Source organism: Gorilla gorilla, chromosome 1 (genome assembly GCF_029281585.2).
Source record: "Gorilla gorilla gorilla isolate KB3781 chromosome 1, NHGRI_mGorGor1-v2.1_pri, whole genome shotgun sequence".
Classification (NCBI taxonomy): domain Eukaryota; kingdom Metazoa; phylum Chordata; class Mammalia; order Primates; family Hominidae; genus Gorilla; species Gorilla gorilla.
Window position 1 is genome coordinate 157,470,492 of NC_073224.2, and position 72,089 is coordinate 157,542,580.

Sequence of the window (72,089 nt, forward strand, 5' to 3'; positions counted from 1 at the left end):
ATCATGTTATATCATAGATAACGCCTGGGAAACTACAGCTGAGGGCTTGTAATGAGTATCTACTGTGGCAACAGAACCAGTGACTCTACGGTTAACTTTCCAACAATATAACAGCTAGAATCCTGACCTGCTCACTTGTCGCCAGCTTGCCACAGCACTTCCTTATTCTTCTATGCCTAGGAGAGTCTCTTATTTCAGGCAGACAATCCATACTGCTACTGTTAATACTGTTGATGACTGCACCCCCTACTTCTAGCCTTTGGGTCTCATCCTCACTACCTCCAGTACAACTGGCTTGTCCAGATAGCTTCAGTTCTTGCACTGTAGTCTGGGCCTATACTACTGGAGCTTTTTTGGGAAAACTCATTCCTCATGTATCAGTGATGAACCAGTTCTCTCCCTTTTCTAGGGATATTAATGCAGACACTCCCCTCACTTCGTAACAAGCAAAGCCTGTTTACTTACAATTGGCTTGTTGACTTCACTTGGAACAACTATGAATTCAAAAATCCATGTGGCCCAGCCTCAGAGCAGAATTACTGTCATATACATACAGCTCCATTAACCACTTTTTTCAAAGTGTTTTAATAGCATTTTGACACACTACAAAGGGGAAAGCTAGCCCACAACCATACTTTTAAAATAGTATTTTTTCTCTCCATCCATATCCAACATAGTTACAGAAGATCAATTTCCTCTCTATCATAAATTTCCAAAACAAATTCTGATAAATTTCCTCTCACATTTTTTTATCCACATTTAGAATCTTTTACTCCCACTTCTGACCTCCCTTTTCTTGAGTTTGCATCTTGGATGTGGCACAGATGGAACTTCCTTGAGCAGATCACAGACAGGCTGTAAAGAATCACTTGTTAATTTTGATCTCCCCACACCTTAACAGCCAGAAAAAGTGTGACTTCTTTCTTTCACCCAACCCCTTATTGCATGGCTTTGGGGGAAATCCCCTAATCACATTAGTATCCATGTTTGACATTTTTGCCGAAGAAGAGTATTAATTTCTTCTCCTCCCATAGAGGAAATCTAGGGAAACAAAATATGAGAATAGATGTAAAAATAGATATGACTTGGGGGAGGAAAATGGAGGAAAGAGAGGCACTGGTATTTACACTATATGCTTTACGACTGTGATAATTCTCCTGCTAATAAATGAGGACGGTGAGGAATCTGATGTGCTTTATAAAATACATCACTTCTCTGTTAGCGTGCACAGCCCTTCTTATCCTAAAGAAAAGAAGAACAAGATAAAAGAAAATATTAACAAGAGATTTCTAAAATGAAGCAGGTGAAAAAAAGTACTTATGACTGAAACAAGGAAAAACAGTTCCTTGGGAAAAATTTTAAATTGTTGGGCTGACTTGTAAGTGAAAAATAAAATATTAGACTGGATGCTAAGGGAGCTGAAACCTATCAGAGATTTGGGAGGAAAATTATAGATCATAAACAAAAAAATCAACTCCCTGCTATGACTGCAACTCAGAAAACAGTCTCCAAGGGCCCCAAGGATGCTTCTTTTATTTTGCTGTAAAATAATTCTTATGATTGGAAGACTGGAAAATGCTCCACTAAGACTAGAGAATAGTAACTACAGGACTGACAACAATCTCTGAGCGTCTCATAAAAGTAAGTAATTTTTTGGCAAGAGGAGAAAAGTCTTGGAATATTCTACGTTAATGGAAATGGGCAAATGGAAGATGAGCATATTAAACTGCTAACTTATTGTTTCAAATGAAACACTTTGGGGCCCTAATTCCTGGAATCCCATGCAAAAGCTATAGAGTTATAGAGGCAGAGAACTGAGTTTTCTGTAGTTTCTCATTGTCCAGAGCTGAAATCTAGCTGTAGTAGGAAGCTTGTAAAAACTACAGACTTTAGGGAACTAGCCCCAGAAATTCTGATTCAGAAAGTATAGGATGGAGTATGGGAATCTGAATTTTTAACAAGCATCCCACATGGTCTTAATGCAGGCATGCCATGAGCCACATTTTGAGACACTAGTCTAAAAAAAATCAAGCTGGAATTTTTTAGTAGGGGATTCAAAGCCTGCAACATTCCAAGTATTAATTATCTTTTCCATCCTGCCTCTCAGTATATCCCTCCACAGCCTTTCTCTCCAGCCATTCAGCCTATTGACCATCAATCATTCTATGCCTTCCGGCTGGCTCACCTGTTGGACTCAGCTTAAAAGGTTTCCCCCGTTCCAATGCATCAAGGTTCTACTTAAAGGATATCTTCTGCATTTTAACATTTTCTCTATTTAATTATACTACCTTTCATTTAAAGATACTTTGCATTTTGAAATACTTTGTTGTTACTTACTATTTCATCTTGCTTTCACTTGATCTTGTATTATAGATCTTAGCGAGTTGGTTTGTATCTGCTGCTTCTAGTGGTTTTTAAGCTCTTTGAGAAAAACACATACAAGCATTTCAAAAAATATTTGTTTGGTTGAATTAATACTGCATTTATACATGGTTCATATTTGGCACCTCAAAATCTTCCCATTATTATAACCAAGGAAGGAAACACAATCTTAGTTAGCATAAGCCGAGTTTGAATGTCTGATCAAAAGTAATCTAGGAGTTCCCAAAATGATAGTTAATTGCTTAGACCTCTGGGTAGACTCTGTGTTGTACTCTGCTCATCCAGAAAGGTGAGAGGTCCACGGAGAAATATTTTCCTGTGCTCGGCTCTTGGTGAATTGCCTAGGCTGAAGAGAGCTGTCTTGTCCAAAAGGGTCACATTCCCTTTATTGGGCCGCCTGCGTCAAATGACTGACCTACAGGAGGAAATAAAGGCCTAGCCCTCGTCCTCTAATGCACAACAGCTCTGAGGGTTAATTGCACCTTTAGACCTCCCTTCAGGGAGGTCAGCTGAATTTCCCATTGAGGCTTCATTGTGGCCTGACTTCTCCCTCTGCCCACACCTGCAACCCACTCCTCTCTTCTACAGGCATTGCTCTTAATAGTACTCACTAACGCGATTTTTGTATGCTAATTTCTTTCTCAGAGACTGGTTCCTGGAGAACCCAACTTGTACCACTGCTTATAAGCTTATATTTGCTGTCTTTGTGCCTAGAATCCTCTTCACCCTTACTTAGCTAGCATGAACATTATGAGAAAAAAAAACAATCAACAAATGTTTATTTGCTGTCAGCTCTGCATCCATTTTTTTTTTTTTTTTTTTTTTTTTTTTTTTTGACAGAATCACTCTCTATTGCCCAGGCTGGAGTGCAGTGGCATGATTTTGGCTCACTGCAACCTCTGTTCCCTGGGTTCAGGCAATTCTCATGCCTCAGCCTCCTGAGTACCTGAGATTACAGGTGTGTGTCACAATGCCTGGCTAATTTTTTGTATTTTCAGTAGAGAAAGGGTTTCACTATGTTGGCCAGGCTGGTCTTAAACTCCTGATGTCAAGTGATCCATCCGCTTCGGCCTCCCAAAGTGCGGAGATTACAGCCGTGAGCCACCACGCCCGGCCTGCGCCCATTGTTATATGTACATTCCTCATGTTAATCCTTCAAACATCCCAAACTTGTAGGTGCCACTGGCACATCCATGCCGTCAGAGTTCAGTCCCAATATTGAATCCTTGGCCCCTCTCCCTGACTACTCTATCAGAAACACTGCCCTCTCCACTTCCCCAACAGGGCTTCCTTATTGCCTCAGTCTGGTTTATGCTGCTGTAACAGAATACCTGGGACTAGGTAATTTATAATAAATGGAAATTTATTTGTGGAGGCTGAACAGTCCAAGATTAAGGTGCCAGCATCTGGCAAAGACATCCTTGCAACGTCATCGCATGGTGAGAAGCAGAAGGGCAAGAGTACAAACCCTCTCTCTCAAGCTCTTTCTATGATGACATTAATCTATTCATTAGGGCAGAGCCCCCATGACTTAAACACTTCCCAACAGGCCCCACCTCCTAACACTGTCTCATTGGGGATCAAATTTCCAACACATGAATTTGGGGGGACACATTCACACCATAGCATATATTTTGCTTTTATTTTAATTTATAGCATCTATTACTACCTGAAAATATTTGTCTTGTTTATTTGCAGACTTAAGGTTTGTCTCTAGTAGAATGCAAGCTATAGAAAGGCAAGGACTTTGTCTTATGCACTGTTTTAGCACCAGTGCCCGCAACAGACACTGGTAGATCCTCAAAACTTAACGATTGAATAAGAAAATCTTAATACTCAATGGACGAAATATTTTTATAAGTAGATCGCTTGCATATAAACTAAATTTTTAGAATCTGTTTTCTCAAGAAATCACTTACTTCTTACTATGAAATAATTTAAAATGGCTAATACCTAAGTTGGGCTAAAGCAAGGACTGTGAGTTTCACACAGAAGTTCTGCAAGCAGAAAGCTGACAAATTCTCAGAAAGGAGAGAATGAGAGAAAATTCATTCTAATAAGTGAAATAATCTCTAGCCAAATTAGCAACAAATGGTGAGGGTAGAGTGTGATGGATAACAATATACTATAATTTAGGACATTTAACAGTGTACAATGACACTGCATTCTTGAGGGGGAGCTTTTTGAAAAATCAGTGTGAAGACTCCCACTGTTGAGGCTGCAGCTGTTCTGTGGAGTGGCAGAGAGATGTTCACCAGAATTTTGAACTCTGTCTAACAAGCGCCTCCAAGCTTGTGAACTCCCTGCCGTTTGCCTGTTAGCCTCCTGTCTGGCAGAAAGACTGCGGCTGCTGTGCTGACATTCATCACTGAGAGTTCTGGCCCGGTGCTGCCACTCCCAGGCCGACTTACTCACTCAATATCAGCATGTCGGAGCACTAGACAGAAGTTGTCTCTGGGGTGGCCAGCAGTTGAGGGGAGGAGACCAGGGTACGAGGAAAGGCGATTTTTCCCCTAGTATGTTCCCGTTCTAGCTCAAAACCATAGAAAGCATTTCAAGGTGGTCTCCCAAATAACCTTTGAAAAAGAATGCATTTAAAAGTCTCCGTATGATAGAAAAAGAGGGGAAACCTATTTGGGTCTTGTATTATTAGTGAATGAGATATTTTCTTGAAAGAAAGTGGAGAACCGAGAAATAATCACTTCCAGGACACGCAGATGCCCACTGGCAAAATTGTTCTTAAGTTTAGATTTAATACAGTAACACATCAGGCAACTAAAATACAAAGGAGAGGATATCTTTAAATGTCACTCCTTAAGTTGGGGAAAAATTAAAGCGAGTGGAAAATGTCTCTCACAAAACAATACAAAACCCTCCATAGGTAGTCAGGGGAGTTACAGCAAGAAAGAGAAAAGAGTCAGCCAAGGTTCTGTATCCAGTCTTACGCTTACATTTCTCAGATTAATTCTCCACATCTGCCTCGGAGGAATGTATTGTCTTAGCATCCATATGTGGAAACTGAGGATCAGAGAAGTCAGGCAGGTCAGCGAAAGATATGAAAAGCCCCGGATGACGGAGCCACGTGGGCCTTTGCCCTCTAGCACACTAAGCGTCCATGCCCGGCCTTCTCCCTGTTTCTGAAAAACAATGAGTGGTTCTGTACATTTAGAATTTTCCAATCCAATACTTCATATATTTGGAATATTCTTTTCCCTTCCTTCTTTATGTTCTACTTGGCATTCATGCCTTAGGGTCTGTCGGTTTAAATTTTTCTTCCTCAGGGAGGCCTTTCCTGACACCCCTTAGGACTAAAGATCAGCACTCCCTACCTGGCAGTGGCAAATTTAGGGAAAAAGATATAAATATATTTTCATTTATATGTATAAATGTGTATGTGTGTGCATATATATATATGTGTGTGTGTGTGTATACTTTATTTAGTAAAAGTATTTCCCATGCAGTATTTTGAACATATTTATACTAAAAATCATTTGTTACTGATTGTGAATTCAAATGTTACTGGACATTCTGAAACTTACCTGGCAACCCTTGCCTCCATCCCCCAGAATTGTGTCTATCTTAGGTCTCCTTCTAGTTGCCCGTACTTGAGATCATTACTCACATTTCAATTATAAATTATTTGTGGGATTATGTTGTTTAACGTCTATCTTCCCCACTAAACAGTGTTTCAGTGCTCATCCTTGTAATTTTGATAGCTGGAATAGTGCCTGACTAATAGTAAGGGCTCAGCAAGTCTGTCCTGAATAAATGGTGACATAAAGTCATGATCAAAATGCCAGTATATGTGCCAAAGTCCATGTTTTTTTTTCAGCCCTCCAGATGGTAATATATGAAAGGTAGATATTTGTCACAACATGTAACATAGACATTTATAAACATTGAAAAGTCAATTCTGTTGATCACAGTGATAAAAGAGGAAAATACTATTAGGTCAAAATCTCTTTTCTAATTTTGATAATGTTAATTGCTCATTCTTCATCCCAGATATTTTCACAGTAAAATTGTTGACACTGTTGACATTCTGTTTTATTTGATAGAAACTTAAATATTGGTCCCTGCAGGATCTGGACATGGCAATTCCCTTTAATGGAATACAGTCTTAATGTTGAAAATATGGCACACAGTGTTGTTATTGGTTCTGTTCATGTACAAGAATTTCTAAACCATGCAAGGTTGATTTATAGATCCTATGTCCTTGCCAAAGGCTTAACATTTCCAAATAGGCTTTTGCACAATGAGGTGTAAAGTTCATGGGCTGCTGTTGCAATGAGCTTTACATAAGCAACCTCCAGGAACTGATTCAATAGCCAGCTCTAAACTTTTGAATAGCCAAGACCCACAGTGCTGCTGTCAACTTTGGTTAAGCTGGTTGTATTATTTTTGTAGAGCAAAGCAGAGAATACTCTGGATAAACATATTTGATATTTTCTTCTGAAAAATTTTATGACAGTGTGTTCTTTTTAAAGTTTTATTAAAGCATCATTTATACACGACAAATTGCACAAATTTTAATGCAATATTTTGATGAGTTTAGAGCCATGTACCACAATTAACGTACTAAATATATTCACCACCTCTGAAACTGTCCTCTTGTTTTTTGTTTGTATTTTGTTTTGGGGGCAGAGGCAATAAGAACACTTAATATAAGATCTATCCTTCTAACATATTTTAAAGTGCACAATAATGTATCCTTAAATATAAAGATAATAGTATGTTTATAGCTATACAAAAGAGAAAGTACATCTCTTATGGTGAAACCATTATTTGAAGACAGATTTGTCACATACAAATATCCAGTCCACCAATATTGTCACCAAGAAAATTCCCAGACCTTTCTTGTGTATGTGTACAAATGAGTAGCTTCATATATTCATGGTCCCTGGCATAATAACCTTTGGTGCCTCCTCGATAACTACTGGACTTCCCTTGTTTGTGGAAATTCCCCCAAAGGTCTCACGTTCTTCAACTCTTATGTTCTTCTCTCTGTACACTTCATCTGCACCACTTCTGTAAGAAAACTGTTTCTAAAACCCAGGCTAATTTCAGCTGGAATTAGTGCTGAGAATCCAAGACTGAAGGTCTGCAGATCAAAAGATGCCCCACTTCCTGCTTTGCTCAGAGCAATTATTCATATGCAGTATGTCTACTTCTCCCCATCACACAAACAACAAAATTAATATTTGTTCTATTTACTTCTCATGACTTTTTGGGAAAATGAGTTAAGAAGTGCGAAAGCATATTTAAGAAAGTTGAAAGTGCTAGACAGCCATATGATACTTACAATTCTTTCTGAACATGATGCTAACTTGCATTATAAGACCACTATTTAGAAAGACAAGAGCAAACATAAATCTATGCATTCCAAGACAAGCAAACCAATAGAATTTTAAGAAGTCATTTATCCTTTTTGAAAAGATAAACCTATTTGGAGATTACATATTATATGATTTGTTTTCAAATCTGAAACAATCATCCATAACATTGCCTAGGGCCATAATTAGTATTAGAAACATAAGTCATTTATCAAATACATGCTGGCTAAATTACTAAGAATATTTCAGAAGATATTGCATCCAAAACTTGTCAACTTAAGGAACAAAGTAAAAGTCTGGGCTTTTAAAATATACACAGGGTGTACTTAAATTCAGTTTTTATTAAGCTTATAGGCAAAGTTTCTACTGATAATTTTACCATTATTATCTTCAATCTTGATATAATAATGGAGTTTGAGAAGAACTAGTAGAATCTCATGTATGCAGTTGAAGAGACTGAGGATCAGGTGGGTAAAACCTACTTCCTGGCAGATCAGAGATCCCAGCCTAAGTTTCTCTGGCTAATCCCTTGTTCATGCTTCACTGTACTCGCGTACTGGCATATTTTCAGAGTTCAATAAAGATTATAGTCAGTATTTACAAATTGCTCCAGATATGTTGAATTAAATAAACTAACTGGAATGTCATCTGAATATGCAAAATAATGATTGAGAATTAAACTAAGACAGTATATTGTATTGTGGGGTAAAAGTAGGGGGATTTGGTTTGAGAGTTAAGAAGGGAAAGTGCTGTTATGTGATACTTTTAAATTAGATTGTTTAATTAAATTGAATTAACCTTTAATAAAATCCTCATATAACTCTGAGTTATAGCCATAGAAATATTCATAGCATATATATATATATATACACACACACAAACATCTCCCATATATGTGTGTGTGTGTGATCCACTGATTTGCTCAGCAACTATTAATTGATCCCTTATTATATTCCACCCAAGCATTGGGTATGCCTTTGAGCATATATAAATGAAAGATACAGCATTTCTCAAGGGGCCTGTAGCCAAGTGGAATGATTGAAGTATGCATCAATTAACATAAAATCCAATTTCTGAGTAGTTCTTTGAAAATTATTGATACTTTTGCAGAACATTATACTGGAAGAACAAGCTCAGGGCTTTCAAAATTTAAAATATTAGAATAAGACATACATACTAAACTACATTATAAAGTGCTAACTTAAATATGGATTACTTATGGCTTCTTTGGAAAAATGTATGAAAGGGAGATGTGAAAAAAGTCATTTCTACTGCATCTTTTAGTCTCAAGAAACCAGAACTAATGTTAAGATGTCTTATTTCTTTTTAAAGCTAGAGTTTTAAAAATGTTAGCACCAGGTACTTTTCATGAGTTAAAAATGATTAACAATGATATAAAAGCCAATATGACATAAACAGAAGCTGATGGAAAATTGAAAGTTTTAGAAGAAAATTTGTTTCTTCTATCAAATGTCATCACTTGGTCTCCTTTTCAGAAGTTTAGCCATATCGTCTGAAGCCATGAGTTCTTTAATTTTTAAAAAATATAAATTCAACAACCTGTTCATTACTTTTTCACACAAAATATTAAATTAAATTATTCCTCTCAAAGACTGGAGAAATTCATCTCATAAAGTTATGTCTATGTACTAGTGATACCAATTTCATCACTTACTTTCATTTGTTTAAATAAAAAATGCTTTAAAAGTTGTATCTTAGTTTCAAATAACATTTGAACCAGATAGTTATGCTTGTCTTTTAAAGTAAAATCAGTCAAGATAAGACTTATGTTACAAATGATTTACCAATAAACGTCAAAAATACATTTCTTCTAACAAGAAAAGGCAGAAATTATAACAAGTGACATTTTTTCCTCTCTGTATATTTTCTACAGAAGACATCTGCTGTTAACAAATTCATGACATCTACTCAGCCATTTTTATTTGAAAGAAAGGGAAATGCCCATTATTTTACTGAAAGATTCTTGATTATTATTAACAAATTCTAATTTATTCTAATTGTTTTCTCTCTTCATTCCACTGATTTCTCCTTTAGATGCTGATAATGGCCGTCCTTTCCTTGAAATATTTTTATGAATGGTTTTCAGAGCAGCCACCAGTTTTTCTCTCTCTAAAATTGCTTATATTTTATTTCCTCTTAGTATCTTTTAATTGTGCACATTCTGTAAGATTCAGCCTTAATTATCTTGCTTTTCTTTACTTCACATACGTCTCTATCCAACATAGAGGTGTATGTCACATACCTTCTCTATCCAGCAAAGGGGAGAGCTCTTTTCTCCTCAGGGTTCTGACTTTTATGTTTATACTAATAAGTAGAACTAAGATTGTCACTTCTGCTTTCTATACTCATTCCTAGGTTCACATTTCAAATGCCTTTGAGATATTTACACTTGAAAATCCCACCCAAATCTCAAACTCAGTATGTCCACGTTGAGCTTATTATCTATATATCCAAATCAACTCTACTTCCCTACTGTTCTACCTTTGTCAGAGAAACCATATTTAAGTTATTAGAGTTCTACATCTTGAACCTTCTTTGATTATTTTCCGGATCAAAGAATGTTCCAATTCCAGATGTTCTATATTGAATTTTTATTTTAATAAATCTTACACAATTTTTTTATTATACTTTAAGTTTTAGGGTACATGTGCACATTGTGCAATTTTTTTAAAAAGCCAAATTTAAAGAAGACATTAGCCAGTAAGCAATTAGCTAAGAGAAAAACAATTTCCAATTTAATTGGTTAAAGGGACTCTGCTGTGTATTCTCAATGATAAAATAAAAATGTCTTCATTGCCTTGAGATTTCAGAAACAGAAATTATAAGTATCAGAAGAAGTAGGCAATTTTTTAAAAAAATTTTTGAATCACTATCTCTTAAATAAATGTTAAAAATTTAACATGAATTTAAGACTGTAGGTTTTCTTTATTCTTTCAGCTGTCTAATCATTTCCAATCCTTTTAGACTCTCATTGAACAAACCCTACTTCTGAAAGTGCTGGAGATTTTAAGGAATAATGTATCTTTTCTATTATTTTGCATGGAATAATAATATATTAGCCAGAAACCATAACTACAAATAAGAGAGTGTTCTGTGTGAAAATTCATGTAGTGAACTAACATCAGCTCCAAATTAAACCAGCTAGATTCCAGAAAAGTGTGTTACAGATGGTAGTAACATAAGGTTTATAAAAACACAAAATGCAGTATTTTTAACAAACATGCTTGCTTCCAATTTTTTTAAATAAGTAAGTTTTATATGGCTTAATGTTTCTCCACCAAAGTTTCTTTCAGCACACAGCTTTTCCTCTTCAGGCATCTCCCAAACCTAGAATTAAGTATCTGAAATATACACTGTAGAACCACCAAGATTTCTGTAATCGTTACAGCTTCTAGTATAACTCTAACGTGTAACCTTTTCTGAAGTTCTTTTTTTTTTTCAAAATTCCTATTAGTCCTTTACCTTCTATTTGTTCTCTTAACAGCTCATTTGGTGGGAGAGAGGGATGTTGTTCAATAGTATCACAGCTGGTTTTCTCTAGTTGGTAACTACCTGCATATTACACTGGATTACACTTTTATTGCAAATACAACAAATAGCCTTGAGCCACTCTGCTGTTTCAAGGATTTTAAAAAGTTCTCCCTCATCAAGTATTGACTTTGTGCAACTTTTGCCACCAGGTGCAAATTGTATTTCAATTGCATGCTGATCTCCAGGAGAGGTTTGTTTATGCAGTCATTCTCCAGGGACGCTGGATGTACAATGCTTTTTGTTCAAGAGTAGCTGATGCTTTGTAGAGCTTTATGGAGACTTACAAGTCAATAGCTGGCTCTAGGGACTCACAAAAATTATGTTGTGCTCCATGAAAAGTGGCACTGATACTATACCACACTCAATGAGAAACTGAAGGTGTGCAATAGAAGAGAAGTCACCCAGACTAGAGTTGGATGGTAGTCTATGAAAAATAATTAAGAAGATCCTCCTTTTCAAGACATTCCTGTCCTGTTCGAGCTCCAGTCGTAATCACACTATTATCATAGTGTAAGTAAACACAAAAGCCTATCTTTTAAGTCTTCTATCTGTCTTTAGACTCTAAGAATAAAAGACCTTTTGTAATATGTATTTTCATTGTCATAAGTTTTAACAAAGTCCCTATTCTCTTTGAGTAAAGATAGAAATGAAAATGAAGCACAGACATCCTGTACTGAAGCTACTTTGGAAATGAACTAGAACAAGCAGTGATAGTTTTGAGATCTTACAAAGTTTTGAATTCATTTTTTTTTTTTTTAGACAGAGCCTCATTCTGTCGCCCAGGCTGGAGTACAGCAGCATGAAAACAGCTCACTGCAGCCTCTACTTTCCAGGCTCAGGCTCAGGTGATCCTCCCACCTCAGCCTCCCAAGTGTCTGGGACCACAGGCAGGTGCCACCATGCCTAGCTACTTTTTCTATTTTTTTTGTAGAGTTGGGTTTTCCCCATGTCATTGAGGCTGGTCTTGAATTCCTGGGCTCAAGCCATCTGCCTACCTTGGCTTCCCAAAGTGCTGGGATTATAGGCATGAGCCACTGTGCCTGGCCCAGTGTATTTTAATAATACTAAAATATACATATTTAATAAAGTTTGGAGAACTAGATCACTGTATGCTAAAAAGACTGTCATATTTAAAACATTCTTACAGAAGTGTATATAAATTTGGAGGGCATTCTAATCCCAAGCTCTATGTCTATTCTCATTGTTGGGAAATTTTAAAAAACAAAACAAAAATAATAAATTTTAAAAATTAACTTATTCAATATTAGTTCAACATCACTGATGTTTTTGAGTATTCATTATAGGCCAGGCATTCTGCTAGGCATTAGGATACTACGTGAATAGGACAACTTCTGCCCTTGAGCTAGCTCCTGCACTTGAGTCTGGTGAGAGAGAGAGGGATGTGAATACTTCATTCCAATAGAATATGGTGACTGCTAATACAGAAGGAAGCCCAGGATAGTCAAACCTTGGTTTTAAGACAAGTTTCTTTTAGAAGATGGTGTCTAGGTGGCAATTTCATATGATTCCACATAATAGATTATTTTGGCCTAAGGAAGGATAATGGATTTTAGGAAGGTAAGACCAGCAGAGAGAAGGTAGAAGACGCTTGCAGTAACATATGGGTTAGAGACTGAGATCGTGCAATGGAAACACCCAGAAAGGAAGGCCACATTTAGATGATTGCAGAATGAGTCCATTTCTCTCTGTCACAGTTTCCCATCTTTCTCAGCTTTCACAGTTGAATATATATTATTATCTCCTTGCTCACTCATACAGACTTTGCTAAGTATTTGTAGGAATTTAAATGAAATCTTTCAAAGTTCACCTTGACTCTACATTTTGAGTGGCTTTTTTTCTGAGTTTACTAAAAAACAGTTTGAACCTATATTTCTAGCCATTGCTGGCTTGGGTGTCGTTTTCTAAGGTAAATATTTTAGAATCTCAATGTGGCTATGTTGCTTTGGGAACAGAGTAGAAAGAAATAAACCCAAACTGTGATTTTACTGTGGTGATCTGAAGAATGGCTTATTATTTGAAATTGCTTTCCTACATATCAATTAGCACACAAAAGAATTTGAAATAACTGAGATATTCACATAAAGAAATACACTATAAATCTCTGCAACATCTTTGATATAGGCAAATTAAGAGAATTTGAACCTAACCAGGGCTTTAGAATGATAACTATTTTATCTCTTTTATTAAAGACCACCAGGAGAACTAATAATTGAAATGTTATTTGTAACAGCCTCTGTTTTGGATCTAAATCTCATAAACTTTGTGTTATTAGCATTGACCATTAATTTGCACTGCATCAATTGAATTTCTAGCAGCTTGGCCATAGAATTAAACTACCCCTAGGCAGGACTTATAAATAGACAATTATGTACACTTCAAACATAACTGATGTTCAGTATGTGATAACAAAATATTACATTATCGGCTTAGAACTAACATACTTCATTCTGAATAATCACCTCTGATTAATGTAAGCTTATTTTATCTTCATCTTCCTAATTTTTATAATCTCTGACATAACTAAGCATTATCAATATAAGCTAATTTCCACAATAATTGTAAAGAGTGCAGCATTTAAAAACTGAAAATGAATAGCTACCATTATCCACACTTACATGCCCTAGGCACCTCTACAGGGAATGCGGTAAGGGAAGCTAAGAAACTTTCATCTTCTCTATAACTTTGTGCAATGGAAGCCCACTTTACTAGCATTAAAGTTCTTTCAAAAAGGAGAGAATTTTGATTTGGGGGTAGTATTCAAACATATTAAAGACAACGGGAGTTCTAAAGTAAATGTCTGAATGCTCTAGGATAATCCAATTGAAGCAACAAATGTTTACTAAACAGCCACTGTTGCTTGGACACTATTTTAGGTCAAGATAATATTTTTAATTCCATGGATCTAACATTGTAATAAAACTGACAACACACAAATGAGTAATTACTTATTAGTGACAGTGATAAATTATATATACATAACAAATCAGTAAAACATGTGGTGAATGTCTGCAAGTGATATTTTACATAGAATGGTCAGAGATGGCATCCCTGTGCAAGGTGACATTTGGACTCCTTGACTAATGAGAATGAGTAAGCCATATAGAGATCTGGTAGAAGAGAGGTTCATGGTAGAGAACAGCAAATGAGCCAATTCTAAGGCGCTGGATTGAGAATGGGCTTGGATGCTATAAGGGAAAAAAAGAAAGGCGATATATTTGAAGTTTTGTGAGCATCTTGGAGAATGAACGGAGATTATATCTAAAGAGTTGGAAAGCTCAAATTCAATACGGTTCTATTTGCAAAAAGAAGGCGATTAGATTTGGAAGTTTCCATATGCAATCCAACTGCAAATTTTCTATTTCCTCTGTCTTCAAAATATATCCAGAATCTGACCTATTCTCATAGATTCTACCACTGTAGTCCTGTTCAAGCCATCATAGCTTTTCATCTGGAATTTTATAATAATCTCATAAATTACATCCCTTCTTCCACCCTTGCACTCTGTTCTTAAAATGTCATCCGGAATTTTATAATAATCTCATAAATTACATCCCTTCTTCCACCCTTGCACTCTGTTCTTAACATGTCATCCAGTGATCCTCTTAAAACAAAACCATTGGCCGGGTGTGGTGGCTCACACCTGTAATCCCAGCACTTGGGAGGCCGAGGTGGGCGGATCACGAGGTCAGGAGATGGAGACCATTCTGACTAACACAGTGAAACCCCGTCTCTACTAAAAATACCAAAAATTAGCCGGGCGTGGTGGCATTGCTTGTAGTCCCAGCTACTCAAGAGGCTGAGGCAGAAGAATCGCTTGAACCCCGGAGTCGGAGGTTGCAGTGAGCCGAGATTGCACCACTGCACTTCAGCCTGGGCGACAGAGTGAGACTCCATCTCAAAAAACAAAACAAAACAAAACAAAAACATCCATATGGCCCATTAACTGTGCTTTTCAGTAAATTAGAAAAAGATATTTACTAGGGGCAGATGTGTTTGAAAAAGGAGCCCCATCTGGACAGAAGAATCAGAAAAATTACCTCCCTGGGATTTCAATCCCTTTCATCACTTCTGTCATCCTTTTATGCAGTGCATCAAGCATACATCTGCAGAAGACGACTAGCCAGATAGTCCCCACACCCTTTTCCTGTTTTATATTTTCCCACAGTTCTTAGCTTCTAAAATATGACTTGACTAATGTTTTCATTGCCTTACTTCACCCTCTGCTCCTACTAGAATGTCAGTCCCACAAAGGCATAAATTTTAGTTGTTTTATTGACTTCTTCGGCAACTGCCAGTGTAATCCTGGCACATAGCATGTTCTCAATAAATATTAGGTAAGTGAATGATGAACATGACTGTAACATTTTAACCACTCTAGTTGCTACTGGAGAATGGATCTTAAAGCACCAAGTATTGATAACAGGAAAATTATTCAGGAAGCAATACAGGAATCTGAGAGATGGTCATTTGCATCAGGGTGATGGCAAGATAAATGGGAAGAAATAGAGATATGGAGGCCAATGAAGAAATGGAAATGGACTTGGAATCTATTTTCATTGGTAAAGTGGACAATATTTGTTGACAGATTGTATATGGAAAAATGGAAAAGGGGCGAGTCAAGGATGACTTGTAAGGATTTGATTTGAGTAACTAGGTGGATGATGATGCAATTTACTGAAATAAGAAATGCAGAAAAAAGGGATTTGAGTGCAGACGAACGTAGTGGCATGGAAGGTAGGACATATATCACTTACTGATTATTTTTATTTTCCTCTTATTCTTCTACTTCTCCTCCTCCTTCTTTGTAATAAACCAAACATATACAAATAAACCTTTACACTCTCTTTTTTTGTTCTTTTGGATTTATGCTCAGAAAAACCTTTCTTACTCTGAAGTAGTTATTTATGTATATTTTTAGTTATTTTAAGATTTTCATGTTTTTATATTCAAATTGTTGAATCATTTGGAATTTATTTGGACATGTAACATTGAGTCCTAATTTAATTTTTCCCAAACATTTAACCAATTATCTCAGAAACTTTTGTTCATTTATTGAATTACTGTTTTTTCCCCACACTTAGAATTTTTCTTTTTTCATATACCGTATTTTTATATATGCTTGAATATGTTTCTGGGACTTCTTTTTGTTCTGTTAATGTGGCTATTCTTTCCAAAATATCATGATGTTTTTATTAATGTAGTTAGGTCTTCTTCAGTTTTCTTATTTTCAAAGTTTGATTGTTTCCTCTTAATCATTTATTCTCTCTAATAAATCCCTCTAGGATTTGGATCCATTTTTCCCATCCCAATCAAATTACCTCCGTTAAATAATGTGGTCTCCACTTCTCTTTCAAGTTCCCTCTTCCTCCTCTCTCAAGCTTTCTCAATGGTCTGGTCATAAAGGGCTATGTAGGGTTTATATCTCTTTGCCTTAAACTTGCTATTTATCTTCTTAGAATACTTTTCTCTCTGCCTAGGGAACCTCATACTCTTTCTTCTAGACTCAAATTAGGGGCCGATGACCCTATCAAGCTTAGTTTAGTGGCTCCATTACTGATGCTTTTATAGTAGTGTAGACATCTTACTGTATTGTAATTTCTCATTCTTGTGTCTTTGTCCTTCTCTAAACTGTATCTTCAGTTCTTGTCCATGTTTGTGTCTCCAGTACCTCTCACATTTTTCATCATTTTGAAACTGTTGAATACATTTTTTTAATTGAATTAATGAATAAATGTGTGAAGGTTGCTGTTTTGGCTTCCATCAATCTTCACTTTTCCAGACTAAAAAGTCCCGGTTATCTTAGGTAGTTTTAATGTGACACTTCACAATTCTGGCAATTCTTAATGTGTAACTATTTCTTAAGTGACCTAACTGATAAAATGTCAAAATGGAATGTGCAACTCCAAATATTAACTAAGCCCTAGAAAAGCACAGTTGGTCTTTATTTTCTTGGAGTAGACATTATACTACTGTTAAATACAGCTTTAAAATTGTCTTAGCTTTTTCAATAGCTCTGTCATGCTATGGGTTCGTATGAAGTTTGTAGTCAACTAAATCCATAGGAATTTTTCATTGAATTATTGTTTTCTATGCCCATCTATCCTTATTATAAACACTATTAAATGCAAAACTTTACTATATGTGTGTTCAAATTTACCTTTTTTATTCATTCTAGACTATAGAGATAATTATAAATTATGATTTAATCACCAAACATAATATCTAGCCTACTAAATCTGCAAATTTGCTAAGCATGTTTTCTCTTTCTTGACTCCAATCAGTTACACTAATTTTGGATATCCCAGAGCCCTGTGACACAGGACTGGAGATCGCAGCATTTCAATGATATTCCTTCAAACTATCTTTTTCCACAGGATGTATAAGTTTTATGAGAGACTTTGCTAAAAGCCTTGCTGAAATCTATGACATCCTCTTCATCTATCTCCTTAGCAATCTTAAAACCCTTTTTGAGACTTGGCTTAATGGAGAATAGAAATAACAAATCCCAGATCCGAATGGTATTTTCGATACATTTTATCACAGTAAAAACTGTAGTCAGAAATAACTCTGGCACTATGTCCATGTAATTTTTTGTTTCTGCCCTTTCCATTCTGCTTGCTTCATCTGCAGGATGACTTTACTTGTGATAGTAAAATGGCTACAGCAGTTTAGGCTTCTGAAACCCACATTATCCAGAAAGATAGCATTTCCCAGTGCCAAATTCCTGGACAAAGTATTGGACTTTAGGCTGATTGAACCACTCTATCCTATTCTTGCATGCTAGGGAAAGTCATGCCACAGTTGTTCAGGCTTGAGTTACCTGAATCAATCAACATCCATGCACATGAGACTGCATTAGTGGATTGGGTCAATTCTTGTCAAAATCCATTGTCGCTACACGGTATAAGTGGAACATAGTGGAAGTTGAGAAGAGGATTAGCAATGTCTCCAACAGACACCGGCAGGGTAAAGGCAAACCCATAGGCAGTATATCAGAGGTCAGTTTTGAGATAGTTGTAGGTTTCTGGCTGGGGTAATTCATCAGGGCATTATATATATGGTCATGCACTGGAATTTACAAAGTTGAAAATATATTCTTATATGGGACAATAGAAAGAACATTCCAAGAAAAAGAAATGATATTGGGTCATTTTCAAATTTTATTGGCCAGTAGCTAACATCTTTGTTTCAGTTTCTTGAGGCAGTCCTATTTTTATAGTTTGTGGGAGAAATGCATTGAGAAAGGGTGGATCTGTGCCCATGTTTTCTTTTCTTTTACCATAAAAGCCCTCAGGGGCTGTGTGTTTGTCTGAGCAAGCTGTCAGCCAATTAGAGTTTACTGCTGGGGAAGAAGCTGAGAAAGTTAATCCCGCTCCTTCAAGTCATAGTTAGAAAGGAAATATGAATCTTAAGCAGTGCATGTTATTTCATCAACTGAGAACCAAGAGAGAGACTAGTTAGGCAGATGGAGGAGAGGACAATTTTAATGGGCTCATTTAAAGAAGAAAACCACAGCATACCCAGAAGAAGTCATTTCTTTCTCTTGGCCAAGAATTGACGGAAGGGAAAAACATTAATGAGTTGATACTGACATTTAAAGCCCCCCTTCTTCAGTATTGTTTCACTGATAAGAATTGTTATAATTTAAAGATCATTGCACTAGAAATCAGGAGCTCTGCATCCTCATCCAATGCTAATGACCTTTCACAAGTTCCTTACCTTCTCTGGCTTTCTGAGTCCTCCTGTGTAAAAGAAGGGTAATGATGACTGCTGTGAATTCCTTAAAGCAGTAATGAAGTTTCTGTTGAAGAATAAAATCTCCTTGTGCAACATAATAATGCATTTATTCAGTATCTAGTCAATTCGAAGTCATTCACTTCTGGATCTCAGTCTTTAGATCTAAGAAGCCATCACAAATTACTTGGTTATGTGTCCTCCAGGTTCTCTATCAGGTCATTTTGAACAAAATATAAAAGCTTAAACACAACGGAAGTGGCATTTAAAGGGTGAATTTTATATATGTTTATGTATATATATGTGGATATATATACTTCTGAAATCTTCTGATTTGGTTTGCCTAGAATGAAAGCAGAGAATCTATATTTTTTAAATGTCTCCTTAGATTATTCTGATTTTCAGATTTAGTAACTATTGATCTCATCCAACTGTTATATCTGAAAGATAAGAAAATTGGCCTTAATTGGAAAAACTGAGTAAATTCTCACCAACCAATCAATTATCTGGAAGCATTAATCCATAAAAGATGCTAAGAAGTTATGTGGGTGCTAAAATATTATTGAAAATCTTAACAAATGAAAGAAATTCTATGAAAAAATTTCTTGGGGTTGTAGTAGGGATATAAAAAAAATATTTTAACACTAAATTGCCTGGAATGTTTAGGAGTGGGGAAAGGAAAAGATTAAGACCACCAAGTGGTGTTAGTAACTACTCAGGACCTCTAAACATTCCATTATGGAGACTAGTCTCCTTATTTCAAAGAACACTGGCAGATCTGCAAGCTGGGCAGTCACAACAGTGATTCTTCTTCTCTTCTTGAGTTACCCATGAACAGAACTCAATTGCTCCTCTTAATAAATGGAAACAGAGATTTCTAGAGGATTGATTTGAAAGGCTGCCCAGCATGCCCTCTTGTCTCTGCCCAGCCTTGTAAAGTGACTTCCCTAAAGCTGTGCAACTAATCTGGGGCAGATTTGAGACTACACTCTCTTTACCCTGAAGTCCAGTCTTATTTCAGCACCTCACACCATCTCACATCCATTGATTTTTAAAAAGACCTTAACAAAGTTGCTTTCAGTTAATGAATGGCTAAGGCCTCACAGTAACAGATTCTGACTCTTCTTTCCACTAGCTTTTAGTAAAGCTGTCCATGTGGGTTTGTACTTTTGGGGCAATGTATGTGCTGTTAGAGCCCCATGCTCAGGGCTGCTTAGCCTAGAGCTATATCAGCCTCATGGAGTTGCAGAGCAAAACCAGAAGAAAGTCAAGAAAAGAGGAAAAGAAAAAAAAATCCATAATCTAGTGAAAAGTATTAACAGGTTTCATCCTAAAAATTATGTGTGTGTGTGTGTTCGTGTATGTGCAGTTTTATGTTTATGACTATAGAACGATTGCACTCATTTACTACTAATCACTTAGTTTTTATAAAGAAATTTGAACATAATAAAAGTAACATGATTCCTTGAACTCTTAAAATTAAATACAGATGTTTTCTACTTTAAGAAATTTGGGAAATAAAAATTTAGGTTTATAGGCCATAAGTCAAAGGATAATTATCTACATTTAGAAGTTAAAATTCTCGCTTTAAATGACACTTCTTCTGTTGTATTTAAGCTTTTATGTTTTGTTCAAAATGACCTGATAGAGAACTTGGAGGACACATAACCTAAAGCTAAAATATCAGAAGTTTCTGTGACTAGAAGATCTACCCAAAATTTAGAATAATAAGTTGTCATGAAGTCATAGAAATTGAAAACTTTTTTGAGGGGGAGAACCTAGTCTTCAAGGACTTCACATCTGGAGAGAAAGTGTTTGGGAAATAAATTTTTAAAATACTACATACTGTTGAAGATTTGCAAAGCATATTAGCATAATTAAGGCCCTGAAAAGGCCTGTGGCAAATAAACTGTTTAATTTCCATTTTCCCCAAGTTTACAAGGCCACAGAACAATTGTTTTTAGCACAAGACTTAACATACCCTGATACAACTATTGTAGATACAAATCAAATAGAAAACAGAGTTGCTTTTATAGCTTTCATGACAATAGTATGTGTGATTTTAACTTTAAGCTTCTCAAGGGCTGGGTTTTTACACTGCATTCCCTGAAAGATGTAATGCAGCATTGGGTCTAAAATAAGTGCCTAGTAAGTAATTTCTAAATAAATCACTGACCAATCACTCTCTGCCATATACTTCCTATTAGAAAGAAGAAACAATTACTTTTGTCCATCTAGAAGCAAAGCTATTTTTATTGTCTTCAGAGATATTAATCATGATCATTGCTATTTTCATTTGTAGCCTGAAAATCAACTGATAATCCTTTGTTTAAGGAGGGAACTTAATGTGATAGATCCGTCTACTTGCCTTAAGGGAAATATAAAATTGTAACTGGTCCACAGAGACTAGAACTTGTGTTGAGACAGTAACTTATAATGGAAAGAGCTGAATTCCAGCTCTGCTCCCTAATAGGTGCTCTGTGTCTCAGGAAGCTGATTTAGATGGGCTGCATCTTTAGACTCGTTTATTTTCCTCTGACTTTAGCCAACAGAAGGCAGCAGATATTGAAGAGCAGGAGGAAAGTGGGGCCAGGGTGTTTGTTCCTTTACCTTCTTCCTGTTCAGATCACTATAAATTAGCCGTGGCCTTTTACTGAAGGCCACATGGCCTATTAGATGGCCCACTCATGGGGTTTAGGAACTGTTCTCTCCCCCTCACCCTTTCAGGTTGAGAGACAGAAATGGTTCTGAGCCTCAGTATATAGTGCAGTTCCTTGTTATTTTTCCTAAATCTTTCCCACAACCTTGTAAATAGCCCCTTTATCAAACTCTCCCCAATCACCCAGTTTGTGTGTGTGCGACCCCTATCTTGCAGGAAGCCTAACTAATAAATTGACTATATGGTGACTTTGAATAATTACTTAATTTCTTTTAACCTCAGTTTTTTTACCTGTGAAATGTAATAGCAATCTATCCTTTCTACCTCATAGACCTGTGGGAGGATTTAATGAGTTGATGTTGGTTTTTATTTTCCTTCCCAAATATTTTCACTTGTAGGAGGTGACCAAGAGATGTTGTGTGCAAATGTAAGTCCTACCCTTGCTTCAGATGAGAGATATTCTCCTGTTGATCAGTTTCCCTGAGTCTTATGGTGGCCAAAAGCCAAGTAAAACTCTTAGAGCAGTACGCATTGTATACCGTGTGCCCACTGTGTGCATGTACAGAGAACTTGCAGAGGGAAGGGAGGTGTACATGGAAGAGATGCCCAGCCAGACTGGAGACCTCTCACTGAGTAATAGTGATTTGAAAAACCCTAGGACCCTTCCTTTTGTAACTAATACCAAAGATCAATCACACTTTTTCAGGTAAACAGTATGGGTGATAAGCTGCTGTTAAGAGATCTGATAGTCACAAGTTGATAATAAATAATAATAAAGCCACACATCCACACTTAGTAAAAATTGTGGAATCTTTCCATATATATTAGCCTTCTGCTAGGCACCATAAAATATGATATTCACTTATTTTATGAAATACAGTTCAAAATTAAGAAAAAAAACTATTAGACATTGAGGTTCCCTTCTCAGTTAGTCTACAGTGTTTATCTTTTGCACCAATGCAAATAATCAGGTGAAAAGAACTTTCACACCCTTTCTTTAGAATAGAGACATCATATTTGATTTTATTTCCTAGACACTTCTTTCTGATATGCAGTTTTCTCACACTGTAATAGTAAATAGAATAGTGGAAATAAGGTTAATTTCATGCATCTGCTTCTCCTCTCCATGAACTATTTTATTTGTGTCTTTCTCTAATTTTTATGTATAGCCAAAAGGATGCTAACTATACAACAAGAAGCATCCTTGGTTGAAGGTAGACCAGTGACTGTAGTTTATAAAGTTATAGAACCATTAAGTGAGTGCCCCTATAAAATATTTACTTGCTAACTGCTTTCAACAAAATCACAAATTAAGCAGATTGATCAATGAGAGAAGACTTAAAAGATAAACAGCAATACATGAGATCTATTTGTATGTAATAAGATTGAACTGTTGAGTGTCAGAGAAAACAAATAGCATACGCCACACACACACATGCACACACACACATGCATACACACACATTCACACCAATAAGCCAATTTGAAATATAGTAACTCTGTATTACTATTTTAGCTGGGATAGTAAGAATTTACTCAGTTTTTACTATTATTCTTCCATGTTTATTCCATCATTTGTTTTTGTGTTTTATTAAGTTGAGTGGGGAAAGCCATGAATAAAACATTACTATTTATGGCAAATCTGTTGTGTGTGGCCCAATAAACTGGATCAAAATTTCTTAGGCAGAGCCCCAAACTCACTGAAACCAGATGATTTATTGAGATCTTCAAACGCAGACTAGAAATAGTATATAAAAAGGCTGTGGTCAATAGCCATATTAATCATTAAAGTGTTGACTTGCTGCAAGTATTAAATAAATTCAACTTTTATAGGGTGTCTCACACAGTAATATCCTTCAGGGATAAAACACATTCCCTATTGCCTTAGCTTCAGCTTGAGCCAAGAAATGTGGCATAGACCAGTATAAACGCAAACTACAATTAAAAGTGGGCAATTTAATGCATATCTAAGTAAAAGCTATTTAGGATACATGCTAAGGAGATAAAATTTTTTTGTTTTAAGGACCTCCATCTGCAGAATTGTAAGCACCAAATTCCTTCTCTTAGAAGATTGAGAGTTGCTTTCGTTACTTTAAAGAAGTTGCGTTTTTTCTGAGCAAATTGTAGACTAGATTTATGAATGACCTTTCATCTTTTCTTCATGAATATAGGAAAATGGAAAGTCTAAAATTGTCAACCATGCATACATAGATTGTAAACTCCTACACATTCTCCTCTATTATCCAGCTGAAAAGTATAATTTTATTTTTAGTTTTTTTTCTGAAACTTCTAAGTTAACTCTCCGTGATAAAGCAGAAAGGTGATAGAAATGATACCAAATATGCCTTTGGACTTTTTAGAACTGTCTGTTGACAGTCAAAATAACTAAACCCTAAGTAATTACTAAAATCAACCATAGAAACTGATACATCAAATATAATACCCTTACTTATACAGAGCCCAGTCCTAGCTACTTGCTGTATGTGAGGTATGATTAGGAAAAAAGAAGAGGACACAAAACTTTACTGCATTTTTCCAATGGCTGTAGCAAAACTTTCTGAGTTTGGGACCGAGAGTTTCTTAACTCTTAAGATGAGAATAAGTATTTATCTTGTCTATCTCATGAGATAAAACTCTAGTAAAACACAAAAGAGATAATTTTATGGCCAAAGTGCTTTGAGTACTGCAGAGTGCTTTTAAAAAATGTCCCTCCCTTTCCTCCTCAAAAGTTCAAAGTGACAGCTGGAGTCCAGGCAGTGACCAGAATTCAGTAAAAGGTGTGTGGGGGGGTATTAAATGGAAGCGTATGGGAAGGAGGCCCATGTGGTCACCTGCTCTACACTTTCATGATTTGGCTCTGTGTCCCCACATAAATCTCATATTGAATTGTAATTCCCAATGTTGCAGGAGGGCCCTGGTGAGAGGTGATTGGATCATGGAGGTAGATGTTCCCTTTGCTGTTCTTATGACAGTGAGTGTGTTCTCACAAGAACTGATGGTTTAAAAGTATGCAGCACTTCCCCCTTCATTCTCTTTTTCTCCTGCACCACCATGTGAAGAATGTGCTTGCTTCTCCTTTGCCCTTCCATCACAATTGTAAATTTCTTGAGGCCTCCCCAGTCATGCTTCCTGTACAGCCTGTGGAACTGTGAGTCAATTAAACCTCTTTTCTTCATAAATTAACCAATCCCATGTAGTTCTTTCTAGCAATATGAGAATAAACTAATACTGAAAATTGGTACCAGAGAAGTGGGGTATTGTTATAAAGATGCCTGAAAATGTGGAAGCAACTTTGGTAATGGGCAGAGTTGGAACAGTTTGGAGGACTCAGAAGAAGACAGGAAGATGAGGGAAAGTTTGGAACTTCCTAGAGACTTGCTGAGTGGTTGTGACCAAAATGCTGATAGTGGTATGGACAGTGAAGTCGCCACTGCAGTAGCCTCAGATGGAGATGAGGAACTTACTGGGAACTAGAGTAAAGGCCACTCTTGCTATGCTTTAGCAAAGAGACTGGCAGCATTGTGCCCCTGCTCTAGAGATCTGTGAAACTTTTAACTCCAGAGAGATGATTTAGGGTATTTGGCGGAAGAAATCTCTAAGCAGCAAAGCATTCAAGAAGTGGCCTGGCTGCTTCTAAAAGCCTATTCTCATTTGCATAAGCAAAGAAATAACTTGAATCTAGAACTTTAAAAGGGAAGCAGAACATAAAAGTTTGGAAAATTTGCAGGCTTACCATTTGGTAGAAAAGAAAAACCCATTTTCTGGGCAGAAATTCAAGCAGCTGCAGACATTTGCATAAGTAAAGAGGAGCTGAATGATAATAGCCAAGACAATGGGGAAAATGCCTCAAAGGCATTTCAGAGACCTGTGTGGCAACCCCTTTTATGACAGAGGAAGCCAAAGAAGAAAAAATGGTTTCATGGGCCAGGTCCAGGGCCCTGCTACTCTATGTAGTCTCAGGATATGGAGCCCTGCATAACAGCTGCTCCAGCTCCAGCATGGCTAAAAGGGGGCAAGGTATAGCTCAGGCCATTACTTCAGAGGTTGCAAGCCCCAAGCTCTGGCAACTTCCATGTGGTGTTAGGCCTGTGGGTGCACAGAAGGCAAGCGTTTAGGCTTGGAAGCCTCTACCTAGATTTCAGAGGATGTATGAAAATGCCGGGATGTCCAGACAGAAGTCTACTGCAGGAGTGAAGCACTCATGGAGAATCTCCACTAGGGCAGTACAGAGGGGAATTGTGGGGTTGAAGCAACCACACAGTGTCCCCATTAAGGCACTGCCTAGTGGAGCTGTGAGAAGATGGCCATCATCTTCCAGACCACAGAATGGTAGATCCACTGACATCTTGCACTGTTCACCTGGAAAAGCCACAGGCATTCAACACCAGCTTACGAAAGCAGCTGTGGTTTGGAGTGGGGACTGTACCCTTTAGAGCCACAGGGGTGGAGCTGCTAAAGGCCTTTGGAGTGTGCCCTGGTTGTGAGACATGGAGTCAAAGGAGAGTATTTGGAACCTTTGAAATTTAATGAGTGCCCTGCTGAGTTTCAGACTTGCATGGGGCCTGTAACCCCTTTGTATTGGCCAATTTCTCCATTTTGGAATGGGGGCATTTACCCAATGCCTGTACCCCCATTGTATCTTGGAAATAACTAAATTGTTTTTGATTTTACAGGCTCATAAGTGGAAGGGACTTGTCTTGTCTCAGATGAGACTTTGGACTTGGGACTTTTGAGTTAATGCTGGAAGATAAGACTGTGGGGAACTGTTGGGAAGGCATAATTGTGTTTTGAAATGTGAGAAGGAAATAAGATTTGGGAGTGGCCAGGGGTGGAATGATATGGTTTGACTCTGTGTCCCCACCCAAATCTCATTTTGAATTGCAGTTCCCAATGTAGGGGAAGGGATTTGGTGGGAGATGATTGGATCATGGGGTGGATTTCCCCCTTGCTGTTCTTATGATAATGAGTGAGTTCTCTTGAGATCTGATGGTTTAAAAGTGTGTGGCACTTCTCCCTTTGTTCTTTCTCTCCTGCTCTGCCATGTGAATAAGAGGCTTGCTTCCCCTTCACCCTTTCGCCACGATTGTAAGTTTCCCGAGGCCTCCCCAACCATGCTTACTGTACAGCCTAAAGAACTGTTAAGTCAATTAAACCTCTTTTCCTTATAAATTACCCAGTCTCAGGTAGTTCTTTATAGCAAGTGTGAAAACGGACTAATATATACCTCTTCAACAAGAATAAAAAATAAATGGATTGGTCTTATTCCAGGACTGTATGGCCATAGTTATTCATGAGAGGGTTCTGAATGCACTGAAATGCCACACAAGGATGTGACTTGTTCTCCTCTCTCACTGCTTTGTAAGGCTGCAGCATAAGGAGGTAGTCATAGTTATTTTACCTCTTTATATCTTACATCTTAAATATTGATTCTGTCTTCTTTTAAGTGTCCCAAGATTCTATAAAGCCAGTCAGAATATGAAAACCCTCTAAGATTTAGGCTAGGATTTAATAGAGTCTCCTCAGGACTTGAAGATAGAACTTTGCATTCAGATTTGGACACAAGTCCAGATGACAACAAAGTGCTTGTATGGTTCCTGTGCCATTGACATTTTCAAGAATTCTTCTCTTGAGAGTATTGTGAGAAGATGGGGTTATGGTTGATGGTGGGATTCAGATGCCATTTTTTCTGTGGTCCATGTATGAAAACCCTGCCTGGAGCACATAACACTAAAGGTTCCTTACCATTGGTCATTCTCTCAGTAAGTATTTTGTTTTAGACACAGGAGACACAGAGGTCAACAAGGCAGATGAAGGCCTTACTTTTGGGAAACCTGTGTTCTATGGACAGGGGTGTCATAATATGTTCTATACAGCTGGGAGTAGGGAAGAAGAGGGAGAAAGAAAGAGAGACGGGCTATATGACTACTTTATATTGGTTGGGTAGAGAAACTCTCTCTAAGAAGGCCACATTAAGCTGAAGATGAGGGTATAAAAGAAGAGAAGGTCCCAGGAGGCCAGTAGGTGAAGCCAGCAAAGATGGCTTAGAAGAAGCAATCATGGAGTTGAGACGAAAAAACAAGCTTAGCCTATGGTTTGGGGTCTTTCTACTCAGGATTTATAAATCAGGATTTATACTTGCCATTAAATTTTGCCAACATTTTGACTATTAAAGGGAAAGAGTTGTGGAAGTTTTATAAAGTGTCTTACCAAAACTGTCTGTGAAAGAATCATATTTCATAGCTTTTGTCTAATCGTGCTAAGAGGTATAACTGTTCGTGATACAAGAATCATTGCAGGGTTTCCTGCAGAATTGCAGAATTTTAAAATGGACTTGAATTCTTTACCCACATTTCTCAGCATGAACTACATCTAACCTGGGACAGATAGTATGATTTGAAATGCAGCAAATTAAAGTGTTTAATGATCAAGTAATGACTTTAAAAAATCATATTGCAGTATCTCAATCTGTATCAATTCTAATAAATGTAGCTCACCATTTTAAAAGTAAACCCAGTCTTATTTTTGATGCAGCAAAATGTCTGCAGGTCATAATGTGGTTCTATAAAAGATGACAAGTAGGAAGAAGCAAATTTATACAGGAAATTTTGGAACAGAGAGATGAAACCAAGGAGCATTGATTCGAGATTTTTGTGTGGTTAGGAGGTCAAATAGAAACCAGAACTTTAAAATATTTGCTTTACCATCTGATAGTAGTGAGAAGAATAATGTGTGAGTATAGCCAGCATCTCATCCATCTTTCTCCTGGGGATGTATCCCAGAGGATTTCTCACATTGATCCCTAAGGGAACATGTTTGAGATTGTTCATCATGCCTGTTTTTACAGAAGAAGAAGGTTTGACACAGCCTTGAAATCTATCAGTAAAAGAACGGTTAGAGGGCTAACTAAAATGTGGTAGATGAATTTTGTAGATACATAAATATACATATAGCAAAATGCACAGAACTTACAAATATAGTATAGAATTAAAAAAAAGAAGCAGAATAAAGTTTACAGGGCAATACCATATATATATATATATGCTAGATATATATATATATATACTAGATATATATATATATACACATACCATATATATATAGAGAGAGATAGATACCTATCTATATATATAATATATATGCCCTGTGTTGTAAGAGGGATTAAAACAGTCATCCAGGTGTTTCTGCATAGGAAGATATTAGGTATCATATATTATTAGGTATCATAATATATATTTAGCTAGATATCTATATATATATAAAATATAGATATAGATATGTATAATCTTGGCTCACTGCAACCTCCACCTCCCAGGTTCAAGCAATTCTCCTGCCTCAGCCTCCCGAGTAGCTGGAATTACAGGCGCACACCACCACACCCAGCTAATTTTTGTATTTTTAGTAGAGATGAGGTTTCACCTTGTTGGTCAGGCTGGTCTTGAACTCCTGACCTCAAGTGATCCACCCACCTCGACCTCCCAAAGTGCTGGGATCACAGGCGTAAGCCACCGCACCCAGCCCATTTATATTTTTGAATGGCCAGATGACACTATTTTGTAAAGATGCATTCAAGTTGAAAGACTCGAATCACATTAGTGCGAGTACCTGTGGGAAGAGAGTTGGAAAAAAGTGGAAATAGATGATGGAGAAAAAAGTAGAACAACTAATAGATAATAAAAAAAAGAGAGAGGACTTATGTTGACAATGTGCTATGAAATGAAGAGTATAAGTAAGTCATTTCTCTGCTTGTAAGGACAAAAAAAAGGACTTTTAAAAAACAACAAAACATTTCTTGGATTCACTCTCCAACTACTATCAGAAACAAGGAAACACAAATCCTATTGAGAGAAATAATAAAAAATAGCATCATCTCAGGGTAATGCAGCAAGATGTGGGCTAGAGTGTGTTCCCTAATATTCCGGGCACATGAGGTCCAAACACCAGCTGAACTTTTTGACAGGGGCTGGGCTTCTGGTAAAAGAAACAAGGGCACAGCACTGAAGGAGTAAGCGAGTGGTAACATTTGCTTAGTGATCTTCAATTTAGAAAGAGTAACTCATCACCACACATTAGTAGTCTGGAGTTGTGAATATTGTGAGAAAAATTGGAGGATATCAAAACCGTGCCATGTGTAAGAGAAAGGGAAGAAAAAAATGTGTTCTTCCCAATTCCCCTCCCCTTTCCGTTAGCTCTTGCAATGTCTGCAGATGTTTTCCTTCTGACTCTCATCTTTGCTTCCCTCTGTGACCCTTCCCCTCTTACTGATTTTGTTTTTAACTTTCCTTGACTCTCAGTCTCGGCCTCCTGACTTCCTTGTAACTAACACCATATCCCTGTTGGCATGGCATCCACTTGAAGATTATTGCTTTGCACTGGCATCTGAGAACTTCCTCCTCTCCTGACCCTGACAGCCACTACTCAGTGCTGTATATTTGGAAAAGGGAGGAAGGGCAGAGGCTCCCACACAGAAACATCTGTGTTGGTGCCCATTTTCTCAGATCTATTTGGAGTAATTTTTTTTCATACTCTACTGGCTATTAAGGTGGGTCTAATGTTGCTTTTTAATGAAAACCACCTTTAGATTTAGGGAAAATCACATTCATATTTATATAAAGGCTTTTTATGTGAGATCTGAATGTTTATACCCAAGTTTCCAAGAAACCATAGGCCAAGAAGAAAACAAAAATGTGTATGCACTGAAAATTTAGGCAGTAAGCTAATAGGGATCCTTTATAATTTAGCACTGAACTGCCCTCCTTATATAACCAAGGGAGGAATTTTCTTGGGATTGAGTATCTGTTTCCTGTTCTGATAATTAGCACCTGCTCCAAATTTGGATAAGAATACCACGTGCAGGGCCAGCATCTGGTGTCCCAAGCCAAAATGAGCTCAGAAGACTCCATATGTGATCAGAAATGAGGAAAGTTTCTGGCTGAGGTTTTCATTAGCCAAACGAAAGCTTTAGGGTTTCATTTTACTTCAAAGACAAGATCCTCTGAGCAGTACATCCTGTTGCGCTGGTAGTGATGATATTTTATTAGTAGCTATGAGGTACTGGAGCTAAAGAGTGGAATACAAGGCATCCATTTCCTAGCCACAAAACATGAGTAGTTGGGCAGTGCCAGTGGTTTTTTTGAAATTTAGAAGCTGATTAATATATTTCTCAAGCCTTTAGAAAGTTTCCCGACAACATATTTGCAATTCTGTGATGGAGTAAGTCTTGAAAATATTTCAATAACTAAAGGCTAACTTAGCTAAGTTGTATAAGCAGGACCAAAGGTCAGCTCAATTGTTATGAGTAGCTACTCTAACAAAAATCTTTGACTTTTCATTTTACCTTGCTTTTCAACTAACTGGTGCCATCTGCATTCATTAAAACAGATTGATGTAACTGAGGAATGTCACATTTATTAAGTGTTTACTCTGTGGCAGATATGGTGTTAGATCAATTCACATGCCTGTGATTTGTCCTTTGCCTATTTTGCTCTGATCCTTTCTCTGCCTTTATTCTGCTGTGTTGTTTCTTGTGGGACTACATTTCCAAGACATTTTCCTCTCACTTTCCTGTAGGTTTGGCCAATGAGAGGCATTCTGGGGAGCCTAGTCTCCTTTCCTTGGCATTCCTGGCAGCATCTGAGTCTCCTCTGTGGCTCCTGGTTTCATGAGCCATTCTCTCTCTGTCAGAGGCCCAGCTACTGCTGAGCAGATTTTCCCTGGTTCCACCTTTTTTTCAAGTTGCCCTTGAATGTAAGCTTCAGTAAAGCCACTTACTCCTTTTGCTCTTCCAGGAATAAGGGTGGTGATGCCTAGCACCTATGTCTAATCTCTACATTGCCTCATTATCCCTTTGGGCTTCTCAATTATCCTATCATGTGTGTAACCAATTTCCTATTTTAATGTATTTGTGTTTGAAATATTCAGAACGGCTCCTGTTTTCCTGATTGGATATTGTCTGAGATAATGAACATATATGCTATCTTGATTAACCCAAGATACAAAATTGTGAGGACGGCATCATTATCCCATGGGATAACACAGGATGCAAAGGCTCTACAAAGTTAAAAATATGTGTGTGTGCATGTGTGTGTGTGTGTGTGTGTTTATTGATACAATGATAAAAAATAGTGGATGCTAGATGTGAACTATGTATACCACAACTACATTCTTTCAATGATACCACGTTGCCATTCATTCTTCCCTCTAGTCTTGTATTATAGATTTATTATAGCATATTATTAAGTCTACTTGTCCTCCCTTGCAGAAAACACTGCCTAATGGAAGAAACCCCTAGTGAAAAGGGATAAGTAAACTATCTATAATCTGTGTGTCTAACTACTTTCCTCTACCCCCAAAGAATAGATGTCCTCAGTCCTATTTAAAATCAGCCCAACAGGGTTGTTCTCGGTCCTTGTTATCATCCCTCCCTCCTATAACTTCAACCTTTTTATTTCCACTGGCCCCTTCCCAAAGTGTAAATACATCATTATCAAATCCTCCCTTGATCCTGTATCACACTCCCTCTGATCTTTCACATCTCCAGTCTTCTCTACCTCTCAGCTCCCATTTGCCTCCCAGTCTAGAGTGATCTGACTTCTTGTGTCTTCATCACTTAACTTCTTTCAGTCTGGATACTACGGATCTCCTGAATGCCAATTCCCTAATTCACTGGTCTTAAAGTACAGCTCTGCTGCATTTAATAGTGTTGTTACCTCACCCCCATGACTTTCTTCACCACCCTCCTTAACCAGTTCTTCTCTTACAAATCAAACTGTTCAGGTCTCCTCATGTATTCTTGTTTCTCTTCCTGCTCCTTAAATGTTGATATTCATCAGGATTATGCCCTTGGCCCACTACTATTAGTATTGGACATACTCTCACTAGAAAATCTCACTCATCCTTCCATCTTTCAAACACCACTTACATGTTAAAATTCCCCAATGTATATGTATAGCATGGTCTCTCCAGGTGTTTAGAGTCATTATCATAAAGCCTATTAACCATTTCTCACACATTTCCAGAATTGAAGTCATCATTGTTAACTTCCTAAATTGGATTTTTTACACATACTCTATACTTCAACATCTTCCGAGCATCTAGGTACTTATACCTAGAATCATGGTTCGTCCCTTTTCCCCATCCACCAAATATAGGCAGTTTTGCCTCTTATGTACCCCTTACGTCTGCCCAACCTCTACTGTCACTCTCCTAGTTCCACTCTAGTCTTGCCCTTCTCTATTCATCCTACACACCACAGTGATTTCACTGATACGCACGGTTCTTGTTTAACTCTCAGGCTTCATTTAGACCATCTCTTCCTCTACATGTCCCAGCTTTCTTATGTTGCATGTGGCATGCTCCCTCTCACCAAAGGGCCATTGCACACATTATTTCTTCTTTCTGGACAGCTAGTCACGGTCCCATTACCTCCTTAACTCTTACCCATCTTTAGATTATACCTCCACTCTTATTTCTTCAAGGAACTCGTCCTCATGCTATTACCCCATTTCTTTAAGTCGAGATTAGCATTTGTTCAGGTTGTGCTTGTATGTATGACTATTTGATTAACAAATATCTCCTCTGTCTCTCTATAAGCTCTTTAACAGCAGGAACTCTGGATCAAATTTCTCACATGTAGTGTAGTCCTAATACATAATCTGCAATCAAGAATTATTTACAACATAAATGAATGAGCAAATGAAAAGCCATTGAAGACAGAATTGTTATACTGGAATCTGATGGAGTTTGATGGATGTGGCCTTAGAACATAAAAACCTCTGCCATTCCTATTTTCTTGAGCTTGTTTTGAGTATTATCATGATACATAAAAAAGAATCTGAGGACTTATAATATAGTCTTCAGAAACAATAAGTCTGTGCCTCTACTATAAATTTTCTTGTGTAATATGGTAGGCTGTAGCAATATGGTACTTATTGCCTTACATAATGCAATATAAGTACTGCTTCCCTCTCACAATCATTCCTTTGGTGTTTTTCAAAATATACCTTCTTTTCCTTTCTCAGTATTGGTGCTATACTTGTTTAAGATATGCTGAGGGAGGAGCAAGAAAATATTAACATAAACATTTTCAGAATTCGGACAGATGCTGATACTTTGCAGCAAGGGGGAGCCAGGGTTGTGATTTAAATTTCTACTACTGAAATTTCATATACTGAGATTCATGGATAAATGTAGAAATCAAAGGGGTCGGCAGTAATATAAGAAGGAAGTTATATTTTAATTGTGACAGCTGTTTCCAACTGGACATTTCTTATCAAATGAGTATTATGTGAAAAACCAAAAAGCAGCATAGCATTCTAAATGTAACCCAGCACCTAGCACTGTTAGAGAAGCTAGAAATGCCAACTTAAAGGAGACTACAGTTTGTCAAACTCATCGTTCTATATAAACCTTCAGACATTTGGCAAAACTGTGTCTATCTGATTGTGGAATGGAAAAGAGAAAAAATAATTCTTAAAAGAATAAAACTTGGAACTGAAACAGAAAGTTTCTTTTCCAAAAGAAATCTGCCCATAAGTGTAAGGTCTGTAGTCAAATCATAACCACAGTCTAAAATGAGACCAGGTTTGGTCTTAACACTTCCATTGATATTTTCACATTTAAATGACTTTTGGCATGCATGAGGGACTGTTGTTTACTTTTTTCTTTGTAACTGGAGATCTATATTACCTTTATTGTACCAATGTCTCATGTGAAGTGTAGTAATAAAGAACGTTTGTGATATATGATCCGCCTAGAAAATATCTTATCATATAATTGCCCACATCTCCCCAAAGAAAACTATTAAAAAGCATCTATTAAATGCTCTTTGTTTTTTCTCTTTCATTTTGGCTTGTCTTTATTGCACTTAAAAAAAACAGCTAAAAAATTATTTTTCATGATTTTGTATAGTATACATTAGGGCAGATATACACATTTATGTACATATTTCTGGGTTATTTATTTATTTTTGAGACAGGGTCTCTCTCTGTTGCCCAGTCGCAACCTCCCAGGCTTAAGGGATCCTCCCACCTCAGCTTCCTGAGTAGCTGGGACTCTTGGCTCATGCCACCATGCCTGGCTAATTTTTGCATTTTTTGTAGAGATAGGGGTTTCACCATGTTGCCCAAGCTAGTCTTGAACTCCCAGGCTCAAGTGATCCACTGACCTTGACCTCCCAAAATGCTGGGATTACAGGTGTGAGCCACCATGCTTGGTCTTATACACATATTTTTTGACATTTGTGTACACATATATATGAGACAATTTCTTGACTGTTTTAATAATGATATGACTTATCAGATTTTTCTGTTTTTACATAGAAATATTTTAAAAAATCAACCTCAGAAATGAGTAACAGCCCAAAAGAGGTCTGGGAGAGAAGGAAGCTGTATTGTTGGTACAGAAGCCAACATAGGAGAAAAGACTTTTAGCCCTCCCTCTCCTCCTGGGAGACACAGTTGAAGGAAGAGCAGCCTGTGATTCAGAGGGAAGGACACTGAGTCAGATTCTGCAGGTGATTAAAAGACACAAAGTATTAAAAAAAAGGTTGAGAATCAAGATGGATTATAAAAGACTGCATAGAAAAAGAAGAACCTGCTAGCTAAAATGTAGGACTTTTCCCCCGCTCTTCTCTTAAGAAAGAGCCATAGAAAAACTGGAGTAGAAATACTTTTATCTAAAAAGAAAGAAATGATTACATGTAATTTCTGGGTCATCAGAAAAACTCAGCTGCCAATCCCAGCTCCACCCTAGAGGAAAATTGGGCTAATGACCTTGAATGTCTCTTTTTATCTGGCAAAGATTGAAACACCCTCAGCTGGGACAGGAGACACAGGATCCCCTCCTCAAGAGCAAGTTCAACTTGGAAGTAGTCTGGGGAGCTTGAAGGAATTTGCTTTTGCCTTCAGTAGTTCTGTGCCATAGAGACTGCAAGATGTTATCGCTTGAGTTCTGAAGGTGCAAGAGAAAGTCAGCCAACCTCCTAGGCCTGGTTTTCCTCACCTGCAATACAAATTAGGCAGCCTCTCGCTTACACCAGAGTTTTCAAAAGCTCTTCCAACTGTTTTAGCATATCGGAAACATCTTTTATAAATCCCAAAGGCCTAAGTTTAAAATAGTAAATCTGACCCCAAATTCCTTTTTTTCGGTGTCAAACTCAGTACTTTTATGAACAATTCCAAAAAACGCCTTGGTAGGCCAAACACCATGTGTCCAAGAGGTTAAATGGGAAACAGGGTGTGAATTACTTAGAGAGCTATTTTATAAACAAACATCAGCTAGGATTGAACTCTACTGATTTGGAGGTGACTTAAGTCCAATTTCCTGCTCCTTCCCATTCTTTCTTTTCAGGACCAACAGCATTAAGTGCTACAAAGAGAGCCCCTGCTGAGGAGGCCCCTCCTCTCCTCCCCAAGATCCTGCCAGGAAGGGACTGCCTTTTGTCACAATTTGGCTGACTGGTGAGTGACACTGAAATGCTCCATCTTGCTCAGACTGAAGGACAGTGGCACTAATCCTAAAGGACAATAAAGAGTTTTTAAAAGAAAATGGCTTGAAGTGAAACTGACCAAAATCTCATCCAATAAGGGAACTTAAAGAGTCTTCTGAATGACAGCAAGTAAGAGGCCTATCAATCAATCCAAGGCGCTCCCTACACCTGCATACTATTTCTACCAATGAGACTTTACCAAACCTATTATGATGCAAAGTGGTGGTGACTCATAAACCGAGCATCTCAATAATTCTCTTTCCCATCTTTTTCTCAATTCCAGGTCAATTGAGGGTGAATCCTCAAACCAGCAGGCTTTAAGGAGCACCTTGGGGTTCAGAGCAGACCTTTTGCTTTTTCTGCCAGTGTGTAGCAGATCTCCTTCTGCAGCCTTGGCTGTGATCTCCGCTCCTCTCTCTCTCTGCCTTGGCTATCTGCCTGCTCTCCTGCTGTCCTCATCTGTAGGAGCTGCACAGCTCAGCAAGAAACTGTTCTTAGTGTGCCCATCACAGCACTGGAAGAAAAAGAATACTGAGATAGTTGCCTGAAAAGCAGAAGCAGCTCCTGTCACAGTGCCAAATGCACTCGTTTAAGGAATTCTGATTTTACAAAAGGAACTCCCCCAACCCCCAAACTAAAAGTTGAAGATGAAGAAGCATCATGTCTTAAAATAGACAGTTTTGTGGTTTTCTCACTGCAGTCAAAAACAGGTAAGAATCACTATAGCAATGCCCTCTTGATAGCTGATTGGTTTTTCAGACGCCAGTTTGGTATTAGTTCACTGTTTAAAGATTCAGAGTGATCCTTTTGTTACATATTATATCCGCGTGTCTTCCCACCAAGATGAAAATATTTAACCATGCCGTACTCTGTGTGATTGATATTACTTATTCCGGAATTACTGTTTTATTTGATAATTATGTAGCAGGTTAAGATATGTGAAGACAGTAGTCCTGATGTGTAAATAAGCAGATCATTCTGGTAATTATATCTGTTTATTAGAGACCTGCTGTTTTATTGATATTTATTCTTTGCCACAGGGTCAATATTTCTTGCTCTGCATTCATAAATTAGAGCATCAAAATTCCACTCACCTATGACACCATTTTGATGTGAATCATATTTACTGTTAATTGAATTATAAAGTTTGAACATATTTGGAACATGTACGCTCTACCTTACATAGCATGACCCTTAAGAATTAAGGAGTCAATTAAATGCTTGGTCATTTTCTGTAAGTACCTTATCAGTTATCTCTGAATTATTGTTATGTATCAAGGCAGTGCTATTTGACTCAGTATTAATGGAGAGATGAGAGTTTGGATGATGTACAGGTTCTTCAAGTTTATACAAAGCAAATGCTGTTATGAGTGCTTCTTGAACTTAACACTTTAAATGTCTTCTGTAAATATATGAGAGTGAAAGTTCAAATTTTAATGGAATGAATTTGTTTTACTCCTCTGGAAAATAAAGAAGGGTAGAAGCTGCCGGGTTTACTGTAGGTGTTCAATAAGTATTTGTTGATTGGTTAAGTACTGACTGAAGAAAGCAAGAAAAAAATGTTAAATTTTATTATGTCATCTATGACTCCAATAATCCTTAGACTGAACATTATGGTCACTTCTTATACAATTTAAAATCCAGATAAAGTAATTTTTATCTGTCTTTGGTATTTTTCTTTTTAAAACTGATTTTTTTTCTCTTTTTTTTTTAGGGAAAAAATAAAGGATAATTTACCTTTGGGGAGCAGAAACACTTTGATTCTTTTATGACAATAAGATGCTCAAAAGAGCCATAAGTTCCTAGAACATCTAAATTGTGTCCTGAAGATGCTTTGGAAATATAGAAGATTGTTTTTAGCCAAAAGTTCCCAGACCTTTCCTTTCTCTCTTTCCTTTTTTTTTTTTTTTTTTTTTTTTTTTTGAGACAGAGTCTCACACTGTCGCCCAGGCTGGAGTGCAGTAGCATGATCTCGGCTCACTGCAACCTCCGCCTCCCAGGTTCAAGTGATTCTCCTGCCTCAGCCTCCCAAGTAGCTGGGATTACAGGCGCCTGCCACCATGCCCGGCTAATTTTTTTGTATTTTTAGTAGATACAGGGTTTCAACTGGGATCCGAAGCAAAGACAACTAAAAAATACCAGTACTTTCACACAAGTTCCTTTGAATAAAGAATCTTAATTGAATCCTAGTCTCATAATCATAACCTAAGGATGATTATAATCCCTCCCCAAACCTAACTACTTTTAAGCCTAGATATATGAAATACAACTATTGCTATCTAGCACCATTTTTATACTCTCAAGATGTTTGGTTAAGATAAAGTCAGCATAACATAGCAGAGTCAAGAAATCTGCATTTTAGTTTCAATTCTGCCCCAACTAACTATGCATGTCTAGCAAATTACTTAATCCTCTTTTATCTGTGAAATGAAGTCATATTAGATTATCTCCATTGACTCTTTTGTTCAATATATCAGAAGAGGTATATTTCCTCTGTTGATGATAACCAAAATATTTTTCATATATTGAGAGTTTCCCTGTATCAGTCAGTATGTTAAGTGTTTTACATTTATTTTTCTTGTTTAATCCATGCTTACTAGTGCCGTTTTCCAGGTGAGGAAGCTGAGGCTTACAAATGTTAACTGATCTGTTCAACATCTTACAACTGATAAATGGTAGACATGGCATTTCAGCCCATGTATTCTGACTCCCTGATTCCACCAAAACCTGTCTGAGGCTGAGGACATTGCAATGTAGTGAAGTCGTTTAACATCAGGGGTCTCGGGCTTCAAACTCCTTGAGAATCGGGCTCTGAGATTAACAAGCAGGAGGTTTAGTAGGGACTGCTTTGTGGAAGGGAAAGGAAGGAAGCAGGATTAGATAGAGGGAGACAGTGAGTTCTGATGTAGTCTCAACACATGGCTCAGCAGGTCTTACTGGGAGTTCTGACAATGTAATGACCATTCAGGTTATCCTGAGTTCAAGTGAGAGGGTGAGCCTGTATGTTTCCCCATCAATCAATCACTGGATACAAGAAATAGTACTAAGGGGGTGTGACCTTGAGCAAGGCAGATCTCTGCATCCAAGGCAATCCCTGTACCAGGCTGCCACCTGAGAGCTTTCAGTTGGCAGCTCTCCCAAAAGCTGAAAGATTCCCTAAAGGAGGCCTGGGCGGCTCATCACAGCATCCAAGATGGAGAGAAATGCAAATATAAGAAATCTAGACTATAAATGAATACAAATAATGTCAGAAGGCAAAGCAGTATAGTCAAAGATACTTAAATTGCAGCTCATGATCAGATTGCCCTGACAAGGGAAATAATGTTGAGGCTTGAATCTCTAGTACTATAGTAAAAGAAACTATCTGACTGAGATCCCTTTTATTTTTTTATTTGAACATATCTATATCAAGCATTTAGCATAAATATGCAATATATAAGGTTAGAAGTTTGATGAGGAAGGGATTAATGCTCTGTTGCTGTCACTCTTCAAGGTGGTATCTCTGTGTCTATTGAGGGGCTGGGCTGGGATGTAGCACCCTTAGGATAGGTCATCATTCCAGTAGTTACATTCAAGAAGAGAAAGTACTACATATTCATTCTTTTGTCTATTTATTTATTAATTGTAATTTAGTGGGAATATCATGAGTCTTGAGGTCAGATATACCAGTTTTGCCATCAATATGTGTGTGTGTATGTATGTATACGTACATATATACATACATATGTGTATATATATATATACACATTGTGTGTGTGTGTATGTGTACACTTAACAACTATGAAGAAGAGCTAACAAATTTGTAAAATGTGGGTTAAAGTTAGTTGATTAGATAATAATAGTAATTTTATCAAAAAACTCAGTGCACAAATATGAACCTCCTTATCAGATGTCTAGTATATATTAGGTACACAGTAAATGTTATTTCTACTTAACATTCATCTTCATATATGCCAGACTCATAGATAAAATACAGTTCCTGCTTCCTAGAAGATCACATTTTACAAAAGGAAAAAAGAATTTTAATTAATTGTAATTCATTATAGCAAATGTCACAATGGAGGTGCAAAGGAAATTCTAGGGGAATACAGAGAATGACAGAATTATTTCTACCAAAAAATACTGGAAAAGGCTTCACAGATATACTGTCTTTGGTTGATAACTCCAGATGAATAGAAGTTTCCATCCAAGAGGGGAAAAGGTCTTTCTATGAAGAAGTGATATCATTTATTACCTTTTTTGTTTCCTTCCTTTATTTTAGGTCCCTTTTTAAATAGTAAGTCATTGACTAATTTTCAGTCAATTCTTGCTAGTACTCATCTTACTCAGTTTATTGGCATCATTTAACAAAGATAACCACTCTTGCCATGTAATATTTTCAGCTTGGCATCCAGAACATTATTTTCTCTCCTTCTTTACAGACTATTCCCTTAGTTTCATTTGTTGCTTCATCTTTGTGATCTTCAATAAAAATTGGAGGCCAGGTGCTGTGGCTCATGCCTATACTCCTGGCATTTTGGCAGGCCAAGGCAGGCGGATAACTTGATCGCAGAAATTGAGACCAGCTTGGGCAATATGGCAAAATCTCATCTCTACAAAAAGTACAGAAATTAGCCAGGCGTGGTGGTGCATGCCTGTAGTCCCAGCCACTCAGGAGGCTGTGGTTGGGGGATCCCTTAAGTCTGGGAGGTCGAGACTACAGTGAGCCATAATCACACCACTGTACTCCAGCCTGGGTGACAGAGTGAAGTCCTGTCTCCACAAAAAACAAATGGGGTACCTCAGGCCTCTATCTTCGCACCTCCTCACCACGTTATTGACACCCAATCCCTAAATAATCACGTCCAGTCTCTTGACTCTAAATGCTGAGTTTCCAATATTCAGTGCCCCCCAGCCTTACCTGTGACTCCAGCTTTGTTGATCACAAAAGCCAGAGTGAGCCTTTAAAATGATAAGTAGGATCACATCGATGCTCTGCAAAATTAACTACCACCCCTGGTTTCTCGTTTTGTTTTCAGTGAAAGCCAAAATCCTGACAAGGTCCTAATGGTCTCCTTTTACGTCCCTGGCTTAATTGCTACTCACTGCCCCTCACTTATACTACTGCAGCCACTCTCTCCACTCTAGTCCTCCTTGTTCCTAGAAAACATCAAGCAGTCAGCCTCTTGGAATCCTTCTCTGCCTGAATCTGACCACCTGACTTTCAGAGAATCATGGCTGCTCCTTTGCTTCTGCCTTTGAAATCTCACTTGAATGTATCTTTTGGCAACCATACAGGGAAAAGATTCTGGAAAATGTAGTTCCAGCTTAAGCAAACAGTCATCTTAAAGAACGACCACAGTTGTTGATGTGCAAAACAAGCCTTTTTCCATTATTCCCCAACTGCATTCCTAGTACTGAAATTGAGGAAGCAATATAGCATAGCAAATAATGTAAAATCTCTAGTACCAGACAAACTCATGTTTGAAATCCTAGCACTGGCATTTACTACCTATGGGAGATTGGAAAACTCAACCTTTCTTAATTCCCAACTACAAATAGGGGAAATAAGAATAACCATTAATAATATCATAAACATTATATAATAGGAATAATTAACTGTTTATTAGCTACATTGTAATAATCAATATAGGAGAATCATATAACTATCTCAAGGATTGCTCTAAGGATAAAAAGATATAATGTATGTAAAGCACCTAGAACCTAGGAAATATCCAAAATCATTAGCTATTAGAATTCCTATTATTATATCAGTGAGTGCCATAGACATAATAATAAAAGCTAAAGCAAATGCCAAAAAAATTGGGAAGAGAAAGGGGAAAGGGCTAGGCAAATAATTCATAAATCGAATAATTAGTCCCCAGCCACTAGTTTCTCTATAATTATCAAGTTCCTGGTGCCAATTTTAAAATGTTAATCCTCAGGAAATATCTAGGTAGTAAGTAAGAAGAGAGGGGAAATGGCACGTGATGCATTGAGTTATTACTGAACCTTCGCAAATGTTTCACATGCCTTTGGCCTTCTCTATTACTTTAAATATTCCTTCCAACTATAAACATCAAATGAAGGTTACAGGTCTCTGAGACCATAACAACATCACTGTAAAGTGGAGTTTGAATTATTTCAGGAAAAAGGTGGCACTGGCATTGGAATTCACTTGTGACTCCTGAAAGAAAGCACTGATTTTATTGAAATGAGCAGGAGGTCTTTTGCTAGTTGTTACCTGTAGGTGCAACGCAAGTGTAACCCTTATTTGTTCAGACTACATCAAACTGAGAAGTGGAATAATATCACAAAAGCGATGACACAATAGCACTTTTCAGGCTTAGCCCTCATCCACAGCATTGTGGAAACCCCAGCTCTCACTCAAATTCTTCCGACTAATTCAGGAATTCTGCAGAGAATGTTTCATGTTTACTGCTGGATGCAGTCTTCCTATCTAATACATAAAACAGCCTTCTCCTTTCCCACCCCTGGCACTGTAACTTTGACTCCCCAAATCACGTTATATCAGTTCTGACCCTCTGCTACAGCAGCTGCAGTGGGTCTCCTTCTGTTCCCAATATCACTGCTAGGGCTCAACACCAAGGAAAGAAAGCTGTTGTCCTCCTCCTGCTGGTCTTATAAACCCTGGTTTTCTGGTTGTCACACCAGTAGAAACTAGTCTAGATTAGGCCACTGTGGCTGTCTCCTGTTGTCACTGCTGACGGTAATAGCTCAGTTCTGTGCTATAAGCATTACCTCTCTGAAGGAGGGGAAATGTCCTACATCTAAATTTGTGTTCCATTTTGTTGTTTCATATGATACAAAGCATTTGTGTTGCTTTGTGCACTCAACGTCTTCAAAGAGATTTTAGTGATACGACACAGGAATAAGATGGTGAAAAAAATGTCCATCTGAATTTCTCAGTGAAAACCCTGTGATTGTTTGAAAGAAATATTTTGTTAAGTGTCCAGTGGGCTTTTGAAGTGGAGACTGAGACCTCAAGGGCATTTTGTAAACAACAGAAGATGTGTAAGACCGTAAAGTGGTGAGAAAGAGAAAAAGCTGGAGCGTGAAAGGAGGAGGAGAAGATATTAAGAGAAGATTGCACAGTATTATACGACCTCTCTCAGTAACCCCTACACTTTCAGTTTGATCTGCTAATTCTAGCAAAATTTCTTAAAAGCCTTGACTAATTGGATTTATTGAGAAAGTGGTAAAGTGCTGTATTAACATTGACACAAGATGAAATTGGTATAGTCTCAGGAGCCAGAGCAATGATTTTCCAAGAGTTTACAGAAATCTTAGAAAGTTTTAGGCTACCCCAAGTGAAAAAAATGAGATTTTTTCAAGTAAAGCTATCCAGATCTCAAAGGCAGAGGAGTTATCACACATCATAAGGATTAAAACATACTTTTGTCTCCTCTTGCTCTTCCCAGAACTCTGGCAAAACAGCATGGAATGGGAAGTGGACGTGGCTTTCTGCATAAAACACATACCCTGCAACATAGCAAATTACTCTGCCTGATCCTTCACCCATTATCCTTGGACCAAGCTTATGCTTTCTGTAAAGTGAGTCTGCATCTTGAGAATCCTTATTCACTAGACAGATTTGCTTTGCTTCACTTTCAAATACGTCAGGACAGGTCTGAATTTGTAATAGGTATCTTGTCTCTTTTACTTAGGACCATTACTCTTTACATTCCTTTTGAAAGTCTTTTTGCTACTCTCAATAGATCAGAGATAGAAAAATTTTCTTAGAGAAATCTAAGAAAATAAGTTTGCTTCAAAAATCTCTAAAATGCCTTCCAATATGAAGATGACCAGATGACCAGAACTGTCCAAATTTTTGGACAATGTTATTGTTTCCTCCACCACCTGCTCTTTCCTTTCTCCTGTAAAGAAGAGAGCCTTTAAAGAAGTAAAAATATTATACCATTGCCCCTCATTGAGGGTCCATAATCATATCAATTTGTAAAGCACCTGCATTTATTAACCTCTAATTGAAGATGGTGTCCTCTGTATTTTTCACTGTGCCCAATGCAAAAACTCATGTGACTAATTATGTTCATGATTAAAAATATTTTTCTCTTTTGTTGAACTGATGAGATTCTTTGAATTAGAAACTAAAACCCATCTAATTCTTTGTGCTTATATTTGTTTGACTTCCAAGAAGTTCATTTATAATCTTCATGTTTAATTATAGTGTTATATTTGTTTTCAATTTTCTGATATAATTGTTTTAAGTAATTAGGCTGTACCTAATTATTATTTAGTTATCGCCTATAGTTTTGTTTGCTTTTAAAAACAGTTTTTATTGTTTTAAAAATAAACTTTATCAAATGCTTTTGAGAATAGGTGGTGGTGTTGATGCATTTGAATTTGCATGGAAGGACATATTATATGGAAAAATATATTTTTATTCAAGCAACATAGTAAGACAAGAATACGGATCTGCAAATCCAGAGTACTGTGTTTTATTATTCCACAGTTCTGACACATTTGCTGTAAAATTTAGACGAGTCACCAATTCTTCCTAAATTTTCTGATTTTTATATGAAAGTAGTCAAGTAGACAATCTCTAAAGTATTTTAAACTCTTATATTTTATGATTCCCTAATCTTGTTTTGATAACCATCCCCAAATTCTAAGAGAATATTAACTGAAATTGCTCTTGAAATTTTTCATGGAAATAAATCTAAATTTAAATGTCACCTTTCCACAGAGACCACACTGTCTAATGTTCTCTCCTCCAGGAATGTGCAATCTCATTATTCTCTTCTCTATTCTCCTTTGAATTACCTACATAAAAGATATTTTCATTCTTTATTTCTTCGATTACTTGTTCATTGTCTGTCTCATCCTTCTATGTTTTATGAGAATAAGAACCTAGACTGACTGGCTTACTATAATACCGCTAGTGTTCAGAACAAGGACTGGCGCATAACAGATACCAATAAACACTCATTAAATAAATCAATGAATGAATTCCCATTGAGTCAACAACTCAGTAGCTTATATTTCAATATATACAGCACCAGTTGGTTTTTATACTTTTATAGACTTGTTGTTAAGTAAAAAAAGACTTTAAATAATTTTCAATTGAATAAGCACATTTTACTTCAAACTATGAAGCAAAATGAACCACATGTAGAACAGAGCGATTGAAATTTTGATAGATAATCTACAGAAAAGAAAAAAAATTCTCCAGTGAAAACAATCAATAAACATCTTTTATTATATACATATAGATTAATAACAAACATATCTCTTTGTATGCATTTAATTCTATTACAAAATTGTAGCTTTTTGGTATTATTCAAAAGAGAGACTAACCTTAATATGATATATTCTGGATAGCATATGAAGGAATCCCACATGGAAGGATCAACTGAATCATTTTAAACATGTATTATTTCTCATGTGTACTCTTTTTTAAAAAATGCATTAGAAGACTAGGAGAAAAATAGACATAATATAATAGTTTTCTATCATCATAGAGATGTTGTGAGAATCAAGTAAGATAATACGTTGCAAAGTTCTTAGGATGGAACCTATATACGGCTTCAAATAAAAGTTAACTAAAATATTCACAACATGATTTAAAATTTGTTTTCAGAATTTATATATTTTGTTCAAACAGATAACCCAAACTCAGTTTTGAAAATTTATAAACTAAAATAGAAAACCTGAAGATGCTATTTTTATAGATAATCACATTGATAATAATATAATTTAGAAATTTTTAGTACATTTTAAAAGGGGAGGGTTAATCTTTAAATGGTTCTGTTCATCCTGGAACTATCAACTTCAGAGATTATAGAGATCATCCACAAAAAGTAAGTTCTTAGTACTTAGGAAGAATGTGAATATCAGTTCGGAGGAAACAGTTCAATTAAGTAAAAACAAATAAGATGAAAGGCCAATTTGCACCTCTTTCTCACCAATGAAAGAAAGAACAACCATTTCAAGAAATAACCATTTTCAAGAAAACATACTGAAATTGAAATATGTAAAATTAACCTTCATTTAAAAAAAAATCAGACTAAATTAGACCAAAAGGCAACTTTTCAAATAATTTAAAATATATTTACCTGTGTTACTTTTAATGAAAACAACATAGTAAATGCATTGTTTGTGTCTTTTCTGCTCTTTTGTGGCTTAAAATCACCTTCTTTAACTCGCATGTCTAAGCGTAAAGGAATGTAATGGTACCAGTACTTTTACAGATCATGCCAGCCAGGGGTGAGGAAGGGCTAATAAAACTCTCCCTGCTTTTTACTGTAACCACCCAGGCTGGTGTGACCTGGGGAAGTGCTAATATGACCCACCTAGTCTGTTGGAAAACAAGGCCTTCAATTCTTTCAACCTCGTTCTCATGCTTAAGAACTCTTCCTCTTGAATATCTCCTGGCCTTCACCACTATCTTTTTCTCTTTGGTTCCCAAGGGTGACATGTTTTCTTACCATGAAATCTTCAAAATGCTTTGCCCTATCCTTATCATTCTGTTTTGCTGCCTTAGTTCGTGGGTACCTTCCATGTCATGTTTCAATGTGTTTCATCTGAAAAGGCATGCACAGAAAGAGCTTTTACTCTCTCTTGTGATCTAGCTTCTGGAATTCAGATGTTCTTTGGATTATGAAGAGTTCAGTGAAATCACTACTAATGTGTTTTAAAGTATTTGTGTTTTCAGATTTCAGGCAAAGATCCACTGGGGAAGATGAGAGGAAAATAGCACGGATGAGCAACATACTTCCTGCCCTCTGACTCTGACCCCTTGTTCATACTTTGTTCCTAACAATTCCTTCCCTTAGAGTGGTTTTTCCCAGGGTTCTTATTATAGAGATTGCTTGTGCCCTCAAAACTTCATATGTTGAAATCCTAACTCCCAATGTGTTGATATTATGAAGTAGGGCATTTGAGAGGTAATCAGGTCACGAGGGTGGCACCCTAAAGGGAAATTAGTACCCTTATAAGAACAGATATGAGAGAGATTATTTTTCTCCCAGCCATGTGAGAATACAAGAAGAAGATTACCATCTGCAATCCAAAAAGAGTGTCCTTATCAGACACTAGATCTGCCAGGGGCTTTGATCTTGGATTTTGCAGCCTCTAGAAGCATGAGAAATAAATGTTTGTTGTTTTAAGCACTCAGTCTCTGGTATTCTGTTATAACAGTCCAAAGTAGCTAGGACAGTACTTTTCTGTTCCTCAAGTAAACAGTCTCACATTGACCCACCTGACAGTCTTTCCAATATGCAGAGAAAGTATTAAAATCAAAGCAGTAAGTAATTTGAAGCCACTTATGACATATGCTAAAATACTTGAAATAACTATTTTTAAAATTTTAATGCTCTTGATTATAGTAATAACATATGCCACTTATGAAAAATATGAGCTTCAAAAGAAAAGTAAATTTCAAGTCAAATCCTAAAATTAATAAAGTCTACATTGGAGGGAGAGGCTTTATTATATGTAAAATGTGAGCATGGAAACTGTTAAATCTTGGTCAATTTTCAAATCTCTACATAATCAATTTGGATGCAAATGCAGTAAAAAGAAGGGATTTCAAAAAAATCTATAAACTGTTTCGTGAAAAGATAATTCATATAGTTTGGAGATTTAACTTATATTTAATTATAATTTGTGAAGTGGGTAGGAGAGTTAATATTATGCCCATTTTATAGATGAGAAAATTGAAGCTCATAGGTGTTAACTATGTGACATGTTCTTATTTGTTTTGAATTCTAAGAAAATAGTGTAATGGTGAATGTTTTTCAGCCTAAAAGTCAGAAGATTTAGGTTCCAGCTGCTTTTTTGTTTATACATCAGCTGTTGGATCTGAGACAAGTTACTTATTTTCTTAAATTGTAAATTATTATTATTACTAGAAATAATCCTATCTACTTTTCTAATAGTGTGAGGCTCTTTGGAGGACTAAATGAGATAATGCATGCAAAGAAGGTTTTCATTTGCAAAAGTCTGCACAAGTGTAACATTTTAAAATTTTTATCTGTTTTACAGAAACAAGTCTTAGAGCTCACAAGAATTGAGAATATTAATACCCTCACACGTACAATTGGCAAAGTGTACACATTCTTGATCTCATTTAGATCTCTTTATATTTGAACAACAGTAGGGGTTACATAGGTTTCTTAGATGAATTTGAGGATTTATCTACAAAATGTAGTCAATTGAACTGGTTCCTCTAAAGGATGTTAATGTGTGAAGTATTCTATTAAAGAACTCCTTTTTGATCCAGTTCCTTTGAAGCCATTACAAAAGTACCAGATCTTAGCAGCTGTTAGACATTATCAAGTCAATCCATGGCTTTTCTTTTCAGGTATGTAAACATTATTAAACATGAAACGGATTCTTGAGACTAACGTGGTAACATATGACAACTTTATTGTTTCAATCTATTTTTCATAATAAATTAATTATAAAACTTGACCATAAGAGAACAGGCATTTACAATTTCTCTGTTTTTCTACAGTTCTATGGAGATGACTAGTGAAATTACTAAATGCTTGGTCATGCTCAGTAAGTGCTAGTATCAATTATATTCAGCCATAATTATTACCTGTCAAGATAAGCTTTGAAAATATGAAACTCATATGCTCTTAATATACATGTGCATGTTAAATGGGTGGGGAAAAGTTTGCTTTACAAGAATGATAACAAATTTTAAAATATGCGTCATTCAGATACATTAAACCATACACTTTTAAGTTACTGGATTCTTGATTAGTCTCCAAATGAAGCTTCTTTCTTTTCAAAAAGGGCAACAGAATATTTCCATTTAAGTATGCTTAAAAACCTTCAAGTTACCACAAACTCTACTTATTTTAAATGGCACTCATTAACCTCCCTCAAATAAATTCCATCTCTAAAATCCATTGTTTTTTTGAATGTCATTATCTTGAGAATGGTCTAAAAGCTTGAATTCATCTTTGACCAATGCTTTACTTTCCAATACATAGTTAAATATCAGTTTTCTTGATTCCCTATGAACTTGCCTTTCTTGTGTATTCAACCCTTTCTATGACTGCTGGTACCACTCCAAGCCTAGTTTTTCACACTCCTTCCTATATCATCACCATGACTGTTTTTGATAATCCCAATAATGCTAAACAATATGCAGGAATGTGGGTGTAAATATAAAAGTTTCATGTCATGCACATGTCTGTATCTTCTGTATCCAACATTTAGCTTGTCTCATCAAAATATTCAAATGTTTGGTGACCAAATAGCTTACAAAATATAGGAGACTCTTTGTAGACACTAGACACTTGAATACCAGCAATGAACTAAATCAAGCAGTATTTTATTATTTCAGCCCCTACTCCAAACCATCTGTCTCCTGAACTATGATAATTGCCTCTCCACTGGTCTCCCTCCTTTTTAATCTCTTGACAACACAGCAGCCAGAGTGATCTTGTTAAGATAGAAGTGATATATGAACTCACTTGCTGTAAGCTGAGAGGGCCTAGTGCAGTGAGATCCCAATAGCAATAGCAATGAGCATACCCAAGGCCCTTGGGTTTCTCCAATGAAAGGATCTGGGGTTTCTTAGAAGTGGCTGATTCTAAAACTAGTGGAGGAAACATATAAGGTGCGCCTGGAGCATCTAGTAGTATAAGAAAGTAAGGAGAATCTGTAGTATAAGAAAGCATGCTGAAACACATGTGTGTACACACACACTCACACACACACACAATGATGGGGCTATGTCAAAGAAATACAGGAGTCAGCTGATAAAATTCTCAATGACAAAACTGGGAAGACTTGATCAATAAAATAAAGCATGTACCATTGGATTTTAACTCCCAAAATACAATAAATATTTACATAAATAATTAATTTAATTGATTAATGAGATTATACAAATCTTCCTTGCAGATTTTCAAATAAATCATATAGACAATCCTCCCTCAAACTCTCAAGGTCATCATAAAAGGAAAGTCTGAAAAACATTCATAGTGTTTAGTTGTCTAAGGAGCCAAAACGACTAGACGTGATGTGGTATTGCCATATTGTAAAATATATATTTGGTCATTGTCCACTTACTTGGCATATAACTTCTAAAATCCTTGGAATCTCCAGAGTGATGTGTCTTTTATATATGCTAGTGAGTGAACTGATGACTGGCCCCACCCCTAAGTAACTTCAGCATGAGGGCTGCTCACTGTAAAGACCAAAGCATGATTATTGGGTTGGGAGTTTCAGCTCCACCTTCCAACCTCTGCGGAGGAGACAGGGGCTGAAGGTTAAGTTGATCACCGATGACCAACAATTTAATCAATCATGCCTATATAGCTTCTATAAAAACCCCAAAAGACTAAGTTCGGGAGCTTCTGGATAGCTGAGCATGTAGAGGTTCCTGGAGGGTGGACAGCAGGGGAAATCATGCAAGCACTGCACCCCTTCCCACATACCTTGTCCTATGGATCTCTTCCATCTGGTGCTCATCAGTATCCTTTGGGATACGAGTTATAATAAACCAGTAAACTTCAGTGTTTCCTGCATTTTGTCAGCCACTCTGGCAAATTAATTGAACCCAAGGAGGGGGTTGTAGAAACCCTGATTTATAGCCAGTCTGTCAGAAGCACAGGTACAATAACCTGGAGCTTGTCATTGACATCAGAAATGGGAGCAGACTTTTGAGACTGAACCCTCAACCTGTGAGATCTAATGCAGTCTCTGGGTAGATAGTGTCAGAATGAATTGAATTAGAGGAAACCTAGCCAGTATCCACTGCAGAATTGGTTAGTTGCTGATGGGGAGAAATTGACACCCTTCTCGGTGACCAGAGGTCACAGAAGTCTTCCATATTGATTATTGAGTAAAAGAATAAAAAAAATCTTGGGTCTTATTTTCATATTCTCAGAGGCATCTTGAAAAAAAAACTCACTGAGTAAAAACTAAGGAAATGTGAATGAAGTATGAACTTTACTTGATAACAGTGCATCAATAATGGTTCATTAGTTATGACCAAAGAAAGAGTTAACAACAGGAAAAACTGGCTGAGGAGTAACGCAAACTCTTCATATTGTCTTCTCAACATTTCTGTCAATCTAAAACTACTCTAAAATGAAAAATGTATTTTAGAAAAGTGAGATCGTTAATGACTGTTACGTTTGTAGATCTAATAGATTCTATGAATCTAATAGATTCAAGAAACATTATGAGTAGAAATCATAGCGTTTATACTGACCTACAAAATTTACACAATCTATTTTTTTTCCTCTCCATAACTTGTGTTACCTCTCTGATCTCATGCCCCACTGTTTCCCCCTCACTGGCTGCTCTTCAGTCAGACTAACCTCCTCAGTGCTCCAGAAACACAAGAGGTATTTCCTCCCTCGTGGCCTTGGTCTTGCATTTTCCACTCTGTAGAACTCTTTTTTTTTTTTTTTTTCCTGTTAACTACATGATTTGCTTCTACATTCTCAGAGGCTTTTGCTCAAAAGTTACCCTCTAGGTGAAGTATCACTTGGACATCCAATGGCCTACATGAGCTTCTCAATGTTGAATCAAAAAGCTGAATGAGTTTTCATTGCTAAAAATATTCCTATTCTTTCAGAACCCCAAATTTCACACTTTCATCTGTTCCCCTAACATCTTGTACTTAAGTAGTAGTATGATTGCAACGGTTTGATACTAAGACATATGAAAATGGTGATAATAAAAACACAAAGATCTATAGCTTGCAGTAGATAATAAAAAGGATATGCAAAGTTTTCAAAATGTAAGCTTCTCTAGTGACATACGTGTTTTTAAAACTAGAATATAGGGAAGTCTCACTGAATCACATTGGCCCATGACTGTTGCCATCATTCATCTGTGCACATATATTTATTGAGCACAGATGATTAGTCCATCATGCTAAATACTGAGGCACATTACTAAGCACAGGAGACATTAGGAAGCTTGCTGGTCAGGAAAGATCTAAAACGCTTCCTGTAACATATACGTGCCTTGACTCACAGTTTCAAAATCTGAAAAGGTCTAGAAAATCATAAGTGACATATCAAAAAACTTATCTCCTTGGAAGTTTAGTTGCCTTCAGAAACAAGTGATACCTTCCCTCACCTTTTGGCTCAGACTCTTAGTTTCAGATGTACTGCAAAAGAGGATATAAACAATAAAATGCAAGAAAGACTCTTTTCTTCTGATGTAATCTCTTTTCCCAACATGGTTGTGTCAGCGATAGAGAGTAAAAGCAAAGGCTAGATCCATTGTATTCTTAATAGAAGCGTCAAAATTCTGACTTATCTTCTCAGAGTGTCTTCCCTAGTCAGGAAAAAATATGGGTTCTGTAAAGCATAGAAAAGCAATAAGCTACTAATAAATAAATAGCGTATGTCAAAATAAAATAATGAAGAATCACTCCATGGAGACTATTTCAGGGTAGCTTCTGGAAAACTTACTGGAGCTTCTTTAGGGGAGCGAGGTGGTGGAACTTTCCCCTAGGCTATAAGTCTGTAAAGTATTTTCTTGTGCCACAAGCAAAGCCCTCTGCTCCCTGATCTGCTATATGGCCAACATCATAATCATCATTGCTACCATCAATAAACAGCCATCGAGCATTTCCTATATTTTAGGCACAGCACAACAGAACCAGCAATAATGGACAAGTACAGGAGGAAAAAAGAGCCATCCCTTCAGTGTCTTTCAACGCAATTGAGACTATAAAATATCTAATTACAAAAACAAATTAAGACAAGTGCTATAATGGTTCAGAAAAGTAAGATTCACCAGGAGGATGTTGGAAGCCTTTTCTCAAATCTTTTCACCTTCTCTAAACAGAAGACAGAACTACTTCACGAGGTTAAAAATGATGCAAATTGCCCCACAAGAGGGCTGACTTATAATAGCTGGTTGCTCTAAAACAATAATAACTACAACTAATTGAGAGTTTTCTATGTGTTAGATATCTTTCTAAGCACTTTACATATATTTACTTATGTAATTTCAAAATGACTTTAAAATGTAAACATTTTAAATATGAGGAAACTGAAATGCAAAAAGGTTAAGTAACTTGCCCAAAGTTATACAGCTTGGAAGTGATGGACTAGGATGCGAATCTATGTGTTCTGGCTCCAGACCTCATACTCTCAAGCACATTGCTGTATTATAATTATGCTAAGTTATTTGTCACAGGTTGATTAGAAGGAAAGAAGAATCTTCTTTGGTATTGCTGTGGCCTGAATGTTTGTGTCCCTGCAAAATTCATATGTTGAGACCTAATCCCCAATACAGTAGTGTTAAGTGGTAGGGCCTGCAGGAGGTGATTGGCCCATGAGGGCTCCACCCTCATAAATGGGATTACTGCCTTATAAAAGAGGACCAAGGGAGTTTGTTTGCCCCTTCCACCATGTGGGGATGCAGTGAGAAGGTACCACCTGTGAAGCAGAAAGCAGGCCCCCACCAAACACCAAACCTGCTGGATCGCTAATCTTGAACTTGCTGGACTCCAGAACTGTGAGCAATAAATGTCTGTTGCTTATTAGTTATCCAACCTGTGGTAATTTGTTATAATAGCCTGTACAGATGAGGACAAGTATATTCTCTCTGTAATCCACCATGCAAATTACCAATGGATTATGCTTCATACAAAGTGAATCTCTGATGATCATTCTCTTTTGAGGCAGCGGAGGGTAGAAAAATGAACATGGGCTCTGAAACCAGAAAGGCTCAAGAATAAACCCTGGTTTTTCTACTTACTGGTTGAATGATCTGTGCATGGAACATAAACTTTAGAAGGCTCATTTGAAAAGTTATTTTAAGAATAAGTAAATAGTGCATGTCAAAGCACTTTGAAAACTGTAAAGTGTAATACACATATTTTTATTTTTCTTTTATCTTCAAGGGCCTCTAAATCTGGTCTAAGCTTCAGCTTATCTTTTACTATTCCTTCTCAACAATCTGGACCTTTGGCCAAATATGCCTTGTGTTTTACTACTTTGATGACATTGTATGCCCTTGATTTCTGCAAAAACAGAAAAGACACAACTACATAAGATTTGCATAGGTCCGTATGCCCTCCTCACATTTCTCAGGCATCTAGGATCTGATCATGTAAACTTAGCCACAGTATAGTTTGAAATTTGAGAGGAGACTTATAACAACACCCAGGGAGTTAATAGGAGTCTCAAAAACAATCGACTTACACTGTTTTTGTGTAAATATCAGGCCTACAATCGAGGGTGAATAATGAGGAAAACAAAGCCAATCAGTCAACCAAACAAGAAATAAAACTAAGAACTATGGGGACAGTGAAAAGAATATTACACATAAAACTAAGAAGATAGGCTTATATAATTAAAATTTTTTGATACATAAACTCAAACTGTATTCTCAATAAAATATTATAATAAAACAAAGATTCTCTGAAATGAAAAAGAAAGATAATTACAAGATACCACATGGAAATGAGAAGGAAATCAGCTGAATTAAAGAACTGATATAATGAAAGTAACAATTCCATGGTGATATTAAATATGACACACTAGAAACAATAGCAGCATTGACATTTCTGAACAAGTGTGAAATCAGTCTGATCTTTCTGTAGGGCAATTTTGCCATGTGGATCAACACACTAAAAATTGTGAATATCCTCTTACCTGTTGATTTCACTTTTGAGATTTTAGCCTAATAAAACACTCCTCAGAGACGTATAAAATTATATTTGAAGAACGATGTTCATCTGTTCATTTAAGATACTATTCTTATTGGGCATAAATGTATTCACATTTTATATAATACTCTGCAGTCCACTTTTAATTTTTTATTTTTTAAATTCAGAGAAAATCATACATAAATATAGCAAATATTTGGATTGTGTACATTTGAAATGGGCATAGAGGTGAATGAAAAAAGATATACACCAAAAATTGATAACAGAGCACGTGGAGAATGTAGGAAGGTGAGTCTGATGAGAGAAAAAGGTGGGAGCAGGGGGAAGGAAAAATTGCTCCTTGTTTCTTGGCAACACATCTCTATGTTACCAGGCATTTTGCAAAAAAGATTTATTGCTTTTGTAGTTTGAAAGGAAAAGTCAAAAACAAAAAAAGGAAGTATTTTTAAATGTTTCCATGCACTCTCTTTAAATATCTAAAAACATGCTATTGGCTAAAAAAATTATATCAATTAATAATGGGTTACAGAAAAATTTGCGGTAACATGAGAAGGTAATTATTATACCAAAAAATTATAGAAGGTTTTAAAATGGTATTATAATCCCAAATATATATATATATATATGTCTGAAATTTGTATATATGTATTTTGAAGAATATATATAAAGGAATATATATATGAATATATATGTGTGTGTATATGTATGTATTATAGTCATTCCAGATTTCTCAAGGAAATCTTTCTAAAAGTGAAATTAATGAGAAAAAATATATTTTTAAAGTATTGCACAATTGGTCTGTTTCTTATTATAACCATAATTCTTTGCATTGCAAAATGTTGGAAAAATATATCAAAGCACAAAGAAGGGAAATTACCCACACTCCCACCCAGATGATACATACCCAAATACCAACAGATATTAACTCTTAGTATAGATATTATGAGTAATTTTTATTTTCTTCTATATGCTTTTTTAGTATTTTCTAAAATTTCTGCAGTGCACTCATATCATTTTTATTATCAGGAAAATTGAATACTACTAAAAAATTTCAGTCTGCTCTTTTAGTAATTTTTCAGAAGCTAATCTTCTTTAGGAAACATTACCTGAACAATCCAGCTGTAATTAAGAGTTTTTTCCTACTATTCCAGCTAAATAAAAACCCTCAAGAGAGTGATGTCAGTTCCAGTTGAAGTGGTGCTCTTTTGGTGCCTACATTGCACAGGGATTAAGTGTGTGGATAACGGAAGGTCCAAGAGCCCGACTGCATCCGAGGCACCCAGTGCTTCTTCTTAAGGGACCGTTATGTCATTCATTAGTTGTTCTACCTTAAGAAAATAATTTAACCTCTCTGCCTCAGTTTCCTAATCTGTAAAATGAAGCTTATAATAGTGCCAATCTGTTTAGGTTACAGGTAGAATTAAATGAGCTAATACCTGCAAAACTTTTAGAAAAGTATAGGCAGATAGTGAACTGGAAATAAGCATCAGCTATCATCATTACCCTAACTATTATTATATTATATAATTATATAAAGCTTACAAAATTTTATTTAGTAGTTTTTTATCATGTACTCTTTTACCCTTACTTTATTATGTGTTCTTTGAAGTAGAAACCATGACTCATGCCTATTTGTAGTTTTATAGCGTTTTATACAAAATTTTGCAGAGTAAGCCTTCAGAAAAAAAAATTAATTGAGTTCATCTGTAAATGCCTGAATGGGATAGAAAAAACTTCAAGCTCAGGTGTATTACAGAAAGAATTTAAATGTAGATATTCAAAAATCTACTCTGGAAATTAATGCAGAGAGTGGACTCTATTAGCAAGAAAAATCAAAAAGTGAGAGTATGGGGAAGAGAGGAAGCAGGCACACTGCTCTGAGTTCTTATGAAAGGAAGACAACAGAATTCAGAATCACCAAAAAGAAAATGATAGCCTCCTTCCCTGGCCCTGTCTGTTACCTTTGCCTGAGAGCAAAGTGGTAGTACTAATTTGGATTACTAACAGAAAATATAGAGACAGGGTTTCACCATTTTGCCAAAGTTGGTCTCAAACTCCTGGCCTCAAGTGATCTGCTTGCCTCAGCCTTGCAAAATGCTGGGATTACAGTTATGAGCCATTACACCTGGCTGGCGGTATCTTTTTTTATTGACAATAATAACAACTGGGTAGAGTACTCTCTGAGATTCAGAGAAGTTAAGCAAATTGCTCAGGCCGATACAACTAGAGAGCAGCCAAATAGGATTCAACCCAAGTCTGTGCGATTCCACTTACTGTGTTTTTTGATAAATACTGGGTAATAGCAAGTTTACCTCATTAGGTTACAAGCATACTACTCGGCTAGTACTAAATCTGTTTTTTGTTTATTTATTGTTCTGTTCTACAATTTGGTGTTTATTTTACTTAATTATGCTTTGCAAAATGGATTAAGTGCTTTAAATCTTTTATAAATAAGTCCCTTTTTTGTACATAAACAATACTGCTTTCTTATTTCCCAGGGATTTCCCTGGGTCCAGTCCAAAAACCCAAAGTTTCTAAGAGTATGCTGTTTTTCTTCCTGAGCTACCCTACAACTTTCCACTGATGGCCACAGAGGAGGAGGGCAAGGGTCAGAGTGCTTGAAAAGTCAAAACCCACAAACCAAGGGAGGAGGCACACTGCCAAACCCTTCTTATTTGCTTAGCTTTAACAAATAGTACCGTGAACCAATCTGCACTTGAATCCTTCAGCTTGTCACTGAATAATTCATGGTTATTTAATTTTGGCCCCTATCAAAAGATTTACAATGCATAATCTTTTAAGTACGGAGATTGTAAGTATGTCACAGGGCTTATTTAAAGCTTCACTGTTCTGTTTAGTACATTCAACTTTGCCAATGAAAAGATCCACAAAAATTGATGTATTCTTATCCAACTTGAGATTAGACAATACATGTAAATAAAGAATGACATCTGATATCACCAAATGTCTCCCTTACTATGCTTGGTATTTGGAATGCAGAAATGTCCAAACAAATTGTGTGAAATCACTTTTAGGACAAAAGAGAAAAAAAAAATACCAGTCTTGCTTTCCAGCTCTAGACTCCCAAATACTAAGCTTTGAGCTAGTGGAATGTTTGTTCTAGACAGTAGTATAACAATATTACTATCATTTTTAGATGTATGTTTAAATGAATTGACAGTATTTTGAAATATATGAGCAAAGCAGACCTATCAGGATTTAGACAACCCTCAAAAAGACTGTAACTGAATAAAAGTAGAATGAGCAGTTCCTAAATCCCCCATCTGTTTCACATGTACAGATTGTTAAAGGCAGGGGCAGAGCCAACAGCAGTTAAGTTCTCATTTAGTCTTATTGAGGAAATTCCTCCATCCTGTATGTACTGCTGTTAGTATACAAATGATATCTTTGAAAGAGATGTCAGTATAAATGGTAAAGTTTCAGTTTAAAATCCAAAATTATATACAAAGAAGTGAGAGCAAAAGCAACGACTTCTTGTTGAATAAATTGCAAACAATATAACTCAAATACAGTCAAGTGTTGCTTAACAGGGCTATGTTATGAGAAATGTGTCTTTAGAAGATTTCAACATTATGTGAATATCATACAGTGTACTTACACAAAACAAGATGGCATAGTCTACTACACACCTAAGCTAGATGGTAGAGCCTATTGCTCCTAGACTACAAACCTGTACAACATGCTACTGTACTGAGTACTGTAGGCAATTGTAACACGGTGGTAAATATTGGTGTATCTAAACATAGAATAGGCATAGTAAAATATAGTATTATAATCTTATGAGACTACCATCTTATATGCAGTCTGTTGTTGACCAGAATGTTGTAGGGTGCATGATGTAGATACTACTGACATGCATTAGTACCTTCTCTGCTTAATGGTTCTCAGTGAGATAAACAGTGAAAGTTCCCTTATCCTATGGCAGTACGCAGAACTTCATCCATTTTCAAATGTCATAGCGGTATTTTTTTTGACTTCTTGATTTAAGAAACATCAATTTGGAGAATATCATTTCTTAAGGAAAAGGATCTCACCATTAGAAGTATGTTGTACAAAATAATAGGCTGTTTTGTCCAAAGACAGCAGGACTCTACCTTTCCTGGCAGGTACATTTGTAACATACATTTTTAAGCCATATAGGTTCTACCGTCTTTCTTTTCTCTTCTTTTCTTTTCTTTTTTTTTTTTTTAACAATAAAGGCTGGTCAAACAAACCAACAAAAATACATTTTCTTCCTGAAGAATATGAATAAATGTCAAGAAAGCAAGCACTTAAGTTACAACTGCCCCCAGGCAAATGTAACTTCATGCTGGGTTTATGCTACTATCATAAACACCACACCACAGGAAATCACTAACACTAACCATGACCAAGCCAGTCGTGTCTTTTCAGAATTTAAGGGATAATTGCCTTAATGAACTCATATAGTATCTGAAATTTTTCCAATGTAGAGCCATTCGCCAAAGTACATTGTGTTCCATATAATGGTTTCCTGTGGTTGGTCATAGATTATTATGCATTATTTTGAAATCTTAAGGGGTGGTGAACATCACGTAAATGATATATTCTTTTAGGCGGACAGCCATCAGAAAGCCACATTAAATTTGTTTTCACATTTTTCTTGGATGGTCAAAAATGTCAGAGAGTTGGGCAGCATGAGATGAAGAATATAAACTCAAATGTTAAGGATGTTGCTTTATGTACTCAAATGTAGGCAAGGAAATGGACAACAGAGATGAAGAAAGCTCAAGTAAGCAATCCAGTTCACAAACACACCCCGGCAGGGGAAAATTGCTTCCTAAAATAAACCTTCTAATATTTTAGCACTGTTAACTTTAGTATGTCCCTGGTGATTAAGCTTCTATCACTCACTTTTCCTGCAAGACTATTCTTGTAACCCAATATTTTCCTATGTCAGGAAGTGCCTTAAATTTCCCTTTCTCAGTTTCAAACTACAATCCCAGTACTCCATGGGATATTAGACAAATAATTAAGCAGTTGTAAATCATTCTAAGTATTTCAAATGAATGCTATCCAAAGTCCTAGAACCAGAAATTAGCTGCTTCTTTATAATTTAAATTTTTTGTATTTTTTTCTCTCATTATACATTATACAGTAGCAATTTAGTAAAGAGATGAAATCCTTTAAAACAGGAACTATGGCCATAATGTAATTTTAATTAATAGGTTATATATTTTTAATTTGAAGTAGCATATTAATCCTTTTTTTTCTCGATTGTTTTTGTTGCTCTGCCCTACATTATTTTAGTTTTAGCCATTCATCTGGAATAAAGGACATTTTATAATTAAATGCTGCATTTTTAGTAGTTTTAGTAAACAACTTTCACATACCTTATTAATTTTATATTCAGAGACAAAACAGCCCAGTCAATGTGATTTGCAAGCTTTATCCCATTTTAGTTCTTTGCCTCAATATTGAAGTTGAAAGACACCTGTCTTAGTTTATTTTGTGCTGCTATAACAGAATCTTAGACTGGGTAATTTATAATGAATAGAAATGTATTGGCTCATTTTTCTGGAGGTTGGGAAGTTCAAGATCAAGGGACTGCATCTGACAAAGGCCTTCTTGCTGCATCATCCAATTGCAGAAGGGCAAAGAGAGGGTAAAGGAGAGGCCAGAGAGGGCCAAATTTGTTTTTTCATAAGGAATCCACTCCTGTAACAATCGACCCATTCCCATCATGACCACATTAATCCTCTCATAAAAACAGAGCCCTCATAGCCTAATCTCCTCTCATTTGATTCCACCTCCCAACACTGTTGCATTGGGAATTAAGTTTCCAACACATCCTTTTCGGGGTACACATTCAAACCATAACAACACCCTAAATGAAGGAAATGTCCTACTTAAGATCAACAATTTATGGAACATATTTTGAAGTTCGTGTCTCCCTCAGCCACTCATCCTGCCTCATTAAAACTCCCTCCTTATCTCCCATACAGATTTAATATTGCCTCTTGGATAAAAAATATTTTTCTCTACCTAAATTAGAAAACTTCTGAATGCTATATGTCAGTACTTGTGCTTCAAATTATAAATGGATAAGAGTGTCTCAAAGTAGCATTTTGTGTTTTTCGAGCATGTACACTCCAAGATTGGAAGAATTAACATTTGATATTTTGCTAGCTCCTTTCCCAAGGGGTTTTGATGTTTGGTTGCATTTATTATTTTCCTAGATCAATGTTACCATATTAATTAACTTGGCCCCTTATGGACGCATTATTGAGAATCTGAACAAATCCTTACAACATCTTTAATATCTCATGTCTTCTATGATCTTCAACCCTTGGTTATTTTGCAGAAAAGCTATTTCATTCCACCTTTGACTTCAACATAATGCATAACAATATGGAAATATACATGGCAAAACATAACCTGAGCTAAAAAGAAATTTCTGCTTTCGAACAATACTTGAGTTACAAAACAAATAAGTTACATGAAAGATGACAATTTATAGGGCAGAGAATGATACTAGATTATGATGGCAGGTATTGCAGATAATTGTTTGTGTATTTTATAATACACAAATTTTGTCAGTAGACTTTTAAAAGAAAACTTGAAAATGAAGACTGTAGGCCCATAAATAATTCATTTTAGTAGAAATGTATCAAGGTTTTGTGAAGTTGTCATAAGCAGTATGGAAGACAATTGAAAATCTAACACTATCACTATTTCATTTCTGTTTTAGTTCTCAAAGGCCATCAGATTAATACAGTGCAAAAGCCCAGGGTTCCTCTCAATATGACCATTGAGGATTTCACCGTTATATAAATAAGCAGCATTGATTTAGGCAGTGGATGGTACAGGTTTTCTTTGAATGAGCAGTGAATTATGATCTCATATGAAATTATTGAACTTAGTGTATAATTATTTTTCTTTCTCTCATTTTTCTTCAAAAAGAATAACTAGTAAAAAGTAATATTAAACACAAGTCCATCACTTTCTTTCAAATTAACTAAAAGTATAATAAACAGACTAAGTATAACCATATAAAGTATTTTTTATAAATTTAAACACACACACAGGAAAACATTTTAAAAATTAAGACTAATAATTTCCTATGTTCATTTTTTTTCTTCTGCCTCAGCTTCCTGTGTAGCTGGGATTACAGGCATGCACCACCATGCCCAGCTAACTTTTGTATTTTTAGTAGAGATGGGATTTCACCATGTTTGCCAGGCTGGTCTCAAACTCCTGACCTCAGGTGATCCACCCGCCTCGGTCTCCCAAAGTGCTGGGATTACAGGCATAAGCCACCATGCCTGGCCTAAAATTACATTTTTAAATTCATCAATGGAAGTAAATTAACAGAAAAAATTCTTGATATAATTATTCTTTATTAAAATAAATCATTTCATGAAAATGTAGAGAACTAAATTAAATCATTTTCCTTAGATTTTCTGTAATATACTAATAATTTAAAAACTTTATAGTTTCAGCAAGGATTTCTATACAGTGTCTACAGATTTGAATAAATTATAGAAATTATAAACAGTATATAGAGATTAGATACATATATGTATATAGATAATTATGTAATAATTTATATATAAATATTTAGGAATATAGAAATGAATTTGCTGAGAGAGATAGGAGTGAGTATACTTTTTCTGTACAGGTCCAAATAGCAAATATTTTGGATTTGCAGGTCACATTTGGTCTTGATTGCATAAACAGGCTAAAGGCTGATGACCCCTACCATAGAGCAATGAAATATAATATTTTGGTATATCTTTTCCACAGAGTAGAAATCACTTAGGCCTGTAACACACAATATTTCTTTGCATTACTATGGACGAGGATCATTTGCATTACTGTCGTTTGTCTACAACTTAACATCTACCCCTACAGAGTAAACAATAACCTCGTTAAGAGAAAGACAATCAATGGTGTACACGCCTATAGAACCAGAACCCCTCTCCCCCAACCCAAAAGTCTGCTAGACAATGCTCAGCATTCCACTGAAAGGATGCTTCTGCTCATTTCCAAGTCTTGAACTATTTTTTTGTAATTGCATTTTTGTTAGATAGCAGGTAAACTTATAAACCTGGGTTCAAATCTCTGAAATTCTATTCATGTGGTATTTGACTTTGGATAAATTATTTAATGTCTGTGAATCTTAGGATATTTATATATGCGTAAAATAAGGTTACTAACACTGTATTGGTAGCTTTAATATTAAATAAGGTAATATCTATATTAAATAGCATCCTTTCTTTTCCTTCTCCCCACTCTCAACCTCTCAGTTTCCTTTCTGAAGGCTGAACATCTATCTTATGCTTACCATAGAGAGGATTTTGCATTGTGATTCAAAACGGGTATCTCTTAGCCTACCTCTATTATTCTTCTCATCATATTAGAGAAGTGAGCTGCTCCATTACAAAATAGTCTTACAGTCAAGCGCACATCCAGAACAGCAAATAGTGTTCAACCAGTTCTTTAGTTTGATATAAGCAATACAGTTCCAACACATAGGGAGCCCTCAAGGAGGTAAAAAATCCTGGAATATGTCTTCAGATCAGTGGTTCTCAAAAAGAACTTATAACCCCTGGAGCATTCCTGAAGTCAAAACTATTTTCATAGTAAGGCCAAGACAATTTTTAGCTTCTTTCTCCCTTATTCATTTAGAATTATTGAGAATCTACATGACTTGTAATAGTAAAACAGATTGAATGCAGAAGCAGGTATTATAATCCAGCTGTCCTCTAGTAAGCCAGATATTAAAGAAATTGCTATAAAATGAAAAAGAGCATCTTCTAACTATTTTTAAGAAAATATAGTTTACATGTAATAAGTCTATTATTTTCACTCATAAATAAATACTTCAAAAATTTTTCAGTGTGGATTTCTAATACTGTGAATATCAATCAATATAATACACACAAAAGTTTATTGGGATCCTCAGTACATTTTAAAAGAGTAAAATGATTTTGAGGCCACAATTTTTGAAAAGTACCACTTTAGATATTAAATCTATCACTTGGCTCTGGCATAAGGGAAGACCTTTGTGTTAGGTTGTTAAAGGACAGCCTATGGCCACCCTTTTGGTTGGAAGACAGTGCCTCCACCCACTGTCTTCATCTGTCCACTTTCTCCCCATCCACAGAAACCCCCAATCTACCCACTTGAAGCTGCTTCTTTGCTCTTTGCCCCACAAAGAGTTTACCTTCTTATGTCTCACTTCAGGCAGGGAATGTTAGTGACTCTTTTGTCCTTCCAGTGTCCCTGTCCTACAGGGGAGAGACACGGTAAGTCAGGATCTGGAAAGGTAGAGAGATCTTTACAGGGATGTGGTACATAGGTCAAGTATCTAAAAGACTTTTGGATATTCAGACCTTTTTGTACCGCAAATAATAATCTTCTCCGATACAGAAAAGCACAGTGATAAAGGGTACAGACCTACACTAACTGGTCTTATATCCTCACTCTGCAGTCAGGAACTGTAAATTTGGGCCAGTTGTTAACCTCTTTGTGTCTCAATGTCTCGATCTACTAAATGGTACTAATTTATTATCAATCTCCTAATTAATGGACACAGACTGACAAGTAATAAACACTTGATAAATGCCAAAAAGCATTCCCTCACAAAGTGAGAGAACGCTTGTATTTTTTCCACCTTAGAGTATAAATCTACTTCGTGAACTTAGTTTCAGATTCTTTGGGTCCAGGATGGTTAGGGAGGATTGGATGAGGTGAGGTAGAGTGGAGGCTGGGAGGAACAGTGAGAAAGCAGTGGATGGGGGGAAAAAATCACATACATAAAATGCCTAAGCATTTCACAAATGGCAATTCCCTAAATATTATTGCCTTTAATTCCCATTGAGAGGTTTAAGTACATTACTTTACAAATATGTATGAATGTCATCTATGTTTGTTAAAGTAAAATAACCTTCAACGTCCAGTTTTAACCAAAGCAAATTATTTTCATCAATTGTAGCCAGTAAATGGCCCAATCAAATGGAAAACATTCTGTATGAAACCATACTAAGTTCTAGCTCTTCCCTAGGGTCTAGCTTTGATTATAGATGCATTAGTGAATTACTCAATTTCATTGGTAAGGCCAATCACAGATATGGGCTTTTATATTCAAATTCTAAAACAGCCATAGAAAATTGTATGTGCCTCTACCTCATAAGAAGATAATTTACAGGGAGGGTAGCCAGCATTTGAGAGTTAGAGGTCTATTCTGAAATCCTGAGATAGAGAAAAATAATCTAGAATATCCATTTTGGAGAAATTATATGCTAGATAGGAAACTCCATAAATTCTTTCATCTGCTTACTGGGATGACTTGGAAATTATTTTAAATATATGATTTTTGATTCACCTTTTATTTAAAAAGTAGTTTCTGCTGATTATTTTAATTCTTTTTCTCAAACATCACACCAATAATTAAAATTAATGGTCTCCCAGGGAAATTGGATTGAGAATTTGGGAATTCTTGGATTGATTTAGAGATTCAAAGGATAATAGTTTTATCTGGTTAATTTAGTGGAACAATCAATTCAAGGGAAAATAAAGTCTGTCATAAATCTTTAAGTTAAGTCAAGCAGACTGATGTTTGGTTTTAAAAATGTATGTAATTAACTAACTCACAGACCAGCTATGGTGGGTGTGGAGGCGTTTTTTCCTATTTAATGCAAAAAATCTATTTGGCTATTTAAATCACTTCCCTGTTACTCAGCAATAGCCAGGAGTTTATCACTGAAATCTATACATTTTCCTGGACTTCGAGGAAATTATAATATGCTTCAGCTTTTTTGATCCTGGTATATCAAAGTCAATTATTCTCATTTATCTTCAAGGGTCCATTGACCCTAATGCTTGAATCAAACATTCTTTTATTTACAAACTCTTGACATTCCTACTAATTGTTTGTCTTCAAACTCCCAGAAACATATAAAGAGTAAATGGTCCTGAAAACTTTATTATTAATATAATAAACCCTCTCACATGACATTATCTCACTATTAGATCATTACTAATCAACTCTTTTTACCATCCAAATAAGCGGCACGGGGAATTTGGAAAGAGAGAGAGAGGCGTTGTACATGCTGCTTCATAAATATTGCCTGACTGCATCACAAATCTCATAATTAACCTTACTGTAATGTATTCAATGTTAAAACCAAGGTAAAATAATATTGTACTAGGAATTAAAAGTAAACAAAACAGTAAAACAAAACTGGTTATTGAATGAGTTTACAATAAAATCATAAATATCCCTTTAATTAATTTATTTATTTAGGCATTCCACATTTGTTTCAATTATCCCTTGCACAGAGAAATTCCCCTTGTGAGGTTTACTTCACAAGTTTCTAGATGCATTCTAAAATTTTCCATATAAATTTCCTCTTCTTTGATGTTGAGCCACCAATCTTTGTGCTATGTTTTCTACAATGGCTGTTTACTAATGCCTTAATACAGATTTAGGACAGCCTATGAAAACGTCTATTAAGCATTGCTATGGACTCAATGTCTGTGTACTCTCAAAATTCATATGTTGAATCCTAATCCCCATTGTGATGGTATTTAGAGATGGGACATCATCATTATTGATACAAAAGACACAGAAGCACCATTTTCAGCATTCACCAGATTCTGAATTCAACTCTCAGAAAAGAAAATTGTTGTACACATTTCCCTGGAGAGAGACGATACAAATAGAAATTTACAAACATGCTTTACGACACAGTTTTACAAGTGCTGAATGCTGCAGATACAGATCTCTTGGATTCCTTCTCTTGAAACTTTTTCTGTCGCATACCGGAAACATCAAAAACTAAGTGCAACACTGCATTCTATTACTGTGCAAATTTTTAGGCATTCATCTTTGATTACAGAAGGTGATGTGTGAGTGTTTAGGAGAAACTGGTTTCTGAGAAATGAGACTCTCTTGCCCTTCATATGGTGTGTGTGGCTCCCCACAGATATCCTGCTACATTATTTAGGTTTTCCAGCCTCTCTCTGCAGGTGACAGTGCTTAAACTTATGCAGTGCAGATAAAGCTAGCTAGTGGAAGTTAGGTTTCACAGTCTGACCACCTCTCTGGAGGAACAAGATCATGCCATCTACAGAAAAGCTAAAACAGCTACTGAACCATTTCTATGTAATATTTTAAAATTGGATTTTTACCTTTTGGATGAATCTGAAGCAACTTTATTTTTCTGGTCAAAGTCTTTGGGGGAAGGATTCTTGGTGCATTATAAACTAAGCTGTACATGAGGAAACAGGCATCTCCATGTCACCAAGTGTATTTATTTCTGCTGAAACTCTTTAAATTCAGCTTGAGGTATATTCTTCAAAAGTTTTATTGTTTTCTGAGACAGATTTTTTTATATCAATTCCACAATAGCACAATTAATTAATTCATCAATAGGTGTTGATTTAGCACCTGCTGATATTCGTGAATCATAACTCTCAGATAACTTAAATTCTAGTCAAAGGCAAGATGGTGACTAAGAATGTGGTAAATTTTGTAGAACCAACTTGAAAAAAAATTATATAAATAACCTAGTTCTCTCAGTTCTCAATAATCCTATTTTATTACTATTAAAAAATATTTTTCTAGATGACCACATGTTTTAAATAGCAGTAGTCTCCTATAGCCTCTCAGCCTTAACCAGAAATGATATCTATCTTTTGATAACTATGTATATTAGTCAGGGTTCTCCAGAGAAACAGAATAAACAGTATAAGGAATTGCTGCATGCAATTACAGAGGCCAAGAACTCCCAAGATATGCAGTTGGCAAACTGATGACCTAGGAGAGCCCATAGTGTAATTCCAGTCTGAGTCCAAAGACCTCAGAACCAGGAGAGCCAAAGGTGTAAGTTCCAGACTGAAAGCTGGCCGACTCAAGACCCAAGACAAGCTGATGTTTCAGTTTGAGATGAAAGGCATAAATAATGCTTAACCAAATATCTAAGCAGTTCCTGATCCAATCAAGTTGACATAAAGTTAACCATCACAAGCCCATGCCTTGTCAACTTTGCACCCATACACATCTCCTTATATCATACTTAATGTCAAAATAAAGACAATAACAAGGTTATTCTGCCTTACATGGTATGACTATTCTATAGACAACCAAACATACTAACCTCTTTCCCAGAAGAGGAGATAAAGTTTTTAAGTGACATTTACTCTTCTCTTTGATATTTCATAACTTAAATACTATGATGTAAAATGAACAAGGCTTAGACACTATAGGGTCAATATGTCTTATGTTACATGATAAGGAAGTAAGAGAGGAAAGAGATTTGCTTAATATATACACACAAACCACAAACACATACACAAAATATATTCAAACCCAAATGAAAAGAAAATACTCATGAGAAATATCATCCTTATTCCTGTAACTGGCCAGGTAATCATTGCTGGTATTTGTGACTAATTTCTTCCACTCCCCATTCTGTCTTCCTTTTTCCTTCAGCGAGCAACTCTGCTGGTTGTAATTCTTTAACTGGTGGAGTGGCCCATACCTTCATTCCTGAAGGATCCAGGCCATTAGCAGTCCTGCCTGTATTCAGTTGTAGTTTTCCACTGTCCTTAATCATAGGACACGATAATACTGAGAGATGCCTTAAAAGATCTCCTGTATTCCACACATACTCTTCCTTACCTCCAATTTGGAATTGTAGACCCATTGCTCCTTGGTAGTCATCATTAATCACCTCATTAGCACATTAACTCCTTTCTTCACTTGTTGATTCAGAGACCTGAGGAGCCCAAAAGGGCTGGGTAGCAGTTTCACTTCCAGTTTGAAGGAATTCTTGTTATCTCATGGTGGTGGCATTCTTTCCTTTGAAACTAACACCTCTAGGCCAGCAAAGCATAAGGCCATGGGGAAATAAAAGCAAAAAAACATTTGCTAGTGATTGCTAAGAGTAATAGTGAGTGCTGCTACTCCCAATTCTATCCCTTGGTTCCTGGAGCCATAAATCCTGCCTATGAAAAAAACAGCATATTTATTTGATGCTGATTCAGAACATAAACAGCCTTCTGGAGAACCTTGTGCCAGGTATTAACACCTACCTGGCAATACCTGTGACTTCAAAAGGCCATTCCACCATCTATTAAGCCAGCTGTTTCAGAACGATGGGGAACAAGATAAGATCAGTTAATTCCATGAGTGTGGGCCCATTGCCACACTTCATTTGCTGTGGAGTGAGTTCCCACATCTGAAGCAATACTGTATAGAATAGCAAAATGGTGTATAAGGCATTCTGTAAGTCCATGGATAGTAGTTTTGGCAGAAGCAGTACATGTAAAGGAGGCGAATATGGAGCCAGAGTAAGTATCTATTTTAATAAGAACAAAATGCCGCCCTTGTCATAATGGAAGTGATGTAATCAACCTGCCACCTAGCTGATCACTCTGGGGAATGGTGTTATATCAGCAACTCAGTGTTGGTCTCTGTTGCTGGTAGATTGGGCACTCAACAGTGGCTGCAGGCAGGTTGGCCTTTGTGAATGTGTCCATGTTGCTAAACCCATACATAACCTCCATCTCTGCCACCATGATCACTTTCTTCATGAGCCCGCTGAGCACTGGTAGGTGTGCTGGGGAAAGAGGCTGACTGACATCCACAGAATAGGTCATCTTATCCATTTGATTATTACAGTTTTTGTCTACCGAGTCATCCTTTGGTGAACATTCACATAGGCAGCAAATATCTTTATGATTTTTGCCCATTAAGAGAGGTTTCTCTCCATACCCATCCTGCAGATTTCCTTGTCACTAATTTTCCAATTAGGTTCCTTCCAATTTCCTGACCATCCAGCCAAACAACACGCAACACCTCATGAATTAGTATAAAGTCACACACCCAACCAGTTCTCCTTCCAAGCAAAGTGAACAATCAGATGCACTGTTCAAATTTCTACCCACTGGGGGTATTTCGCTTCACCACTGTCCTTCAGGGATGTTCCAGAAGGAGGCTATAGTCCAGCAGTTGTCCACTTTTTGGGTGGTGCTTGCATATCATACACCTGTAAGCCAGGTCTGAGTCCTCCCTTCTACTATCCACTGATCGTAGGGAATTCCCCATCTCTCCCAGATGTAGGCAGGGAGAGAGAAGGCAGTGTAGCATATTTTGGTACCAGAAGTGGGGTGCTACTGTAAAATATTTCTCAAATATGTGGAAGTGGCTTCGGAACTGGATAATGGATAAAGGTTGTTGTGGTAAGGTCTGAGACAGAAATGAAAAACAGGTTATTTGAAGCTGGAGGAATAGTGATCCTTGTTATAGAATGACAAATAACTGACTGAATTGTGTGCTTGTGTTTTGTGGAAGATAAACTCTACAAGCCATAAAATTGCATATTTAACTGAAGAGATTTCTAAGCAGAGTTGAGAATGTAGCTTGGGTCCTCATGACTGTTAATAGTAAAATGGAAGAGGAAAATGATAAATTGAAGAAGGAATATTTAAGCAAAGGAAAGAAAGAAAGAAAGAAAGAAAGAAAGAAATTTGAAAAATTCTCAGCCAGCTCATATTATAACAATAAGAAAGCTTGTTTAGAAGAGAACACTAAAGGTGTGTCTGGACTATCACTCAATAAAGAGATTATGGCATTATATAAGCAAAAACACTGCCAGTTTGAGCTGAAGGGAATGGAAACTAGATGTCAGGAATGAAAGGGAAGAATGGCCCTGATGATGTTTCAGAGATCATTAGGCCTGCCACTCCCTTGACAGGCTAATGAGGCCAGGCTGATTTCCCATCAGTTTCAACAGGCCAGGCAGACACCTCAGAAAACTGCATGGCTGGGGCCACCCTACTAAAGCCAAGGGCTGTGGTTGCCACAGAGATTTGGAGCTGATCATGTGAGTGATTCTGCCATCCCTGCAGACCTGGAGGACAAAGCATCAGACCAAACAGGAGAGTTCTCAAGCCCTAAGATCTAATGGAATTTGCTGAGTCTTGGCAAGCAACTTTCATCCTTTGTCCCTTTCATCCTTCTAATTTTTTCCTTTTGGAATGAAAATATCTATTTTATGGTTGTCCCACCATTGTATTTGGAAGTACATAACTTGTCTGGTTTTACAGGTTCACAGGTAGAGAAAAATTTTGCCTCAGGATAATTTATACCTTGAGTATCACCCATATCTTATTTAGATAATAGTGAGATGAGATTTTAGGTATTAGAATTGATGCTGGAATGAGACAACACTGTTCAAGCTGTTGGGATAAAATTGTGCCTTTTATATGCAAGAAGGACATAAATTTGAGGGGACAAGAAGCAGAATACCATGGGCTGAATTGTGTACTTCCAAAATTCATATGTTGAAACCCTAACCCCCAATGTGATTGTATTTGCAGATAGCGTCCATAAGAAGGTAACTAAGGTTACATAGTCATAAGGAAAGGGCTCTGATTCAATAGGATTAGTGTACTTTTAAGAAGAGATGCCAGTGTGCACTCTTTCACACTCTCTCCCTGCACAAAGAAGAGGAGATGCCATGTGAACACACTGTGAGGTGGTGGCTGCCTATACATCAAGGAAACAGGCTTGAGAATGAAATCTACCTTACTGGCACTTGATCTTGGATTTCTAAGCCTCCAGAACTATGAGAAATAAATTCACAGTTGTTTAAATCACCCAGTCTATGATATTAGATTGGTGCAAAAGTAATTGCGGGTTTTGTCATTACTTTTAATGGTAAAACCCGCAATTACTTTTGCACCAATCTAATATTTCAGTATGGCAGGCTGAGCAGAACAATACACTAGGGAACTCATGTTTTTAAAGGAATTTAAAACTTTTTTTTCATATTTATGTTTATTTTCAGTAAGTATATCCTGAGTGCTAACTATTGACCAAGCCAATTAAATACATACATACAAAGTTCTCAGAATCCTAATTAATACCAACAACTATTTATGTATAATAATATTGAGAACTATACCAAGATGTACGGATAACTCAGTGGATCATGAATTTAAAATATTTCAACCCCTTCCTATCGTCATCTTCCAGGGCCTTGACACATGTTTTGTTTTTCCTTATTTTTTCTTTGCCTCCCTAACTCCTACCCATCATTTAGCCCCCTACTTAAACGTCACCTCCCCCAAGAAATCTCTTGTAACCCTCAAACTGCGTTTGGTTTCCCATTATATGTTATATGCTTCCCATGAATCCTTAACTTTTCCTCTGTAACAATTTCAAAACTGCTGTATTAGTCTAGGTTTTCCAGAGACACAGAACCAATAGATGCATGGATGGATGGATGGATGGTAAATTTAGAT